The sequence below is a fragment of the Simochromis diagramma genome, unplaced genomic scaffold (genome assembly GCF_900408965.1).
Source record: "Simochromis diagramma unplaced genomic scaffold, fSimDia1.1 OVJJ01000646.1, whole genome shotgun sequence".
Taxonomy (NCBI): Eukaryota; Metazoa; Chordata; class Actinopteri; order Cichliformes; family Cichlidae; genus Simochromis; species Simochromis diagramma.
The window spans coordinates 5,692,306-5,751,179 of NW_024387279.1; the positions used below are offsets into that span (position 1 = coordinate 5,692,306).

General features: G+C 39.6%; 1 protein-coding gene across 3 annotated transcripts; it reads left to right on the forward strand.

Moving 5' to 3' along the window:
• The first annotated feature begins 3,699 nt into the window (after positions 1 to 3,699).
• Positions 3,700 to 50,727, forward strand: LOC120715904 (caM kinase-like vesicle-associated protein). 3 transcript variants are annotated; one of them, XM_040003161.1, is made up of 11 exons: positions 3,700 to 4,138; positions 41,495 to 41,602; positions 41,700 to 41,831; positions 43,885 to 43,959; positions 44,462 to 44,600; positions 46,012 to 46,132; positions 46,230 to 46,305; positions 46,466 to 46,602; positions 46,798 to 46,876; positions 47,747 to 47,834; positions 48,020 to 50,727. In XM_040003161.1, the coding sequence occupies exons 2-11, from the start codon at positions 41,508 to 41,510 to the stop codon at positions 48,380 to 48,382; spliced, it is 1,305 nt and encodes a 434-aa protein (XP_039859095.1). In that variant the 5' UTR covers positions 3,700 to 4,138; positions 41,495 to 41,507; the 3' UTR covers positions 48,383 to 50,727. The 3 variants fall into 3 exon arrangements, with proteins under 3 accessions (XP_039859095.1, XP_039859096.1, XP_039859097.1); XM_040003162.1 differs by lacking the exon at positions 3,700 to 4,138 and adding an exon at positions 31,515 to 34,488; XM_040003163.1 differs by lacking the exon at positions 3,700 to 4,138 and adding an exon at positions 40,969 to 40,973 and having other exon boundaries at positions 41,592 to 41,602.
• Positions 50,728 to 58,874: the final 8,147 nt, after the last annotated feature.

A 58,874-nucleotide genomic window follows, 5' to 3' on the forward strand; every position in this document is an offset into this window, starting at 1 on the left:
ATCTTAAAGCTTCCATGACTGGATTTGACATTAATACTATAGCCTGTATCATATTTGTTTGTAATGTTTTAAAAATGTAATACTGTACTCTATAGTACTCATTTATGACAAAATTACTTATAAACTATGTTTTGTTACCATATTGTTCCTCACAGTCTTCCCTGCACTCAAACAATTGGCAAAAAAATCTTAAATTTACTGCATTTCAAAGTGCATTGCAATCACCTTAACATCTGCAGTGTTTATGTTCAATTGCTAAATAATCATATAAAACTTACATTGCTGTTGATGCCTGCAGCTGTGACCTTTACAAGTGACAGCAGCACCCCCTCCGCAGGGGCCACACCGAATCACACTGCGCCCTTCATGATTTCGCGTCATCTGAAAAGCTTGTTTCAGGAGAATCTGTTCTGTGGCAGTTTGCTGCCAGAGGAACCATTTAATCATGGATGGCTACCATAAAAATCACAGCGACATATTATACTGATTACATCAGATTCAGTGTCCTGGCATGTTTTGGAGTTAAGGAACAATAACAGGTTGACATTTATTACTCTGCAGGCTTTTAAAATGCCTGGCGTGCTGTGGGGTTGCGCTTGCACAACGCTATCAGGCCGATGACTGATTAAAAATCATCTTTTCCCCATCATCTCCTCAATATGTTCACGAACACAGAAAAATAACCCCTCTGATCACCCGTTGCTATAGCAACTCCAGCTTTAGCGCCGTGATGCTACAAGGCCACGGATGCTGTGGTGATATCAGGCGTTTGCGGCAAAACAGCACAGTCTGTGAGCAAAAGTACTTGGCACGCCGTGAATAACGACCGGAGAAGATAATTAGGGACAGAAATACAACAAAGAAAAAAGCGTGAGTAGGGAGGACACAGAATATGATAATCACGCTTCATATGGACACTATGCAGGACAAACCCTTCATAGTTTCATGCTGTAAATGAATTAAAAGGCTACTTGGTCCTCTACCTTAAGAACACGTGTCAGTAAGTGTGCACTACAATGAAAAGTATCAGCAGAAAAAGAAACGATGTCGACTCTAAGACATTTTTTGAGACTGCAGCACAATGAGGAAGAACATGATGTTGTAGCGACAGATCCCCGAGACTCTTGTCTGTCTCTGAGTCGAGATGACAGCTGAGTCTACATTCTGCACTAACTACTGCTTTGCCTCATTACATCACAGGTGTAGTCGTGACTGACAACAAAGTGACTAACTGTTAAACGTGTCAGATGTTGCTCTGTGCCACTCAGCATTATAAATCCTGTCTTTTTTTTTGCTTTATTCCTTTGTTCGTGAACATGCAGAGAGAGATAAGAAGTATATTAATATCTCCTTAAACAGGTAAACTTTGTAGCAGCTCAGGAAATAATGCTTAGTTCTTGATGAATCCTGGCTTGCTTTCTTGTCAAAATTTCAGTAACTAGACTGCTCTCAGTGTCGTGTCTGCTAGAAAGAGGAAGTAACAGGTAACAGGTGTATCCAGAGGTCAAGCTTAACTATTATCACCTAGAAGTATAAAAATCAACACGTACGCTTGGTTAAAAAAGATTAGTGTTTCATAACACATGCTTCTGAGAAGGCTGAGGTAAAACTATTCAACACAGTGCACCGATCCCTGGAAATAAATGACCTCGCTTTGCTGCAAAGCTCCTCTGCCACGCCATCGTAAGAGTGATCGATGCTGGTGAGCACATCGTGAACAGCTGAAAACTCGTGATCCCAGTTGGCATTAGTTATAAATGACCAGTATGACATGTTGGCTTCTCTCAATACTTCCAGATGGCACCCAGCGATACCGCGGTCAACGGTCTGTCTGCGACGCAGCGAAAATGTTCGTCCTGGGTGGGAAGCTTCAGGTTTATTTGGCTCAGCAGATTTCTGCTGAATCTATTTCTTTTTGCACGCGGTGGTAGAACAGTTTGTAAAACAGTTTGTTGGGAGTCTTTAGAGTAATTCATTTATATTAGTTATTAAAAATCTTTGTTTCTATTAAATATAATTTCTGGACTCTTTTGGCCTTTTATTTGTGAGCACATATGGAGCATTGAATGTCGTCTCCATCCATTTGTTGCTTTCAGTACCAGGTTTTCCATTAGCCTATATGTTCCCCCCACACTTCATTTCTAATGTTTGTGGACATTAGGATGCTTCAGGGTTTTTAGAATGTTAGAGCAGCATTTCATCTCCAATAACAGTCAGATTCTTGAATTAGCTTCATATAGGTTCCTGCATCCCAGCGAAGAAAAAAAAAACAAGAAAAAAACAGATTTTCTCATTGTACTTGTGACATGGCAGTGACCCGGAGAGATTTCTGCCATCACCTTTGTACGGTTGTCAGTGGAACTCCTTTATACTAAAGATATAGTCATATAATCACAAAAAGCACTACACTCCAAAATGGTTTGATGCAATACCTACTGAATAAAACATAAAACTTTGCCAGTTGTGTCACAAAAAAGCCACAAGAAGGGATTATAAAGATCTCCACAGAAAACGCCACATGTTAAAATGCAATAACTTTAAACGCTTGAACATACAGAATAATCATGAGAATTAACTAAAGATCGTAGTTCATTCTCCAATTAAGAGATTTTAAAAGATCATTTTGTGATGTGATGGCATTATTTTACTATAACTTCAGCTGCTTCTCCTCAGCTCTGCTAAGAATCATTAAAGTGATGGTTGGGACTTCCATTCAGTCAGTCTGTCAATGAATCTATTAAAACAGATTATCATGGATTTCAAAATCTTATTTGGTTGTCATTTGTACCTATTTTCAGTGATATCATCTTTAATAGCAGGAAATTAACCAGGCATATCCTTTCTTTTTGGACATATTTTTCAAGTAATCTATATTTGACAACAGTACAGTAAAACTGCAATTTGTATTTTTGGTGTGCCATCCCAGTACTTTTAGTCGCTCCCCACATGGCCACACTTATGAAAAATGTCTGGAGGTGCACGTGATTGTACAATACTTATCATTTATTTATTTATCATCATTATTTACAGATTTAAAAACAATTCGTGTAAGAATTCTTTTTCTTTTTCACAATTCCTCGTTTATGTGCTCATATACCTGTATGGGCTTTAAAGGGCATAAATGCAGGTCTCAATGAAGTGCATTTGTTGATTGTAAAAAAGTCAACCTGTAACCTCACAGCTGGATCAACACCTCTATTTGAAAAAAGAAAGAAGGAAAAAGAAAAAAGGAGAAAACATTTTAACACGGAACAAGACACAAGCAAACAAACGATGGTACAAATGAGTTTACTTCACCTAAACGGTGTGGAGTCTGAAAGGAGGCACTAGAACATTAATTAAGAAGGATTTTAAAAAATAAACTGATTGAATCTGTATTTAAGTGATGCACTAAAAAATATAAAGATCATTAAATCTGTCAGTGTTGTTTCCGTACTCGGTAAATCAAGGTAAATCAGTCCATCACACTGAGCCATAGCAGAAGCTTCATGGCTCTGATTTGCTGCCAGCACATCGGTCAGAGTCATTTTTTTTTCTATTCGTGTCATTACATCACCCACACCCGGCGTTCCCTTCCCTTCTGACGGCTAAGTTTGTTAACACAGTTGCTGGTAGCAAACTTACACACGCATAATACATTCACACCGCTTTTATGTGTCAATCAATCACTCGAGGTTACAACGGAGTGAGCCTATCTGAAGGCTACATCTCAACTCGCTGAATCCATTAACCCTAAAATCACTTTTTTTCTTTTAATTTACTTCTTTTCTTTCCGCTTTTCTTAGTTTTTCAGTATATCTGAGATTAACTCCTGTCTCTGCGCCCCCCTCCTCCTCCGTACCCACTGTGTCCTATTCGCTGTGCCGTGCGCTCCGGACCCTTCGCTCCCTTTTCTCCCCTCCTCCCCTCCTTTCTCCTCCTATCTCCTCTCCTGCTCTCCGTGCAGATCTCGACGCACACGGGCACAACAGATGGTACAGTACCACAGGCTGCAGGAGCGCTAGAATCGGCTGTAGAAGTACTTTTTATTTCTCTGAACTTCACAGGGACGTAAAGTGTAATAGGAGTGGGGAGTGAGGACAGACTCGACTTTGACAGGCACTGGATCCTACGTTTAGTGGCGGAATTTGGAGTCAAGGTAAGTTGTGGTGTTTTTTTTTTTCTTTTCTGAATAGCCGTCCACATTTAGGAATGTGAAAGAGAAAAAAAAGCGACCACGTACAGGCTTTATTTCATCGATCTGTTTAGTAAACCCAAACATTTGGGTTTGTTCTGTAGAATGTGCTGAATAACCTGACTATTGCAACCTGACGATTTTGGTTACTATATATATATATATATATATATATATATATATATATATATATATATATATATACATATATATATATATAATGAAGTTATGTGACATCCACATGTTACCACATGTTACCACTTTTTCATTAGTGATCGCATCCACAAGAAAACTGGATTTGAATATATTGAAGTCCGCCAATAATAAGAATACAGAAGAATGAACCGGAATCCTTAACACCTCCAATCCTTGTTTAATTATTTATTTATTCATAACAGCAAGTTTCACTCTAGTTTCTATTCCCAGAGTTTATTACAGCACTCTATCTTCACTGGTTCCCCCGGCACAAACACATGCACAGTACGTGCTGATGCTGAACGTGCAGGAGATGCTCTCACATCACCCAGATAAATTCAATCATAAAACGATGCTGGCGATTGCCACTCCGCAGAGCAAACTTTCACCGTGGGGGAAAAAAAGCTGGCAAACGGTGACATGTCAAAGGTCAATAATGTTCCTGTGAGACCTGCTGTTGAATGAGGTTTACCTTAAGTCATTTTGTCATTGCTCAGAAGCAGATGAAAACTTCCAGATGTGAATGTAAAAAATTGACTTAACCTTCCTGTCGTGTTCGGGTCAAATCGGGTCAAATTAATCAACAAAAAGTTTTAATGACATGTTTTTCATTATGCCTCACATATGTCATGAGGGGCAAATGTTTTAGGTAGTGGTAATTTAAACCACTAAATTGCACTGATGACCTTTGTATTAATTCAATTAAGTTTAGTTTTGTTGGAAATCTTAGATTTTTTTATTTTTTATGCTGAAATCAGGATCTCTCAAGAACAGCTAGCAATGGATAGAAGCCGTACCCTTGCCAGATGATTGAGTCACACTCAGAATTACATAGGAAAACAAATACTACAGCATTTCCATTATAGAGTCATGCCATTCATCATTAACTCATGTCCTTAAGGTACTTTAAGAAGGGTGATGCACTGGTGAGCTGTATGTAATGATTTGTTTAGTCCCAGAAGAGGTCCAGACCTCCGCTTAACCCCATGTGGCCCCAGTGGCAGCAGGAAAGTGCAGCAGATTACCACCTAGCCTCGCAATTTGTACACAATTAGATCTCCGGGGAGAGAGCTGCTCCAACTTTGCATTGCAACTGCTCTTGACTCTGCGTGAGCTTCTGGCACAATATAGATGTGGAAGGTGCAGCGACTGTTTTGAAAAAGGCAAATGCAAATGTACGAATCTGTTATTGTTGGTTTATCTACGAGGACAACAGTAACATTGCTAATTAATAGAAATAATTGGGAGAAGAGCAGAGCTGGTTTCCCTGGTCTGTAGAAGTAGCTGTGGGATCACTTTCACGAGGTTTGCTCATTCAAATCTGTGCTTTTTCTCAAAGTACTGCAGCACATTCAATTATGTAATATTACACTGTATCCTTTGTCTCTGAGATAGTTTATTTGTGCTCATTAAAATTTTTGTGGGACCGCTGAGAGCCACTAATGTGCAAGACCAACATAAAAAGCTGAGTTGTGCTGAGCGCCTGTACTGTGTGTAGATCTGAACACAGAGTGAGCCACAATATTGGTACATAAATTGGTATGTACTGCAGTGAGATATCACACAGAGGACCGGTGAGATTATCATATATATATAGCATTTCTTTTCTGCTCTAACAAGTGGAAACAGTGATGCAGTGATGAGGAGGAGCAGAGGAGTTTGCTCATTTTGGAGGAGGCTGTGCTGCTTACACAGATGCTCCCAGTGTGGTATTTTTCATTACATTGTTTTCAGTGTTGTGAGAAAATAAACATAGTGGGCGAGGGGAGTTTAATGACTTAAGTCAGAAGAAACATCCACCGAGTGTGGCAGGGTTAGAGATAAAGTAATAAGAGATGGGACAGGCTGTTTTTATGAGGACTGTAGCGTGTGAGTGCGGTCTCTCCTTTTGAAGAGCGGAATCAAAAGGCATGTGGATACTCAGCCACTGCAGAGGCTGACTGTTGTATTGACTTTACATAACACAGATGTGAGGTATGCCTCATAGATACACATTTTTACCATTTAAACTGTTTATTTCACTTAAAAAAATATTTTTCTAGACTTAATAAGCATGCCAAACATATTAAATGCTACATTTCAGCAGAGAGAAAATTTAATTGCATGATGCATTGTTGCTCATTAGAAACCATTTCCAAACAGCCTGCAGACCCTCAGTTTCATAAATGTGGTGCCATGCAAATATGATGTGATGCTCACAGCAAACCATATACTGTAAACAAAATAAATCATGCTGACTTCCACTTCCACATACGTCAAATGCTGCCACTATTGTCTCTGATTCAGGGTGCCCTGTTTAAATTAATATGCTTCATTTGACGGCTTTCCTAATTTTGCTGCGGCTCCTGTCCGCCCATCAAATTGAAGTCGAAGCTGGCCTCACATGACTCAAGCGGCCAAGCAGGAATAAGTGATACCATCAAGTCAGAGACTAAGTGCACAGCGGCTGCTGTATCCGTGCTTGTAGCACTCCATTTACAGTGAATCAATACCCCACTGTGACAAGTGAGTGAGAGGAAAATAAGGGATATACTATAGTAAAAAATCCTGCAGTGATACCTGTGGCAGCTGTTAAGCACTCACGCAATGCAGCATCTAACATTAAGCTGCTAATCTCAACATGAAAGAGAAGACGCTCACGTTTGTGACAGAGAGGGAGGTTGCATTTAAAATGAGTACACTGAGCATACAGTGTATGCATACATTACTGGTTGACTGTCAGAATCCTTATAAGCTCCTACGGTAAAGCTCCTATAGTAATGAATTTTCAATACAAACAGCCTTCCAGATCATCCTCTGACTGTTAAAACACCTCACAGCAGTTATAATAATAAATGTTATTACTGATTTATTATTATACATTGGGAGGCTGATAAAAGCAGAAGAAGAAAATACATCTGTGGAATTGACCATCATCACTTTCACGAGTGGCATGCAACAGTCAGCGTCTGGAATTGTGCACCGATGTATAAAATCGATAAAATATAAAATCAGTCAGGTGGACTGTCAGCTGCACTGAGCATCATCCTCTGTTTTTAATCACACGGGACATTTCATGTATTTTTTTCTCTGTCCTTCTATCCAGTGGGAAGTTGGGCGACTGTTTGAAAATGCAGATGCAAAAAAACTCTTTTTGCATCAATCCAGTATTTAAGAATCTAATTATGTTCTTTTTCTTTTTCACATAGACTCTGTATGAAAGATGGACATAGCTTCTGTGAAAAGTGAACTCAGTACATTCTTACTAATCAGTGAGAGACTCCTCACAAAAGACCTCTTCCCTGATCTCTTCAAGTCTTACTACATATGACATGACGTTGGAGTCCAGACTGGTTTGACTGGCTTCAGAAACTAAGATGCAACGATTACAAGTTACTCTGACCAAGGCTTTAAAAGTCACAGTAGTTACGTCCATCTTTCATATACAATCAGTGAAATCCAATGAATCCACACCCACAGAGCTCTAATGATATCCATTAGATGAGTTTATTAAAAAAAATAAAAAAAATAAATGGAACTTAAAATATTTTGTGAAATCTGCCTCAGCTAATGTCTTTTTACTTGTGAGATCCTAGTCTAATATCAGAGATCAAGTTTTCAGAGGCTGTAAAATAGGCTCTGACATCTGCACGCCTCAAGAGTTGTTCAGTATAATGATACTTCCACAGCACTGAGCTACAGGCTGTAGTTGCACATGCAATATGTATCAGGAAACTATTTTTGTCCATGTTTCAACTTCCACACACCACTGACTGTGCAGTGCCTCGCATGGATCATTGTTTACTCTCACCTTTACTTTTTTAAGATGCTTTGTTTGTTTCTCTCCTTAGTATTGCAGCTCTGCTTATTTACTGCAACGTGTTTTGTAATTTGGTGTTGTGAGGGAGGCGGAAGCTGATGGGAAAAGAAAAAAAGAAAGATGCCAGTGCACGCTCTGTAGAGCAGATCAGCTGTGGATTGTCAGTCTCTCGCCGCTGCTTTCTTATTAGGCTGGTTTCTTCTCTGCAGGCACTTGGGACAAGTTGTTGACATGAGTCATTATGGGTCGTACCAGGGGAAGACACGGAGAGTGGTTGTGTTGTAACATGTCACGCTGCCGGCTCTGTTTACGGAGAGGAAACAATTAAGAGCCTTATAAATTGAGAGAGTGTGTCCATGTGGAAATCACGCAGGAAGGAGTTGTTTCTATCCTCAAACCTCATCTTTAGAGGAAGGGTTACCACAGCACCACGAAGCTTCAAAGAGCCACCCTGCCTGGCCATCCACAAATAGAAAATTTAAAGGGGAATTTTAAATTGAAGCAGATTAATATTTCACCTCAGGATTGATTCGCTCTGCCGTTGTCTGACATTTTCATCCGCAAGTGAGTTGCTTATGCAAAAATCAGGCAGTGACGTTGGTGTGGTCCTGATCTGGCACATCTCCGCCTTTTCACACTGCATTAGAAGTAACAGGCTACCTATTGCTGTCATTGGCAGTTTGTCACCCTACTTTGCCTGCTCTGTTATTTTCTCATTCACAGTAGTGAGAACAAAAAGGGGGCTTAAAGCGATGTTGATTTGTGGTGTTGCATCTTGAAACAAATTGTTGTTTCCATTAATATTTGAGGGTCTAAAGAAAATTTAGACGTTGACATTTTGCACATCAGTGCATGTCTGCAGTATGTTTCTGCCCTATAGAACAAAACGCTGATGAAATGTGTTGAAATTTCTAGTGATATTTCCTTTTAATTTCCGAAATCAGTTAAATAAAAAAACTACCGTCGATGTAACAAGATTATTATCTGGGACAAAAAAATGAAGTACTTTCGTGTTTGTTGTGTTCTGCGCATGAGGAATGTTATTGGTTTTTCTGTCTCTTTTAATACTGTCTTGCCTACATGTGGCTCTGGTCCCTGTTGCATGTTGCACAGTTGAAGGACAGGGGCAATCTGTTTTCATTAAAGTTGTATGACAGGACCTGAATACAACGGGGCTGTTGCGTGACTACAATCAATGGCGCTCTGGTCGTTTGTCACCATGGTCACGTGGGCAGAGATGTGCCTTGAGTTGCCCCCTGAATCAGGACTTAATGAGAGTCTGAATTCAGCCTGAGGGATAGAAAGTATTTTTTAGACACCTTCAAACGGAGGCGTATTTCAGCTTGAGCAGGCTGTATTGTCTGTGTGTGTTTTCTGACTTCGCTCTGGATTTCAAGCAAGATGACAAGCTCAGATTTGTCAGTTTGCAGTTTTCAGAAGTGTAACACTGCGGCTTTGGCTTCTGGCAGAAAAGAGGAGAATGGGGAGGAAAGGCTCGGTGATAGAGCTGGCAGCTTTTAAGACAGTGTGCAATTAAATCAGAAATGTTAAAGGAGGGCAAGGATTTTGTTTTTTCTAAAGGAGGCAACTTCAATCATACGTGAACTGCAGGCTTAATCACTATTGTCTCGTTGTATATTCTCAAATTAGTAATTTCCAAATGGAAGTAGGATTCTGATTTTTAATTGTTGTTTAAATAGCTTGGCATTGGCTAGTTGTATGCAGCTGCCATTATCTTTATTGCCTCAATAAAACACAGCATTAAACCTGGGTTATCTGTGGGGTTGTTGACCACTTTGGGGGCCCTGGAAACTGGTTGTGAACACAACACTGACCAGATGTCACCTTGAGAGAGAAAGCTAAAGCAAACAGTTGACACCAAGCTGTTACGCAACTTCATAAAAAGCTGTATAATGAACCACAGGAGAGGAGGGCCTGAAAAACAGGACCCCAGATGCAGAGGGCCAAAGCCAAAAGCTTGGGGTGATGCTCAAGTGATAGTTCAGGACTATAAAAGGAAGTTACAGAACAGAAACCTAAAACCACTAAAAAAGCCCACTATCACCTCTCTTACTTCTGATCTCTTGAGGAAATTAGCACTCTTTTTAGGTGCTAAATGTACATGTTTGCCTATCTTGTGTGGGTGGAGTCTAGCTTTTTACTTTTAGAAGCAAAACAGAAAGTCATCTAACGGCTGATATCCTTATTAACCTTGTTATCCTTATTCTAAGAGTGTTTAAGACGACACAACCTTCTCAAGAAAAGTTATGTGCGAGATGATTTATATCGTGCAGTGATTTATATCAATGCATATAAAAGCACCGCCTTGCATAGAAGATCCAGTGAAGCATGGTGGACAGCTTGTGAGAGGGGCTCTTACAAAAATTTTTTAAAAAGTGTCCTTCCCTGATGAGCGCCTACTTATCTTATATAAAAGAAATAAATTCTCAGCATTGGGAGCTGCCATTTCATTGCTCTAAAGGTCTTTGTATGGTGATATAATCCTAAAAGACAGAGCGATTAGAGCTTTAAAGCCTTGCATTTGTTGACACTATAAGACCTGCAAGTAAGCCTTCATACTGTTTTGAATTATGACTATATATTAAGCTCCCAGGATCATTTAATACTGTCAGGATTCCAGCACAAAGAATGAGGCTAAAACTGACTTACGCACTACAAGAATATATCAAAGCAACATATTTAATCACTGGAATACACAAGTGTAATTATTGTTAGATGCTCTCCTTGTGCCCTATTGATGGAACAGTTTTGCCAGTTTTCTCTCGTGGCTTTGTATGCAGCATATAGCTTTGAGTTCTTGAGAGAAATACACAGCTACACTTGCCTATTTCACCTCTCACAGTTAGATTCAGAACACCTGGGTTCACAAACAGAGTTGAAAACACCCTCATGACACCGCTTAATGAGACTGTGAATTTTGGGTTGAGTAAAACCCAGGATATCCCGAACTGGCTTTGCAGCACATATCCCAGCTATCAGCTCTCTTTCTCTGGTATTAGATTGGTTTGGGTTGATCTTGTGTTTATGTTTATTTCCCGTTACAATTAGATCTTTGTTTTTCCATTTAAAAGTTTAAAGTAAATCTAAATTTTGACGTTCATGAACAGTGGAACAGTAGGACTGCTAACAATGGCCCAAAACAGTGTGTTTAGGTAAACAATGAGCCGAACTCAACAATAAGTTTCGATATGCCAAACAGGACTGCACATTAGGTGATAGTTCTAAGATCATCACTGCAAAAGACCCATCTATCCTTCATACATGTTGTTGTATTATGACATCCTGATGGATTCAGCCATATTCCAAGATTTCAGACAGTAGTTTTGTCTCAGTCTGTCCCATATCTGAGCAAATTTGTATCCTTTGCTAATTTGACAACCTTCTTCTTTAATAAGAAGTAGAAGCTTCACATTGAATGAATCCCACTCGACTACAGATAAGGGAGGAGGGAAACTGAGCCGAGGGAGCAGGTGGTAGACTTGAATGAGCAGATCTAATAAAAAATCATTCAAAACAACTGTTCCTGCTCTTCTTGCACGAAAGGCAACAACAGAAGCACTTATCTGCGCTGTAATGTACATGAATATTTTATCTCTACTCGCTGGTTGGTGACATAAACAACGTCTTGGACATCCAAAAGATGAAAAAAAAAAAAGTCTCCCAATTTTAGTAATATGCAGCGTGCAACACACAACCCTTCTGCTCAGTGCGCTTCTCTGCATTGAGCAGGATCGGTACTGTACTATGATGCCACACTGACTGTGTAACCAAGGCAAACTAACAACAGGCAGAGTGAATGGTCAGATTAGCTGCTGAAGTGTGAAAAGGAAGCGTTTCAGATTTTACATAAAGCAAAATGGTCAAGCCGTCGTACATCAAAACAGCCCGTGAAAGCAGAAATGAACAATTTCCATGTATGCACTTTATCTGGTTTTCCTCTGTTGCGTAAACAAATACCACAGAGAAGATCTGGAAAATTTTGCAGATTCTCACATTAAAACAGGAATATTCAAACGCCTGGCTCAAAAGATGAAGGCCCTGTAGCCTGACATTAGGCTGGAGATGAGCTAATCGCAGACTTCAGGAAGAGAGGGGTTGGTGGGGGTGGATGCCTCCATTAGCGATTCGGATTCACACCTCAGTCATTCATCTCACTGCCTCCCACCGCAATGACCCCCCTGTCACATGTTCTGAGTCACCTGGCCCCTCGCCACTCCTCCCTGCTTGTTTTCTCAGCGTGTATATATGCTTCTCTCCCTTTCATTCCTCTTCTTATGGAGCGCAGCAGCACACAGAGAGGAGATTAACTGTATCACTGCCTAGACCAAGCAAGAAAAGAGAGGAAAGTATATTTAGGTACAGACAGCTACTACTGACTGGAGAAAGGCCTCAGAGGTAGGCTTTCTTCATTCACGTGGGAGGTAAAGAAGCACCATTTCTAGGGTTTTTTTGCAGTTAGCCTGTTCTTAACTTATACCAAAAAAGGCCAAGCAAGCATAGAAGGACTGACCCCATGGGTTTTTAGTGTACCCGCTCCTGTTTTCCCAGCACACATTCGTATACATTCACTTGCCACCAACCATCATAGAGTTAAATGAGTCAGTCACTTCAGACTGGCTTTGTTGTGCCTCAACAGTTGCATGTTGTTTCTGCCAGGAACATTGTCGTCATGAGAGCATTATTAAAAGAGAGCCACATGTCAAGAAGCATGCATCCTTTTAAAGGACTCTGATACATAGCAACAGCAACGAGAATACTTAAATCTGCCGTACATGTTCAAAAAAGTGCCACCGGATGAAGAAGTGTTTTAACCTCAAGGGCCTTTTTGCAACTCTTCAGAAGCTTTTAGCCACATTACATGAGCGTTATCGGTAGAGTCTGCTCTATTTCAGTGGGCAAGTTATTACAATTGCAATACAATGTAACAAAGCATTAGTGTGCTGCTGCTTTCCCATAGTTGGCGTTATGTGTTTATATCTGCTTATAATTAACGTTGTGGCATCATGACGCACGGTGGACAGCTTTATGTGGGGTTGTTGACCACTTTGGGGGCCCTGGAAACTGGTTGTGAACACAAACACTGACCAGATGTCACCTTGAGAGGAGAACGCTAAAGCAAACAGTTGACACCAAGCTGTTACGCAACTTCATAAAAAGCTGTATAATGAACCACAGGAGAGGAGGGCCTGAAAAACAGGACCCCAGATGCAGAGGGCCAAAGCCAAAAGCTTGGGGTGATGCTCAAGTGATAGTTCAGGACTATAAAAGGAAGTTACAGAACAGAAACCTAAAACCACTAAAAAAGCCCACTATCACCTCTCTTACTTCTGATCTCTTGAGGAAATTAGCACTCTTTTTAGGTGCTAAATGTACATGTTTGCCTATCTTGTGTGGGTGGAGTCTAGCTTTTTACTTTTAGAAGCAAAACAGAAAGTCATCTAACGGCTGATATCATTATTAGGGCCCGAGCACTGACAGTGCGAAGGCCCTATTGTAATTGCTCTGTTTATTATTATTATTATTCCGGCAAATGAATCGGCCTTTTGAGGGCCTAAACATGCTCGAAAACTCATGAAATTTTGCACACGCGTCAGGTCTGGTGAAAATTTACGTATTTTAATGTTCTCAGACATGGCCAGGGAAAATTAGCTCAGTAGCGCCACCTAGAAAATTGAAAAACGCGAGCCCCCGGTATGGGTATGGCCTACAAGTTTGAAAGTCGGTACGTCATTATAACGTTCAGAGTCGAACAAAAAAGTCTATTATGGCAATGTCCTAAACCCAACAGGAAGTCCGCCATTTTGGATTGAAGGTGACATTTTGGCTCTGATTTTACCGTTTCCATGCCTTGTACTTTAACGAACTCCTCCTTGGGATTTGGTCCTATATACTTCAAATTTGGACAGTGTCAACTACACCCTTGTGCCATGTTAAATTGCGGAGCTTTTGAGTTTTCACAATACTATGAGGCCGTGGCGCCATGGCGAATTTCGATGACTCGCCATGAAAATCTTATTGCCTCTCATTTTGCCATACATTTTCTGACCTTGACCAAAGTGAACACATATGATAAGGCTCCACCCCTGAACATATTTCAACTGCCATATTTGACATCAAGGACAGCGCCACCTAGTGGGAACAGGAAATGTCATGTTTTACACTTTGGGGTACAGTATAGTGATGGGTGACATCTGCAGCCTCAAATTTCTCCAGGAAAGCCTTAAGGAGTTGGTCTTGGGTTACAGTGAAAACTGTGACTTTTCGGCAAAGGGTGTGACCCCAGCAGCATGGCGAACTTTGATGTCACGCCATGAAGAAACAAATTAGTATAACTCAATGAAATCCAGTCTGATCAGTACCAGACTTTACAGGCATGATGTCAGACCCGCCCTGAACAGATTGACGTGCCCATTGTCAGAAATACGGACAGCGCCACCTAGTGGCAACAGGAAATGTCATGGCTTTAATTTTGTTGTACTGATTTTCACAGGTTCATCGTGGCCACCTCAAAAGCGGTGAATATCACCATCAGTCCCTCGTGATGCTTCAATGCAAAAATTGTGACTTTAAACTGAACGGCGCACCCTGGTGGCAATGCGGTTCACCATGAAAGATGAAGTGGCTTTTGAGGGGCTTGGAAAGTTTATAGAGGCTTGAAAGTTTGCACACACCTCCAAATGGATGAAGGCTTTGTTGTTATGTAACCATTTTCATTGAATAGCGCGAAATTGCTCCACAGCGCCCCCTACAAAATTTCAAAACCACAGCCCCTGCTCTGTGTTCTATGTATGAGTCTGAAACCTGGTAAGATTATAGGAGATATCAAGATGTACAAAAAAGTCTCTTGGAGCAATATCCCAAATCCAACAGGAAGTCAGCCATTTTAAAATTAATGTGCAATTTTGGCAACATTTTCCCCTCTGTTCAGGCACCGTTCTTTGACGTACTCCTCCAAGGGATTTCATCAGATTGATGCAATCTCCTGTGTGTGGAATCTAAAGACCTTTGTGATGTTAAATTGCGAAGGTTTTTACATTCAGGGAAACGGGGTGGTCATGGCGGCACGTAGAGTTTCAATCACTCGCCAAAAAGCAGTAATCTGCTGTCACTCAAAAACACAATGTCCAATCTCTCCCAAAGCTCATAGGCGTGATGAGACTCGAGCTCGGAAATGTTTGTTATGCCATTTGTACATAATGGTTAGAGCGCCACCTAGTGGAACGACTAACTAATCACGAATGAATGAGTTGAAATGTTAGCTGGTGGTTAAATGCATGAATTCCATCAATGTGACATCAGATCGGACGTGCTGGTTTTAGGTGTTGGGCGTGGCTCGACGCGCCGGGGGTGCGAGGGCCCTCGTAACGCTGCTTGCAGCTTTAATTAACCTTGTTATCCTTATTCTAAGAGTGTTTAAGACGACACAACCTTCTCAAGAAAAGTTATGTGCGAGATGATTTATATCGTGCAGTGATTTATATCAATGCATATAAAAGCACCGCCTTGCATAGAAGATCCAGTGAAGCACGGTGGACAGCTTGTGAGAGGGGCTCTTACAAAAATTTTTTAAAAAAGTGTCCTTCCCTGATGAGCGCCTACTTATCTTATATAAAAGAAATAAATTCTCAGCATTGGGAGCTGCCATTTCATTGCTCTAAAGGTCTTTGTATGGTGATATAATCCTAAAAGACAGAGCGATTAGAGCTTTAAAGCCTTGCATTTGTTGACACTATAAGACCTGCAAGTAAGCCTTCATACTGTTTTGAATTATGACTATATATTAAGCTCCCAGGATCATTTAATACTGTCAGGATTCCAGCACAAAGAATGAGGCTAAAACTGACTTACGCACTACAAGAATATATCAAAGCAACATATTTAATCACTGGAATACACAAGTGTAATTATTGTTAGATGCTCTCCTTGTGCCCTATTGATGGAACAGTTTTGCCAGTTTTCTCTCGTGGCTTTGTATGCAGCATATAGCTTTGAGTTCTTGAGAGAAATACACAGCTACACTTGCCTATTTCACCTCTCACAGTTAGATTCAGAACACCTGGGTTCACAAACAGAGTTGAAAACACCCTCATGACACCGCTTAATGAGACTGTGAATTTTGGGTTGAGTAAAACCCAGGATATCCCGAACTGGCTTTGCAGCACATATCCCAGCTATCAGCTCTCTTTCTCTGGTATTAGATTGGTTTGGGTTGATCTTGTGTTTATGTTTATTTCCCGTTACAATTAGATCTTTGTTTTTCCATTTAAAAGTTTAAAGTAAATCTAAATTTTGACGTTCATGAACAGTGGAACAGTAGGACTGCTAACAATGGCCCAAAACAGTGTGTTTAGGTAAACAATGAGCCGAACTCAACAATAAGTTTCGATATGCCAAACAGGACTGCACATTTAGGTGATAGTTCTAAGATCATCACTGCAAAAGACCCATCTATCCTTCATACATGTTGTTGTATTATGACATCCTGATGGATTCAGCCATATTCCAAGATTTCAGACAGTAGTTTTGTCTCAGTCTGTCCCATATCTGAGCAAATTTGTATCCTTTGCTAATTTGACAACCTTCTTCTTTAATAAGAAGTAGAAGCTTCACATTGAATGAATCCCACTCGACTACAGATAAGGGAGGAGGGAAACTGAGCCGAGGGAGCAGGTGGTAGACTTGAATGAGCAGATCTAATAAAAAAAATCATTCAAAACAACTGTTCCTGCTCTTCTTGCACGAAAGGCAACAACAGAAGCACTTATCTGCGCTGTAATGTACATGAATATTTTATCTCTACTCGCTGTTTGGTGACATAAACAAACGTCTTGGACATCCAAAAGATGAAAAAAAAAAAAGTCTCCCAATTTTAGTAATATGCAGCGTGCAACACACACCCTTCTGCTCAGTGCGCTTCTCTGCATTGAGCAGGATCGGTACTGTACTATGATGCCACACTGACTGTGTAACCAAGGCAACTAACAACAGGCAGAGTGAATGGTCAGATTAGCTGCTGAAGTGTGAAAAGGAAGCGTTTCAGATTTTACATAAAGCAAAATGGTCAAGCCGTCGTACATCAAAACAGCCCGTGAAAAGCAGAAATGAACAATTTCCATGTATGCACTTTATCTGGTTTTCTCTGTTGCGTAAACAAATACCACAGAGAAGATCTGGAAATTTTGCAGATTCTCACATTAAAACAGGAATATTCAAACGCCTGGCTCAAAAGATGAAGCCCTGTAGCCTGACATTAGGCTGGAGATGAGCTAATCGCAGACTTCAGGAAGAGAGGGGTTGGTGGGGGTGGATGCCTCCATTAGCGATTCGGATTCACACCTCAGTCATTCATCTCACTGCCTCCCACCGCAATGACCCCCCTGTCACATGTTCTGAGTCACCTGGCCCCTCGCCACTCCTCCCTGCTTGTTTTCTCAGCGTGTATATATGCTTCTCTCCCTTTCATTCTCTTCTTATGGAGCGCAGCAGCACACAGAGAGGAGATTAACTGTATCACTGCCTAGACCAAGCAAGAAAAGAGAGGAAAGTATATTTAGGTACAGACAGCTACTACTGACTGGAGAAAGGCCTCAGAGGTAGGCTTTCTTCATTCACGTGGGAGGTAAAGAAGCACCATTTCTAGGTTTTTTTTGCAGTTAGCCTGTTCTTAACTTATACCAAAAAAGGCCAAGCAAGCATAGAAGGACTGACCCCATGGGTTTTTAGTGTACCCGCTCCTGTTTTCCCAGCACACATTCGTATACATTCACTTGCCACCAACCATCATAGAGTTAAATGAGTCAGTCACTTCAGACTGGCTTTGTTGTGCCTCAACAGTTGCATGTTGTTTCTGCCAGGAACATTGTCGTCATGAGAGCATTATTAAAAGAGAGCCACATGTCAAGAAGCATGCATCCTTTTAAAGGACTCTGATACATAGCAACAGCAACGAGAATACTTAAATCTGCCGTACATGTTCAAAAAAGTGCCACCGGATGAAGAAGTGTTTTAACCTCAAGGGCCTTTTTGCAACTCTTCAGAAGCTTTTAGCCACATTACATGAGCGTTATCGGTAGAGTCTGCTCTATTTCAGTGGGCAAGTTATTACAATTGCAATACAATGTAACAAAGCATTAGTGTGCTGCTGCTTTCCCATAGTTGGCGTTATGTGTTTATATCTGCTTATAATTAACGTTGTGGCATCAATTTCAAATGCTATAGACCAGGAGGTTTTTTTAACTAGCACATGTAGAAGTAGTGCTTTTCCAGTCATTTACAAAGGACTCCTCTGAGCCAGTAAGTGTGTTGCACTATGTTACTGTATCATCAGCTCATAGGTTACAGATTTACCCCGTCTGTGTGTGCATATGTGTTCAGCATATTTGGCAAAAATCTCTTCTTATTTAACATTAAGTACAAGGAAGACATTGATAGTGACAGTGTTGGGTAAACAAGGCTTTAACCAAGTTAAGTTATTATCTTACTATAATGAGCCTATCGATATATATACACTACTAGTCAAAGGTTTGGACACACATTCTCATTTAATGGTTTTTCTTTATTTTTATTTTTATGACTATTTACATTGTAGATTGTCACTGAAGGCATCAAAACTATGAATGAACACATATGGGATTATGTAGTAAACAAAAAAGTGTGAAATAACTCTAAACATGTTTTATATTTTAGATTCTTCAGAATAACCACCCTTTGCTTTCATTACTGCTTTGCACACTCTCGGCATTCTCTCGATGAGCTTCATGAGGTCGTCACTTGAAATGGTTTTCCAACAGCCTTGAAGGAGTTCCCAGAAATGCTGAGCACTTGTTGGCCCTTTTGCTTTCACTCTGCAATCCGTCTCATCCCAGACCATCTCGGTTGGGTTTAGGTCAGGTGACTGTGGAGGCCAAGTCATGTGGCGATCCATCACTATCCTTCTTGGTCAAATAGCCCTTACACAGCCTGCAGGTGTGTTTGGGGTCATTTTCCTGTTAAAAAAATAAATGATGATCCAACTAAACACAAACCGGATGGGAGAATGCTGTGCTAGCCAGCCTTCCTACCACACCATCACATCATCACAGCATCACACCTCCATGCATGTAGAGGCCATCCGTTCACATTTTCTGTGTCACACAAAAACAATTCGGACTCATCAGACCAAAGCACAGATTTCCACTGGTCTAATGTTCATGTCTTGTGTTTCTTGGCCCAAACAAATCTCTTCTGCTTGCTGCTTTTCCTTAGTAGTGGTTTCTTAGCAGCTATTTGACCATAAAGGCCTGTTTCGCTCAGTCTCTGCCTCACTTCATGAATGAAAATTTTAAGAATGGGTTTTTGCTAATAAAATGAATGTGATCATTTACTTTATGAATTGTTAAATTGAAGCAAATACTTAACAACAATGAATAAAAGGTTAAATGAATAAAATGTTTGATCTAATGAACTTCCTTTTTGGGTCATCCGTTGGTACATACAATAAAATAAGTAAGGCTAAGTTGGAGTGCTGTGCTGGATCTGACGTGGTTGGAGTGAACTATCGTCTCCTTTCAGAAGGACAAATGTGATCACACTGTGGGTGTGAAACATGCATGAATGCCTAGAACAATTTAAGCATTGGCGGAAATGCAAACTGAATGACGTTTCTTGGGTGGCTCAGCGCTTGTCTGTGTGCAACAGGAAGTATCGCCTGCAGAGAATGAGTTTTGCTTTTGGCTCTGCCAAGGACCAGGTGGGCCTGGGCTGGTGGGCAGGCGCGATTCCACCGGGGCTATCAAGGCCATATGAGACACAGCTCATCATCCCTCACTGGGTCCATATGGTGGGTCTCAACACGTACTCACCCCAGTCTGAGGTGTTAGAGTGTGTTCCCTCCAGAAGGCAAAGTTCTTTCTCCACCGTGAATATGTCATCTCTTACAGATCGAGCTCTTGTTCCATTTCACCCATGTGAGTACTATGTAACCATGGAGACTGCACTTAAGCTCTTGTGGAACTTGTAAGCCACAGCACTGTGATTCTGTTTGCAACTGAATTCTCTTAAAGTCGGTGTCTCAAACATCTGCTTACCTGCGCACAGTGAGAAATGTAGCTGCTCCACTCAGCTGCCATTTGTAAAGCAGCTACAAGTTCAGTGCAAGCCTGCTTCTCTTTCTAAGCGTCCAAAAGCATACAGCAGTGACACCATCCCAATTTTCATGAACATTCTGTCAAGGGAGATTATGCATTCCTCATCCTGCTGCCCCCCCAGAGAGAATAGCTGGTAAATATGATGACGCTGTGGTGTACATTGCAAAAACGACCTACTTACTTAGACACTACACTGTATGTAGGTTTCTGTGTTACGAACTGGATCTTTGATATTTTACAGACAAAGACAAAAATGTTATTATCCCTAGTTTACATTGTACTAGTGATTACTGACTCTGCAGAAAAGCTTTTTAACAAACAGTCTTTGCACAAGCATAAAGGCGATTTCTCTCAAATAGGACATGAAGGTTGAATTAATCTGCTCTGTGGCAATGTTTTAAAGACCTCGGCAGACATTCTGCATATTTATGACTGCAGCAATGTCGGATCTAATTATTGAATTTGTGGTAATTTACTAACTCTCTTTAGCAAATTTGCCACTTAGGCCCCCGTGGCATTTTTTTTTTTTATAACTGCTGAGCAAGAACAACTAACTCTCCCGCTTTTTATCTTCAGTAGAGATAAATTATCCTCACAAGCTCCATTCTGAAAAATCTACTGTCCACCAGAAAGTACACATAGACCAGCCTGTTTGAAAAAGTCATGCTTTCCTTTGTGCATAGTTTTGTTGGGTGTACAGTATGTGACTGTCAGAACAACGTACTGTACATGGATACTAATAAGGCCTCTGCCTTGAGCTGCCTGGATGATTCCTGGATTCCAGATGTAAATCAGTGTAAAGATTTTTTAAAAGGAAATTTTAAGAAACAGTTTTTGCTATCTGGACAATAATGAACTTATTTCATTTTTGTTATAACAGTTTTGCCTGTCTGTGCACAAAACTATCGTAGCTGCCAGGTATACTGATTTTAATCATTATTAAATGGCCACGCGTCTGTTGTCCGTCCATTCGTACACAGTCCACAGTGGTATCACCTGTGGTAGCATCTGTTTGCACGTAATGATCACCCAATCACACAATAATTTGGTCTTTACCCCAAATTGTGCTCCAGGTGAAGGTCTCATTTGTCTTCTTGCAAGCAATAACATATGAATCGTAATTATTTCATTAGAAGGTTCACTAAACACTCATTTTCAAAAAATTTGAATTCTCTAGCAATTATTTCATGGTTCAGACTGTAGAGGGTTAATATTGTCTTACCTTAATTACCCTAAAAAATTGTATCAGCATCTGTTGAAACCTACACTCCATTAAACTGTGAGTTGAGCTACACACTCCCACACAGCGTTTCTCATTTCTTTGGCTAATTAACCACATATTATTCCTTATAGCACTGACTGTGGAATTCATGCATTGTTCAAGACAATAGTTAAAATTCTTGCACTCATAATTTATACATTTATAGGTACATTTACATGTACCTATACTGGTTGGCATATAATTTCTTACAAGATTTCATCATGAAATCACTGGCCCCCTATCATCGTTTTAGCTGTAAACGATAAATGCTTAAAATGTGTAGGCTATGAACCATTTCTAACCGAATTATGTATGAACAGTGGAACTGATACTGTGACTGATACTGATCAATATTACTTCCTTTTGGTGCACACGTATTTGTATTTGGTTCACAAGTCTTCAAAAAAAATCAATGATCATTCCTAAATCAATCGTTTGCTATAGATTCTCTGGATGTGGATGCCAGACAACAACAGTACCCTTAGAACGTGCAGCAAGGGAATGCATTTGTCATGTTTCGGCTGTGTGGCAGTTAGGAATTGGACCCAGATGCAAACTCACGGGGACAGAACTTGAACTCAAAAGCACAGCTTTATTGCTGGAAAACAGATCACAAACAATACAAAACTAAACTGGGAAAAGCTAATTATAATGTACACCAGGAGAAACGGGGAGAATCACACACAGCATGAGGGAGATCGCGACACTGACACAGAGAAATACAGGGCTCAAATACACTGGGAAATAACGAGGGGAATGAGACACAGAAGGGGAGCACAGCTGGGAGAAATCAGGACTGACGAGACAAGGGAGCAAAGTAGGATACACTCACATGACACACAGACCTTCAAAGTAAAACAGGAAGTAGCACAGACGCAAACTAGACTAGGGGAGACAGAGCAACTAAGAAACACAGAGAACAACAACAAAGAGACATAGAGGGCAGCTACTAAATACTCAGAGAACTAAACAGAATACGAGAAGGCCAAATTAAGACACTAGACTATAGAATAAACTGGGGCAACAAAGAACTAAGAGCATAATACAAAAACTCAGAGACACAAGAAACTCAAAACACTGGGCCACCGACCCAGGACCGTGACAGCATTCATGTATTGTTGTCACAATGCAAAATACTGCTTGGGTCCTGGCATCCATGTGGATGACATGCACAACCCAGCTAAACATTGTTACAAAGCAAGCAGACAATTTGGCAAAGAGTTCATTTTGAGCTGAATCATCAAAGCAACAGCACCCTGTCAAAATTTGTCTCCCTGTCCTCTTGTTTTTGTGTCTCAAATAAAAGCCATGTCAAACTAGTGAAAGCTAGTGTGCTCTGCTGACTGACTCTGAGCCTAAATAATGAAGGAAAACTGGAACAGTTTTTTCTTTTGTGACCAGATGCTTTTTAAAAATTTGGCAGGTTCATCTGTGTGACAATAAAGGGAAAAAGGTTTATGGTTCTTGACTGAAATAAAACCTCAAACCTTAACTAGAAGGCTGTGTGTATTCCATTTCAGGTGGTAAACATTTAAAGTAGAGTTCATGTAATGATATGCTCTGACTGTCCTTACTGTACTTAACATCTCCCTGCAGGAGTTTTGCTGTAGATAGTCATCATTAACTGATATAATATCCCCGTTCCATTTCTAGGCTTTTCTCCAAAGCAGCGAGCGTTAGAAACGTCTCTTTGATTTCACACCAAAGCCTCAGAAAACAACAGTTCTGTAACACTCATCCCCATCAGTTTCTATTCCCTCCAAGAACCTAGTAGCACACTTCTAACAAGCAGCGGCATGGTGCCCTGACCACAAAGTCTCTTTATGCTGTTGAGTTTTATTTGCTCTCTCCAAATTAAAGAGAATTTAAATGAAGACGTGGATGGCTTTTAAGGCTGGACTTGGAGGGAGAGCTAACAAAATCTAAAACTGGTTAATTCTAGAAGAATGAGGGAGGCCTGTTTATGAGACTGAATCATTATCGCTGGGTTGGTTTTCATCCGTTATACTGCAGTGTGTGCTGATTTGATGATGGTTTCCTGCTGAAAATGAGTGAGCTACGTCGATTTCACACCTATGAGATTGCTTTCCTTTTAAACAACAGTGTTAAACTTCCCACTGCAGCATTCCTGCTTTTGCTGACTCACTTTTTTTTTAGCTGAATACCTAAATCTATTTCACCAGAGCTGATTTATGGCAGTTAGACACAAATCCATACTGCTCAGATGCATTCAAACACTTAGCAGCCTAGCCCTGTTTTGCAGCTGTACACAGTATTATTTTTAGCATGCTTCTATATATCATGTTGCCATATATATATATATATATATATGTATATAATCACGATGGTATGTGATCTTTACGTATTTTTAAGGAGCATATTTTAATGTCAGTGTCTGCACTCTCTGTGGATTGATGCTATTTTGTCATCAAATTCATAATAATGACTCATGCAGATTCCCATATCCTCATCACACGTGTTAGCCTTTGAGCAACACGCTGTCATGTGGCATTCAGTTTCAGATGTGCAGGACTTAACACAAAAGCCTCCAGATCATCCTTGTTTTAACCATCAGGCTCTGGGTGTAGCAGGAGGAGCATCGGCACTCCCCATCCCCCGTCAGAGGCTCTAAACTTCCTATTTACAGTTTATCCAGTTCAGTGAAAGGATGATATAATGGGAGGAAAAGAATCCTCTGCTCCCAGATGGGCGAGCAGGGCTGTTCAAACTGAATGAGAACAGAGAATAAAAGATGAAGCCAGCATGCAATGCTATGCAGAGATAGAGCAGGAACTAATGAGAGCATTAGACCCAAACTACTCGCCTTACACTGAGTAGAGGAAACAGCAGATTGTGAGAGGACACGGGGTGGTGCAGGAAAGAATTGGATTGTGCTAAAAAAAAATAAAAAAGACAATATGAAATATTGCCGCCCCCCCCTTTTTTTTTTTTTTTTATCAAGACCATGATATCAGTCACAGACACATGCCAGCAGTACAGTCCAGGATTGTAGTGCAGTGCATTAATAAAGTTGTATGTAGGAGTATTTTAGTCTTTGTCTGTTGATGAAAACCCCTTGGAAATTGAAACTGAACTGGAGGGCTCCAGGCTAATTTGTGTTTGCACATTTGTCTTGAACTGGAAGGCTTGGTTCCTAAAAGATCACCCTTAATGACTTTGGTGATCCCCTTACTCTTCCTTTTGTACTATGATGAGATTGACGGTTTGAGTCTTTAGTGAAATGTCTCAGCAGATATTAAATAGATTTCTGGTGGTTAGCCTTGAAGAGCTGTTAGTAAAGTAGGACACAAAGATGTTTTATTTTTCTTGTTGGACTCCTATGTCTTTAATGTGGAACTGTACAGGCATTAGCTTTAAGTCTCGTCTTTGAATGAACTCAGGGCTGCTCAGGGCTGCACCGATTCAGCTGCTCATATTTCTCCCCACACTTCTCTTTATTTTCCCCCTCTTGTCAATTTATCAGGCAGATTCATTAAGCCTCAGGTTAAGAGAAAATTATCCAGTCATTTAGAAGCATTTTTTAATTCCTGCAGATGTATCTTCACTTCTGTCTGTGCTGCCCCAGGCAGGGTGCTTATATATGCATGTCTGTACTGTCTTTCCATGGACTGTATACACCATCTTGTTATACTGTATACAAGCTAAAACTGAAGTTTTGTTTTATTTTTATTTTTTTTATAAAAAGCTTCAGTTTTGATGGAAAAACAAATCAGCTGCTGGAACTCCTAGAGTTCATAAAGTACTGACATTCTTGGTTTTAGCATTTCTTCTTCCTGAAGACAGGTGAAAGTAGATTTAGCAAAAGGATGAGATTAGAGTCAGGGGTGGCTGTCGCTCCTGGTGATGACTTGATGGATCTTGAGACCACGAGAGTAAGACGGGGCATACAGTGTGTTGGGTGCTGGGCCAAAGAAATAGCAGTTTTTCATTCAGCTAATTTGATCTGTTACATATCCAACTTCAAGAAAAGGAACTGCTATTTTTAAGAGGTTTTTAAGAAGTCTTTGAAAGCTGATCAACATTCTCCTTTTTTTGAAGGAAGCCAGGTAGCAGGAACAGCGTTATGAAACATATAACTGACTACCTGGCTGTGTTAATAAAATGCTATTTAATTGTGGCTTCATTGTGACTTTAATCTACCTTTTATGTTGCCAAACAAAACAATATTATGTAGAAAAAGAAACGTCATGAATATCAGCCTGAGGTTGATTTTTTTTTGCTGTGTTTGTCATAGAAAGTTATTTTTCCCACTGTTTTCTTTCTTTTCTTTCTTCTTCTTCTTCTTCTTTTTTAACAGTTGTTTGCTCTAAATGTGACCAATTTACAGTCTCGTCCGGTCAGTTTTATTTATGTCCTATCATAAATTTACTGTTCATAATTTGTGTCTCTTTTGCTCTGTTAATTTCACAGTCAGCACTCTAAGGGGACTTTCAATTAGTGTTAGCTCGACATTAAAAACAAGTCCACTTTATTTATCACTGCTTCTAGATGATATTTTTCATGTAATGTCGATTTTATGGGTAGCAATTAAAGTGTCTGTCCCGTGAAGCAGCTTGCAGGAGCAAAGCAGTTAATGAGGTTGGCTTAGTAAAGACTTGGGTGTTGTAGAGGAGAAGTTGAGGAGAGGAGAAATCTCCCAATGAGTCTCCAAAAGGCACTACAGCTTTATTAAAGTTAATTTGTTTGGAATTGGCAGCCATGATTATTAATCTCATGTAATTTCACTTTTGCATGATTATGGATGGATGGATTAATGGATGATTATGCACCTAATAAATAATTTAAGGTGGTATAACTTTTGTTTTAATGGAAATCATACAGCGATCATAGCTTATGATATCTTTAAAGGTGCAGGAGTCAGGAGGTAGAGTACAGCTTCTGCCAGTCAGAAGGTCGGTGGATCAGTTCCTTGTTTACTCCAGTCTGGATGGTGAAGTATGTTTGGACAAGACAAGTATCCTTGTCAAGGCAAGACAAGTTTCCCTCAGTGAATCCATCGGAGTGTTAGTGAGTGTCGGGAATGTTAGTGCTTAGGTAGGTAGAAAAAAAGTGCTTACATGAATGTGTGTTTAAATATATATGAATATGCTGACATCTGCAGGCAACATCTTTGGTACTGGGAGTGTTGTGGTTTACATTCGTTGTCCTATTAATGACTTTAGTTTTACTGACGACTGATGTTTAAGCAGGTTTTGGTTCAATGAAAATCTTGCTAGAGGTTTTGCATCAGATACCAAGTGGCTGGACTGGAAACCCTTTCAAAAATAGGCTGTTGCCCCCCGAGAAAAATCACGTTAGGGTTCTTGATTCCTTCCACTGTGACCCGTCAGCCATAAAAGTCTAATGGGGTATTGCTGTCACATCACCAGGCATGGACACCGAGTTTCAAGCATTTTCAAAATGATGCCATGGGAACATCCACTAAAAATCTCGATGATCAAGGTCAAAAGTCATGTTTTCTGAAAACCTTATGAACATGATAACTCAAGAAAGATGGCACCTAAGATTTTAAAATGTATACCATAAGTGCATTTACTAGAAGGCTGAGGGCTAGCATGGGTGACAGCCAGTATCTTTATAGTTATTTTGGAAATGAATTGGTAGTCAAAACTGTCCCTGACTGTCGCATCTTCTTGTGAATCTACTTTGTGCAGATTTGTGTGCATACTCAGGAACATCTGTTTTCTGTACCAATGTTAGACATCACCAATTATTTGTGATAGTATTGCTAAGACTCTTGCATTAGCCTTTCAACCTTAAATTCTCCCCAAACTTGTATTCTTCTTATAATCTTTGATGTGTATCTACAAAGAGTACAGCCGGAGAACACATACAATATGTTGTGATTCGTTAGAATCACAATACTTTTGTGTATTGAATTACAAGTGACATAACGGTACAGGAGTGTTGACAGCAGAGACATTTCTTGGGCTAAAATTAGAAATTGTGGCTGTCTCCAATGGAAATCCGAAAGGACACAAATTCTCATAGAGCATCGCACTATATGGTTTCACCGTGCATTGCACAATGGCAGGCGTGTATTCAGGTATGCACTCATATGTATACAAACAAACTATTCTCCTTCAGGTTGGATTGTCTGCAGCTGTTTCATCAAAAACAAGCTAACATTGTTTCTCACGCACTCTGTCCATAGGGAATGTGCTTATGAGCCATGTTACCTGAAGACTATTGTGCATATATATGTACTGCAGTGTCTGCACTAAAGTACCCATGGACACTCATACTGGAAGTCAAAAGTGACCATTTGGATTGCATTTCTAATAATACAGTTTGATCCTCTCAGTAGGACGTAGATATAGAAGTTAATTTTTTTATGTATGATATCTAACTCTTTGTCATTTACATACGCATAACAGAGATATAATCAATTTTATCAGCTTTTACCAGCATTTTTAGCTGTATGCTTTATTGGAACAGCTGCCATCAACACAACTCTCACTACTTTGCAGTTTCATTTAGCTAGTTTCACTAGAGAAACGACACCTGCAAGAGACAGTTCTACATTTTCTAGTAGAATATATAACATTATACAAAAGTCTTGAGCCACCCCCTCATTTCATTATAATTTGTTCCAAAGGAGTCAGAGTTTCTTATAATTTTTAAAAAGTGGTCTTAAGCAACAGCTTTTCAGGGTTTCTGAAGCTTGTTTGTCTTTGGCTCTTTTTTACCAGTCCATTTTTTATAGGACTGAAATGGCCTGCAAAAGGTGGCTGCAAAGAACCATTCAAATGAGGTGAACAAGGGGAAAAAAGTGAGATATGCCAAATTACACAAGAACTTGACTGAAAAGTTGTGGCAGCAACACATCCAAATTTGAAGTTTTTGGTTCAACTTGTTGTAAATATGTACGGAGGAGGTCAGGAGAGAATTACCACATTGAGTGTCTACAGCCTTCAACAAAACGTGTTGGAGGCTCAGTCATGGTTTGGGAAGGCATTTCACTGGGGTGGTGTTGGAAATCGAAATTGATGGAATTATGAACACAGAATCTTTTGATTTACCATGTGGAAAGCATCTGATATGCAACTAATTCATTTAACATTCTTGAATGAGCTCAAACACACTGCCAAGGTAAAAAAAAAAAAAAAATACAATAAAACACTATCAATCATGGATGGCCTCCCCACAACCTGAACCTGATCATTATTGAAGTCAGCATCCAAAGAAGAGCTTTGTGTGTTCTTCAAGAGGCTCGAAGAAATATTCCTGAAAGCTACTTAATGCACTGATAAGAAAACTGTCTTAGAGAGTTCAGGCTCTGCTGAAGAATAAAAGTGGTCATGCCTAATATTGACTTTCAAGCTTTTTAGAACTGTCCAAACTGTTTTTTACCTATATGCTGCATTTCCTTGAATGTTTGCACATTTTAATGAAGTGCTCTACCTATTTCCCATTGTCCTAACAAATAATAAAGAAATGAGGGCTGGCTCAAACCTTACTGTAGTATGCACATCACTGTACAGACTGTAAATATAGTAAAACAGGTATTGCATTCTAAGTACATTCTAAATAGGTTCCCACTTTTTAGGGAAATATGGTTAAATTACTTTTAATTCAAAGCTGGCCTATTTAAAAATTCTTTAGTTTTCACTGTGTATTAAAACACTTCAAAAGTTTATCACACTTGTAAATGAACATGTATCATGAGTATAACAGTTTCTCTTGTATTCTAGAAATCACCATATAGCAAATAAACATGCAGGAAAGGAAACCGCCCCTCTGGCAAACTAATAGAGCCAACAACTACTATTCAAGCACTAGTAGCAAAGTCAGCATCTACTCACTTGAATCGTTTAAATAATTGATGTGACCAAACCACAGTATCTCATATTCACCGTCTTCATGACAGAGATACAGGAGAAATTTTAATTAATTAGCCATTTATATTAGCATTATGGTGATTCTACTGTAGGTGTCTCTGTTGGCTTTATTTTACTATGTCTTTCTTTATCTGCTATTTTCTAATTTATTTATTGAATTTATTTTGGCAAGCCTCAAAAGGTACTGAGCAGAGGTGCAAACACAGGTTCATTTTGGACACTCATGCATGGCTTTGTTCAAGGTTTGAAATCGCTTCTAGTCAAATGTCTGATGGAACCTGTGATGTCATTTTTTTTGGCATAGTAGAGGCCAACAGTGCCAAAAGAAACAAAGTGGAGCCACAACATGTTCCTCTGCTGCAGACTGGCTCAGAGGTCTATTTGCTGTACAATATAAATATACAGATTATTGACAAAAAGGGTTGGAAATACATTGACCATATAACTGTGACTCTTTGCTGTATGTGACACAGTCCTGTTGTCTCACTTCCTCTCTAGAAGCTGCCGTAAGAGGCAACTGTACTCTGATTTGTCATGTGACTCTTATAAGGTGTAAAGTTAAGTTCGTGCTGTTGTTTGCTTAAAGTGTTTCGCCATGAAGCGTGGCTGCGAGAGAGCGATGGCACAGGATGACAGAAGGAAGTGGGAAGGAAGTGAAGTGCAAAAGTGCGCTTACTCTTGTGCTGATGAAGCCGCTGCAAAGTGTTCTCATTCAGAGAAGAATGCAGCAGTGTGAGTCAGATGCACAGCTTTTGCTTTGAATGAATGAAAGCACATCATCACCTATTCTTTAAAGTAGAGATGGCACGATACCACTTTTTTATGTCCGATACCGATATCATAAATTTGGATATCTGCCGATACCTATATGAATCCGATATAGTGTGTTTTTTAATCAATAAAACTGTTTTTTTAATATCTTGCTGCATTTTGTATAAGTTCATACTCAACTTTAAATAAACAACAACACTAAAGCTATTCTGTTATACCTGTATGTAAAAAATACACTGCACCCAAAATATTTCATAGTTCAGCAAAACTGATCAATCTAATAAACTTAAACCTACTCCATCCTTCCTATTCTGCTATTTTAAAGAGTACTTAGCAGAAATATTAAGCAACCTAACTAATAGGGTTGCAAACTCCCAGCAAAAAAAATAAATAGGGAACCACCCCACCCCCCACCTCATGATGCTTAATCAATGTAATCAACTTTAATTTGATGCAGTGTGAAAAAAAAAATGCACAGAAATCAATTATTTTTCAAGAATAATTAAATAGATTCAACATCTTTCTTCAACAGAATTGCAGACTGCACAGATGGTACCTTCCCAAAGGAAAAAGTAGTATAGCTTACTAGGGTATATTAGACTTAACAGTTACTATATACAGTAATGGACTTCTATATCTTTTACATCAGATTAAAACTTTGGGTGTAAGATTCAGATAATTATTTCTTGAAAGCCAGACATTTTAAATGAGAATAAGAAAGAAAAGTATGTCTTTGTGCCCCCTTCTCCCTGTTAATGCCCTATCGGCCTCCCTGGCTAAACTAAAGATCCGCCCCTGCACAGTTACCAGCGTCAGCTACGTAGAAAAGGATCCTGGTGTAGAAAGTAATATTAAATAAATTCTAACAACAGATTATCAAGCTTAAATGTGCTGCTGTTGTTCAGCCGCTGGTTTCCTCTTTCTGGTGCAAAGTGGGCCAAAAACAAAGAAGACAGACGGACTCACAGAAAAGCCGATCAGCTGATCATTGATCAGTTTCATGATTGAAGTAGCAGCAGGAGAGGGAGAGAGAGAGAGGCAGTCGCTCCATATATCGGTTGTTAAGTTTAACATGGGAATGCTTTACAAACATTCAGAGATGAACTTACACACTTGCTTTACTTCTCTCTGGGGTAACTTCATCGGAGATGAAATGCTGGTTTGGTAGCGAGGCTACAAATACACACAGCCGCTTTATCACGTGAGCACACTGCTCCAACGTGCTTCGGTTATGAGCCGAGTTAGGCCATGTCGCAAGTTTTGTGAGGTGCTTTTTTGATATTTAATGGATCGATTACATTTTTTATTTCTCTCCCATATCTGATCCAGTAATTTACGTCAATATCGGACCGATACCGATACATGATATCGGATCGGTCCATCTCTACTTTAAAGGTGACGGAGTGATTCGGATCCAGGGCCTTCAATAAACCCTCAAAAACTTTTCATTCCTCTGTGATGCTACGCAAACAAACGAGAGATGTAGTGGATCTGGAGAGACTGGCCCTGTGTGAGACTGATGCAGACACCGTGAGCAGTATTGTGTACTGAACTAGGATTAAAAGAGGGCTGAGTGGAGAAGGCTTGTAATTATTACTGTACTGCCAGACCTGCCATGCTTCTGCTCCTAGCACACTGTTTAGCAAGTGCCCCAGGACACAGAGATTCCTCGATACAAGAAACACACGGATCACAGGCCCAGTGAGACACACTGTGGAAAATGAGACTGCCAGCCATGAATAATTAATTCAATTGTGGATTCGCCGGCTTTTTAAAACCTTTGCCACTATCTTTTTATTCTAACCCTGCTCTACACATGCTGCGAATTAATGCAACTTCCAGTCCCTTCGTGTGTTCCCTGTCTGCTGTTATTACCCTGCCTTCCTCCTCTTGTTATAGAGCTCTCTCGTCCATGTTCTTCAGCTGGCTCTCTAAAGGTTGAAACAGCAAGATTTATACGCCGCCTTGCAATTTTAATTAGTGCAGTAAAAAGCCCCAGAGACATAGCATGCAAACTTTTTTTTTTGGTCAACATTTCTAAGAATTCATTTCCCTTAATCAAAATAGAAAAAAAAAGATGTAATTCTTGTGCAGTGCAGTAATGAGGCAGAGCGATGATGTTGCTGATGCTCTTCCAAGTGAGTTTTGGGGAAGTTCTTTTATGAATGCACTCATATGCCACTCAATTAATGCGGCTTGAACTGTACACTGTAAAATACCTTTGAACTGGTTTCCATCTTGGTTGGCCCATTTTTCTGGGAATAGTAGCAGCTATTATTCTGGCCTCTATAACAGAGGCAGTACCGGGGTCACTTACTGCCGATGTAGATTTATTGCAGTATTCCACCGCGTCTGCTGGCCTCTCAGTTACTCTCCACACTAATGGATTGTCTCGGCTCTTAGCTGAAACTGTTTATAAAAGTTCACTTAGAGTTGGGCAGCTTTACATTAATGGATAGCAAATGATTTCAGTGCAGTGTCTATATTTGCCTGTATCTTTAATTCATAATAGCTACAAGGGTAAAATTGCACATAGGTTTTGAGTTAGAGTACCACGGCTGGACTGCCTTCATGTCATTTTAATGATTTACTTCCTGTAGCTTTCATACACCTGCTCACCCTTCACAGCCGACACATCCTTTTGTTTTATGTGTCTACACCCGACTTGAAAAGTAACTGCTTCACAGTCTTGGTGTTGCTTAAAATTATTATTGCACCTTCAAAACTTCACACCTGCAAGTAAAGTCATGTTTCTTTTTTGAATTAGTAACGTTTCACTTAGAAAGCAGACGTGACAGGTGAGATTTACAAAGCAATTGTTGGTCATTTTTTTAATATAGCACTCGTCTGACCTCTGCGATTGTGTTTAGCACGTGACATGTATATGATGTCATCAGAAACAGAAACAGAATACAGTGTATGCCACAGGTCGGCATAACAAGGAGCATAAGATTAGACAACACCTGGGTTAGTAAAAATGTTGATACAGTTATCGATGTGAGTTACAAAGACAGGTTGTTAAATGCTGGATTGAATGTCTGTAGACACTGCTTAGGATTGGAAAATGTGCTCTCTGTTTCAGTGCTTTATATTGTTCTACTGTCAGTCAGGAATGAATAGAAGAGCACCATGGTCTTTGTAGTACAGATGCAAATACAGCAATTACACAACAGAAGCTACAGAGGTTCTGCGTATTATGTCCTCCATAGTAACCAATCCCATCGCCTGACGCTGACAGACTGTGTGAATCTCAGTGAAGGTAGGATTTGAAAAGAATCTTGAAATCATTGTTTGAAAGTCGTGAAAACATGAAGGAGTCGATACATTCTTACTGAAACTCAAAGTTAACTGTAGCCAGAGTGTTATTTATGAGCCCGTTAGTTTTCCATTGTTTTGGCACAGCTAAAGTTGAGGGCTTTCAGACCTGACGTGCTGCAATCCAACAGATGCGCTTTCTATTAGCTTTCACTGCAAAAAGAATAGTTTCCTTGCACTGTGTGCGTGCAATAGAACCTTTCTGCTCAGAAGGAGGCTTTATTAAGACTTACACAATTGTCACTGTGCCCATCTGTGCTGCCCTTATTGTCTCTTTTTAGCTGAAAGCAAAGTGCTCTCGCAGTCTTTTGGGCAATCCCAGGAGGAGATCAGTGAGGATGAAAGAAAACGAAGGTCAAGAATGTTTACTTCCAAAAATCTAGAGAGACGCGTCTTTTTAGACTCAGGCTCCAACCAGTCTTTAGGAACACAGAGAATGGAGAGATAATGAGAGACAGAGAAAGAGATGATATTTTATCTTAGCCTTGTCAAAACAGAATTAATAGTTTGCCCAAAACACTCAAGTAGTGTGCTTGAGCGACTCAGCATGGATGGTATTTGTGTGAAAGATGAATTTTGACCACTTATTCATTTTATCTCCTGGTTATGTTTGCTACCTAAAATCTTCAGAAGAGCATTAATAGTAAATGATCGGACTGTGACTGCAGAGCTTCAGTGAAACGCTACAGTGTGTTTCCTTCAAGGTCTGATATGTCACACTGGCTGCACTTTGGCTTCTTTAATAATACGCTGGCACACCAGTGTTCAACTATGTCACATTTAACCAGTCAAACGCAGCTAACTGCATGTAACGGTTTATCCTTTGGTTTCCTTCTTCTACATTTTGGTGGCTAACTCTGGGTTACCCTCAAAGCGTGCCTGTGATCTCTCAGCTGTAGAAGAAGGCTAAATGGAGGATGGGAACTTTCCTGCTGTTTGAGTGAAACCTCTCCGTTTGTCCAAAGGTATCTTATTAGTATATTAGTCTAATTTTTTTGTCTTAGGTGCGACATAAAAGCTTTTTATATTTCTTGATCCTGAAAAATGTTTTCAAATGAGAAATGTGTGATATTAAAAAGATATGACACGGTTTTCAATCATGTGTTATGCTGTTATTCTTATATAAGATGAGCAGTTATGTGTGTAAAATGTGGTTTGTGCATGACTGTTGCAGTTTAGCACTGCTTGGGTTCGCTTCAGTGAAGTATGTAATGGCCTACAGTCAGCACAAGCGTAATGTATGGGATCTGATCTTTACTGTGCATCCTCATTTAGTAGCTACTGAGGCAGAGGGGGAGTAAGGGTGTGAAAGAAAGCCGCACAGAGAGTCAACAACTAAACATGAAGTGAAACATTTCTTAAAAACAAGGAAAAAATGGCTCACTTAAGTAAGCTAACTACAGGGAGTGCAGAATTATTAGGCAAATGAGTATTTTGTCCACATCATCCTCTTCATGCATGTTGTCTTACTCCAAGCTGTATAGGCTCGAAAGCCTACTACCAATTAAGCATATTAGGTGGTGTGCATCTCTGTAATGAGAAGGGGTGTGGTCTAATGACATCAACACCCTATATCAGGTGTGCATAATTATTAGGCAACTTCCTTTCCTTTGGCAAAATGGGTCAAAAGAAGGACTTGACAGGCTCAGAAAAGTCAAAAATAGTGAGATATCTTGCAGAGGGATGCAGCAGTCTCAAAATTGCAAAGCTTCTGAAGCGTGATCATCGAACAATCAAGCGTTTCATTCAAAATAGTCAACAGGGTCGCAAGAAGCGTGTGGAAAAACCAAGGCGCAAAATAACTGCCCATGAACTGAGAAAAGTCAAGCGTGCAGCTGCCAAGATGCCACTTGCCACCAGTTTGGCCATATTTCAGAGCTGCAACATCACTGGAGTGCCCAAAAGCACAAGGTGTGCAATACTCAGAGACATGGCCAAGGTAAGAAAGGCTGAAAGACGACCACCACTGAACAAGACACACAAGCTGAAACGTCAAGACTGGGCCAAGAAATATCTCAAGACTGGTTTTTCTAAGGTTTTATGGACTGATGAAATGAGAGTGAGTCTTGATGGGCCAGATGGATGGGCCCGTGGCTGGATTGGTAAAGGACAGAGAGCTCCAGTCCGACTCAGACGCCAGCAAGGTGAGGTGGAGTACTGGTTTGGGCTGGTATCATCAAAGATGAGCTTGTGGGGCCTTTTCGGGTTGAGGATGGAGTCAAGCTCAACTCCCAGTCCTACTGCCAGTTTCTGGAAGACACCTTCTTCAAGCAGTGGTACAGGAAGAAGTCTGCATCCTTCAAGAAAAACATGATTTCCATGCAGGACAATGCTCCATCACACGCGTCCAAGTACTCCACAGCGTGGCTGGCAAGAAAGGGTATAAAAGAAGAAAAACTAATGACATGGCCACCTTGTTCACCTGATCTGAACCCCATTGAGAACCTGTGGTCCATCATCAAATGTGAGATTTACAAGGAGGGAAAACAGTACACCTCTCTGAACAGTGTCTGAGAGGCTGTGGTTGCTGCTGCACGCAATGTTGATGGTGAACAGATCAAAACACTGACAGAATCCATGGATGGTAGGCTTTTGAGTGTCCTTGCAAAGAAAGGTGGCTATATTGGTCGCTGATTTGTTTTTGTTTTGTTTTTGAATGTCAGAAATGTATATTTCTGAATGTGGAGATGTTATATTGGTTTCACTGGTAAAAATAAATAATTGAAATGGGTATATATTTGTTTTTTGTTAAGTTGCCTAATAATTATGCACAGTAATAGTCACCTGCACACACAGATATCCCCCTAAAATAGCTAAAACTAAAAACTACTTCCAAAAACATTCAGCTTTGATATTAATGAGTTTTTTGGGTTCATTGAAAACATGGTTGTTGTTCAATAATAAAATTATCCCTCAAAAATGCAACTTGCCTAATAATTCTGCACTCCCTGTATACCAACTACTTCCCTGTGGAGTAACCCTGCATTATATCCCAGTAGCAGCTAAAATAATCCCCCCCTTACGTGCTTCAAAAAGCCCTTTCAGCACTGCCTTTAGTCTAATCCCTGGCTTTTCCAGGCACTGCAAGAGTTTCATCAAGCACAAAGAACTAAAACGACTCATTTCCTGACGGCCTTGCCTGGCAGAAGGAGGTATTGCACTTGCTTAATAAGCCTCCATCTTTTTTCACTATCCATCTTCTGTCCTGTAAATCCTCACAGCACTAGCAGAAATTCCTTGGTGATATAGTACTGTGTCCCGAGGTGGGCCCACAGCAGACTCACAGCACACAGTGGCACATAAAGCATTAAGAGCCATTGAGTAGTGCTCCCCAGAGGCAGATAACAGTCAGAACACGGGGCGATAATGCTTGAATGTTGCTGATGCCGGTCGATTGAAATGGACCCATTATGCAGCCTCTGTTATGTGATATAGCAAGCATCCTGCTATTTCTGCTTCAAGTGCTTGACAAGTTCTTCTTCCATTACATTGCTTCATGAGTTCTTTGAAGAATTACATTATCTGGTGTTGAATTTTTTGCGTATGTTCTCCCTTGTGCTTCTTATGGCTTTGCAGGCTCAAGATAAACTTTTTCAAAAACCGCAAAGGTTAATTTTCTGGATTACTTCATGCAATTCATTTCTCAAAATTGTGTGCCCACTCTCTTCTTCTCATGTGCATTTTTCCTAGAATGTCACGACTGTGGCTACTTGCTGAACGTAAATATTTCCTAGCATAATGTATTTTTCGGACATGTTTTGGCCTTTTTCTGTCTGCTACACCTACTCAGAATGTCCTCCATTTAAACCACCATCCCTTTCATCTTTGCAGCGCAATTTTACTGAGCCACAGCATTGATATACAATGTACTGAGAGTGAGAGAAAGAGAGGGAGCCAAAAAAGGTCAGCTCCTCTCACTGACTGCACAAGTCAGTGTTGTGCTTCAGTTAAGAAAAGGAAGGGAAGTGAGCACAAAGTTTTCTCTTCACAGTTTTCTCAGCTGAGCCTTGTTCATTTAGATTGGAGATCAGAAGCTGCAGAAGACAAATTTCCTTCTTACATAGTAAGAAGGTTCTCATTTTTCCTACTACCCTGCGTCACAAAGTGACAATACAAATGGTTGCTTCATGGATAGGAAATATATATTTTATACCGTATGTTCATCTCTAGAAAATGCTGTTCAGGCATTTTCCACTACTGCTTTACATTCCTAGTTTTGCAAAGAGAATATTTATGCAAGTCCAGTCAGCAAGCATGCAGTGTTGTGGTTGCTGGCCCCAAAGTATCTGCACTGGATTAATAAGTAGTATGATTCCTTTTTAAAAACACTAGTAGACACACAGAGAGCCACTGTTTTCTCTCAGGATTTCTTGAATATATCAAGGGATTTCATCCACAGTCTTGCTGATTCCATTTCTTTTGGTTTTTGGAGGGCATTTTTCTTCGCATTGGTTGTTAAAAACACAATAAAATCACATTTCTCAATATGTTAGGATTCTCATACCATAGGCATCCTCATGACTTATGTTGATGCAGAGAGCTATTCTTTAACACTGTTTTTAACCACTGGAGGCAGTGCTGCCAATCAATGAGCACAGTCCTTTAAGCGTCTCCATTTCTCAGGTATTAAAGATGCTAAATTAGCGAAACACAACACTGCTTATGTTTTCACAAGATTTACTATCATGTGATATAGAGGGTATTACTCAGGCAGATACCGTCACATAAATCTATAGAGTCTATGGGGAATGGGGAAAATAATGATAAAAGAAGTTTCCATTTGTAGTCCACATTTTTTTGATCCAGGTAGTTTATTAAAATAATTTTTCCAACAGTTAAACACATAAGCATATACCGATAAATGTACAACATTGCTCCCACTTCTCAATAACAGATCTCAAGTGAAAAATAAAATAGTGATATATATACTCAGAGTACACACAAAACTATAGGCATGTAAGACAATGGGCCACTGGGCTATATACATTCAACATAACAGAATCATGATTCCATATATATATATATATATTTTGTCAATATAACTAATGACAGGTTGCCAGGAAGGATGAAATTTTCCAGCACACCCTCTGATGGTGAACTTAATCTTCCTTAGATGAACATCACGTCTCTAATCCACAGGCCAAATGTTGGGGGCCGAGGGTCCTTCCACTTGGTGAGAATAAGTCTTCTGGCCAGCAGAGAGGTGATAGAGCAAGTTTATTCAGGGACGCTTCAGAGGGAATCACACCAAACATTTAAATCAGAGGGGTTGGGTGGATCGTTTGTCCTGTTATGTTGGAGTTAGTCTCAAAGGTTGAGCTCCATCCATGTAACGTGTGTAAAACATGTGCAGCAGAGTGGCTGGAGTTGTCTTACCCGGGCCACAAGTGGGGTCCAAATCCGTCTTGATTCTTGAAAGTTTATCCTTAGACCAGTGGAGATGATGTACAACCTTAAAATGTATAACAGATCGTCTAAGAGACACTGATGAGTTGGAGATATTCATTGAAACCTGTAGCCAAGTTGTCTCTGGTATTGTTTCTCCTAGTTCCCCTTCCCATCTATGCTTAAGGCCCTCTAAGCTAGTCAGCTTGTGGTCATTAAACACTGTATACATTTTACCAATTACCAATCGTTTTCGAGTCTGTTTTGTTTGTAATTATCAGGTCCAGCAGAGAAGTGGACGGGTGCATAGGGAAACACTCAGAATTAGATGGGACAAAACATCTAATTTGCAAATATCTAAAAAACTGAAATCAATGTAAATTAAAACTTTTTGAGACAGCACTTCAAAAGAAACAAACCTCTTATCTATATCTATAAATTGTTGAAAGACCGTATCCCACACTCCAGCCAGCCGTGAAATGCTTTGTCCATAACCGAGGGTGTAAACAGATGGTTTTTCCTTATTGGAGCACCAAGTAACAACTCAGTAAGAGAAAAGGCTTTTCTGAATGAATAACAACACGGTTGTGTGTATATGATGGTTTTTAAGTGGTCCACTTTTTGCCCCAATTCTAGTGTTGAGTCGTTTTGAGCAAGTTCTGGTTGTGTTAAGCATTATGCATGGAGAGCAAATGAGGAAACTAGTCTGATGAAGTCTGGAAACCGTTGGGTTTGTTTGGAATTCATTTAGTTTTGATTTAGCTTTTTTAAAGAAATAGGAAGACTTGATTTTAAAAAAAGCCCAAATTCTCTGGCACCCCAAAACTAGTGAATGTGTTCCCAGATTGATAGGAATATTGATAAGCATTTACTGCTGCATAACTTTATTTAAAAAGTACAACAGTTAGAACACTTTTTAGTGTGTTGCCACTGAGCATCATGTATGGCTTTTAGTTTGCTTGAGTTTAGGTCCTTGTGGAATAAATGCTGTTGTTGTCTGGTTATTGATGTCTTTTTGAATGAGTTGGAGTGATAGGAGGGACTAGACTGAGGTTATTAGATGCCTGGCCTTAAATTCTAAAACTCTGAGTCATGTGCTTGATACACTGTTATATTTGTGACGATCCCTAATCTCTTTTTCATTACCAGTTCCATACGACGCAGAGATACATTTCTTGTTAAACTAGTGAATTTATTAATTGTGTGTAACAGCTTTCTCTTTTGTGTTTGATCTGTTTGATTTGTGTCTGATTTGCTATGAAGATTACTGAGAAGAGTTAGAGTTGAGGTTTGAGATAATTAAAGACACGTAAAAAGCTGATTGAAGTCTGTGAAGTGTTTGAAGATGGATTGGGAATTTTGACTTCAGACACAATTTTGCATTTGGCCATAAACAAAAATACACATTGCTAACCGCAGCGAACCATGAAAATTCAGAAACAGCTCGGCTTGTCACGGTCTTGGTCTTGGGTTCGCTGCTCCTGACTTTACTGTGCGGAGAGAAGATTACAAAGAAAAAAATCATTTCTCCTTTGATCTCTACAATAATTATAACACCTCAGCTGCAAATAAAACCTTTAATGTGTAGCAGTGATGTGTAGTGACTTTTGTAATAAAGCAAACAGAGAGAAATACAAATAAACAAAATAAAATAAAGTCTTCCATCACTTTTTACTAAGAAAGTGGACCACAATTAAAAAGTGCATGATTTTATGATGCCTGCCTGGCATCTTTCTGTGTTATATAAAATATTATTACTTCAATAGATATCGTCAAAATATTTATCATTAGCTGACAATGAGTGCTGGAGGATTTTTTAAATCATAGAATCCTTTACTAAAAATAGCAATAGAAAACTGTGAAAACTTGCCAACATAGAATTATGTTACGCACCCCCCCCCCCCCCCCAAAAAAAAACAAAAAACAAAACAAAACAAACAAGTTTGAAATTGAAACTGTTAGAGAGAGTCACAGAAATACTGTAACGCAATTAGATATTAAAGTGCTGATTTAGAGCTTAGAAAATACTTGAATTCCCTCAACACCCTCTCTGGGTGCTCTGCCGGTAATTGCTGGTTCCCTTTCTTGATTGGAAATGCTTCAGTTGTTGTGGGATTCACCTTACTGGGCTCTGTGTTTGAATTAACCGTTACTCCTGCTGCTCCCTGACCCCGGTGTTTTGTAAGTTTCTGCCCACGGAAAAGTGCTGGTATATTCAGTGCAGACTTTTCAAAATTATGAGCTGTAACATAAAGGTAGGACTGTGTAGCAGTTATGCCTATGCCTTTATTCTTATTAATGCTGGATCATGAAAGCTCTGTTTAGCAAGTTTAAAACAATCTGTGGCACTCATACTGCCTCTGGTGACTCTTTAGTGCTCACACTTTGGAGATGCTTTCTCAGCATTACTGGAATAATTATTTTATAGCTGAGGGAGGGATATGTTGCAGCCAAGTCATCATCCAGTGTAAGATTAAGGATCTGTGTGAGGGAATAAATCAGCAGTAGTTGGAATGACCTGACAGATTGAAATGATTTTAATCTTTATTCTTATTTATTTCGCTCTGTCTTTTTTTTATACCACAGGTCAGGAGTGGCCATGCCATTTGGCTGTTTAACAATCGGGGAAAAGAAGGATTACCACAGTCCTTCAGACGTGACAGATAAATATGACCTGGGTCAGATCGTTAAATCGTAAGTATCTCGGAAGGTTTTTGCTTTTGAACTTGAATTATGCTTAATTCCATTATGTTGTTTAAGAAAAACTGAAGTGCTGTGAAAATCTTTTCAGGGAAGAGTTCTGTGAGATATTCAGGGCCAAGGACAGAACTACAATGAAGATGTACACATGTAAAAAATTCCTGAAAAAGGATGGGAGGAAAGTCCGTAAGGCTGCAAAAAACGAGATTGCCATATTGAAGATGTGAGTTTTTCATCTGATTCATCTTGCTGTGTGACTCTTGCTTTATATTTAATTTTACTGAAAATGATTTCACAGAAAACATCTTTTTATGAAGAAGAAGATACAGCTCAGTGCTCTTTAAGAAAGCAGAAAAGTGAACTTCATTCTGCTGAGTGATCATATGCAGTCACTTTTTAAAGCCTTTATTATCAGAGATTTTCCTTCAGCTTCTCTTTGATGATCTGACTTTCTGGTAAAGCCCACATTAGCATAACCTGAGCCTTATCAAACAATTTGTCGCTGTCAGCAAGCAAAGCAGTAGAGTGAGATTACCATAAAAGTGCTTTTTTTTTTATAAGGAGCCTTTGAAAACACCGATTATTCCATTCAAAATTAGACTTTAATAACAGGGATGTGCACTGCATCCACATTTCATGTTGTAGTCATCAATGAAGGGGGTTGAGCAGTAAGATGACAGTGTCAAAGCCTGTGAATAATTGCTGGCAAAACATCAAATTACATTTTGAAGAGACAAATGTGGGCTGACATTACAAAAGAAAAGAATGAAAATGGAAAAAAAAGATTACTCTTTCAAGTTACCTTCTTCCATTTGTTTTGTTGTTACTCAAGAGAACGTTCAGTTGCATGTTCTGTCAGTTTAGCTTCTTCTTGTTTAGTTTCATGTTTTGGTGCCCCGTAAATATCTCAGTTTAACATGTGATGCAGCCATAGTTTAATACGGGCAAAGTAACAGATCTAGTAGTAGATCTAGTACACATATAGCTGGTTTGGTATGGAAACATTAAAGAGGTATTAATGATCAAATAACTGACCTCACAGGCCATTGTTCATTCTGTGGGCTAGTTTCAGTCATTGTGCAAAGGTACTGTTTATAAGGTTGGGGAAACCTGCAGTTAGCTGAGACTGAAGAAGTCACTGGTGAAATGTTTCTCCCACTGAAAAAGCTAAATCCAGTTGAACAGAATTCTCTTTTTCTCTTACTTGGATGATTGAGTTTGCATCAAGACATTGGGTATAGCTACTTAGATTTGCATGATCCAATATCATTTTAAAATATTATATACTATTTTTTGCCACTGAATTGTAGCCTTAAAATTCCTTACCAGAAATGCTCAACAGCATACACCTTAGTATCTTCTGGAAATATTTTTGTATCATACTGTAAAACATAAACTGTCACTATGAAGCTGGACATTGTTCATTTGGGGGTGTTTGAGGATTGACTCACTTTTGGAACCAACCTCAGGTAGCCCTTCCAGGAAGTGCAGTTTTTAGGCATCATTGATTATTTTAAAACTAAACTAAATATTCCAGTCCTAAACAACAACAGAAAAAATAGTGTTTATCTGCTTTCATAAGTTGTTACAGTAGCTAATAGCTGGTCTGTAATATGCTGGACTGCATCTACTTTCTGCCATTTATTTCATGGCAGGTTTAAAAAAGAACATTTATATAACACATGATGAGTATGTGCTCTTTAAAAATTCTCCAGTACTTCACAGCTTGTGTCTGGATTCTGATTCAGACATTTAAATTATGGTTACGAAACACACACCTGTGATGCACGATGAAAATCATTCATAAATGTCCCAAATCTCAATTTTCCATTCACAAAATTAACTTTGTGCTTGGAGTGATTGAATAAGGAAGCAATTAAAGACAGAGCTTTTTAACAGACTTCCACAGTCAGCACTGTGGAAAAATGATCATGAAAATAACCAGTAGGCTCGTGAATGTCCTTCAGAGTTTCTTGCATGTTGCTGTGGTTGTTGAAGGAATAGTCAATGCTCATGATGTAAATGTTTGAGATATATGCCCATATGGATACATCAGATTACACAAATCTGCGTATCTATGGGAATTTAAATATGTCTTGCAGTTTTGTCTTTTCCTTTCTAATTGTTCCCTCTCTCAGATTTCAGAATGCATGTTGTTTATGTGCATTAAAATGAAAAGGTATTTACATTAGCCTTCTAAAAGAATGAATGACTCAGATCTTATCTGATATTTGACTTGATTCTCTTCTTATGTGTCTTTTGACACATCTTTTCAGGGTAAAGCATCCCAATATTCTCCAACTGGTGGATGTCTTTGAGACCAAAAAAGAGTACTTCCTCTTCCTTGAACTGTGAGTTCCGATGTCTGATGAGCCAAGGGAAAACCTTTCTGCTTGTCTTGACCGTAACTTAAACTTTAAATGTATCTGTTTATATTGTTGATACTTGTGGTGAATGAGCCCAAGGTCCTGTAGATACAAGAACAGCTCGGACTTCCAGTCACTTGGTATTCATTGTGAAATTAGCTATTCCATGATTTTGTAATCTTATGTACTGTTTTCCATGGAATTCCAGAACATGGGATTCTTTTTTGTGATTTAAAAAACTTTTGGTTATACGGAAATCTTTTATGCAATCTTGTTAAATAATAATCAAATTAGGATGCCTTTATTTCAGTTTAAATTACAGATGTATTTTTTTTCTTTTTTCTAAACTGTTAATAGTAGAGAGCAAAGGAAGAAAAAGAATAGGCCAAGACAGAAAAGTTTTTAGTAAATCTTAAATTTAAACTGTTCTTTCAAGCTTTCACTACTGAAATTAAATTGCATTCCTAATTTCCAACAACTTCCACAGTGCAACAGGCAGAGAGGTGTTTGACTGGATCCTGGATCAAGGCTACTATTCAGAGCGGGACACCAGCAATGTGGTACGCCAAGTGTTGGAGGCGGTTGCCTACCTCCACTCACTCCACATTGTTCACAGAAATCTCAAGGTAATATGCTTCAGGATATCAAGTCGCATCATCAAATCAGAAGTATTCAAAACAACATGACTGTACTGGAGTTCATTAAAAGAGACAAGAATATACAAAGAATATCATTTTTAAACACATGTCCTCAGTTAATCAGTTAAAAGCTGTTTTCATCACATTGAAATAAAGAGTACGATGTAAAAAGGTTTCCAGCAACTTTCAGTCCAGTTTTACTAAATGGCTAAATGACTTTTCCCTGAAAAACCAAATTGAAAGACATTTCTGCACCGTTATCAGTTTTCTCAACAACAAACCTCAGCTTAGAGAAAAGGTGTGCAATCCAAAACATCTGCTTCTTGGAATTAATTTCCCTTTCTGCCAAGCTACCTGCTACTGTGCATAGTCACAATTGTTCCACCCTCCGACAGCTGCCTCCTGCAGCGGGATGTTGCACACACCACTTTTCTTTCTTAAAAATGACGTATTTAATCTCATTACACTGAAAAATGGCGAGTTTCAGGTTTGTTTTCTTAAGAGAGCATCTCATAGGTTATGTATCTCCTTCACAGCATAGAAAGCAGAGAGCAGGCACAAACATCTAGTATTATTTTCCCCCCAATGCTATGTTTGACTAGTTTTCAAATTCACATAGGCCACCTCCATGTGATGCTGGTACAAATGTGTTCATTTGTAGATAACACTAAGGAAACAAGGCTTTCAGGATCAATGACGCCTTTTTATTGACGTGTTTTTCTGTAATGTTGCTTTTTGGTCGTCTTTTATTGTTATTAAAGCTTTTGTTGTCTTTATTCTTTTATTTGAATTTTTTGTTTGTTTATTTTAATTTCACTTTTAAGCATTACAACTTTTTCTTCTTCATCTTAACTAGTTTAATTGTGTTGTCTTACTTATCATAAATCTCAGACCATATGAGATAATGTTTAGTCCTTGTAGCCTCTTGTTGATAAAGTTAGCATTTTTCTACAAGATAGCATCATTGCACCATGATAGCAAGATAGCAGCACCTTAATTTCTCACCAAATACCTCCAAAAATAATGATTATAGGCTTCATAAAACTAAGACACTACAATATAGTAACCATGCCAAACATTAGCTAGTGTTATCATTATGAGCAGTGAGAGGGATAGCATTAGCATGTAGCTAAAAACCACTGTCTTGCAACTCATTAGTATGCAAATTTGAGACAATTAGAGAACGGTAGGTGTTGTATGATTTTGGACTTTTAAATGTGTGTCAGTGACAAATGCTGTGAAAACTGTTGAAATCCCACTTCGTAATACATAATTAAACATTTACATCGTTTAAGTCTTCTCTTTATTTTTGTTTTGAAACCACTGGAAATTTAAACTCGCTTTTTTTAATGCCTTAAATATGAATATTACATCAGCTGCAAAACGTCACTTTTCACAGTTGGAGAACCTGGTTTACTACAACCGCCTGAAGAACTCAAAAATAGTCATCAGTGACTTCCATCTTGCCAAGCTGGAGAACGGACTAATCAAAGAGCCCTGTGGGACGCCAGAGTATCTGGGTGAGAATATTAAATTTCACAACATGCAAATGAGGCAGTGCTTGTTCTGGTTTACAGACGTGTAGAAATTTAGTGAATGTCTTTTTTTCTGGTGCAGCTCCAGAGGTAGTTGGCAGACAGCGATATGGCAGACCTGTGGACTGCTGGGCAACAGGCGTCATCACGTATATTTTGTAAGTTATGTTTATGAGACTTAAAGGCTTATTCTCAGTCACATGTGGAAATTTGATTGATCTGTAATGCTCTGTTACAGCATAAGCTTGTTTAAATATGGGATGAAGGCTTTTTTTGGACTCCACATATTCACTCTTTTTTCACTCTATCCTACATCAGGCTGTCAGGCAACCCACCTTTCTACGATGAAACTGATGATGATGATTATGAAAACCATGACAAGAACTTGTTCAGAAAGATCCTAGCAGGAGATTATGAGTTTGACTCTCCGTACTGGGATGAAATCTCTGATTCAGGTACTTTTAGAATGAAGATAACATTGTGAAGCAACACACTGACAGCTTGCTCGGTAAACATTTCAGATTTGGAGAGTTTTCTCCTCTTCTTTCCGCTACAGTGTTCAAACATATGTCATATTTATGTTCTCGTCTGTCGGGGGAATATACCTGTTCTTTGTTGAGTTTCTTCTGTACGATATTTTTCTTTGACAGCTAAGAGTTTGGTTGCTCGTTTGATGGAGGTGGATCAAGACCAGAGACTGACAGCCCAGGAGGCTATAAATCATGAATGGTAGGCAACGGAGCTTTGATAAATTGTGCATTTAAATGCAAGGACTCTGATCCGACCATATTAATTTGACCTGAAAGGCTCCTCAAAAGTTCATTTTGTTTTTTGATAGAATCATGCAAAGAAACAGCGGTTAGCATTTCCAGGATTGTTACTGTCCTGAGCATTATTTGCACTTTCTCAGTGCACTCTCTGACAGTCAAATTCTGCACAGGTGACAGCGACACATCAAGCAAAAATATTTATTATAAATGGGTTTTTTTTAAGCATATAGATGTTCACTATAGGTGCAACAATATTTGTGCAACGTTTGATTCAGATTAGCCCACCCATTAGGGAGCAGATAGGGTACAGACAGATATATATACATATACTACGATCATTATAGTAGGATTATTAGCAGTTAGCCAATTATTATTGGCTGCGTCTGAGACAAAGATCAGGCACAAACAGTCTTAAAACTTGGTTCCCTGAAAATATATTGATTAACATTCTTCTGAATCCCATTTGCATGTCTAAATGTGTTTTAATTGGAGTTACCTGTTACATTTCTCTATAAATATAATCTCATGTTATCAACTTGACTTTATTACCTGTATACAGCATTTTTTTAGCTTCCCAGTTACCACTGCTTATTTATATTTCACACGTCTAATCTATGAACACAAATAGACTGTCAATGCCAAATTCCTGAAGAAAAATAGCCAAGATAAAAATGATCCTTAAAGGTTAGTTTGTCCTTAGAAAAGTTTGCCAATCGATAAAACAAACAGCAAATTGAGTTATACTGTGTGTAGCAGCCCGTGGCACACGAAGGTAAGGATAATGTGAATCTCTGTTGTGAAGTTGTATTTCTCCTGTTTTGTGCAACAGGATCTCTGGTGGTGCAGCCTCAGATAAGAACATCAAGGAAAACGTGTGCGCACAAATAGAAAAGAACTTTGCCAGAGCTAAATGGAAGGTGAGCCCTTCTGTTCTCTCTTTCCGGAAGCTTTTTTTCTTTTTCAAAAAGTTCGACAATAGTTCTACTGTCTTTGAACAAGGATATACAGCAGCACGGTACAGTGTTGTGTAACTGTGAGTTGCATTTTTTGGGGGGGGTTATAGCACCAATTTGAGTTCAGTTTGATCTTAATTCTCCCACAGAAAGCTGTTCGGGTCACCACCATCATGAAGAGACTGAGAGCACCTGAGCACAGTGACGCAAAGGCGGCGAACCCTGCAGCCGGGGCCCCAGCAGACTCCACAGCTCCCCAGGCTGCTGCCGACCCTCCTGCTCCTTCATCTGCCACAGCACCTGAGGGTTCAACCGCTCCGGTCACAGAGCTCCCCGCCGGAGCGGAGAAAAGTCAACCGGCACCAGAGGCCTCGGCCGGGGTGGCGCCCTCAGCCGAAGACCATCAGCAGCCCAGCCCGGCTCCACATGGGGACGAGCCCGCATCGCGTTGCAACGGTGAAGCTTCAGCTGCCCTTCACACACCTGCTGAAGCTGGTGATGAGCAGGGTTAAAAACCAACCTCCCACCCCCCCCCCCTGTTTGACTTCTGCAGTCCCCACCTACTCCTGCACACTGTACATTAGCTGCTAGCATGGTGACACTGACTCTGCTTCTCTTTCACTTGCAGCATTAGTATCATCTCATGGAAGCTGTGTGCTACCTTTCCTGAGCCTGACTGCTACGTTGCCTTGGCTTTTTCTGTTTTTTTTTTACCCATGTACGGTGCTTTTTTTCCCTGACCTCCCCCAGTGTGCATCAGATTATATAAACACTAACTTCAAAATCTTTAGTTTTAGGGCTAAAACAATTTGCTGTCAAGCTGTGGCTTGCAGCTAACATTTTCTTTCCATTTCTTCTCATAGTGATAAGAGAATAATGGAAGACATAATTGTGCTGAAAACAGCTTTGATTCCTCTTTAATGAGCCGACTTGGGAAACTTCTCCCTGCAGTTATCCTCGCAATTCCAGTATTTGTTTGTAGAATCGGTAGAAAAGTTTTGCTTCTTAACATTCGCACCTGAAGAAGATCACGAGCACTTCTCTCACTTGACACATATGGCTATCCTTACCGTCTGTTGTATTCTCCACTTACCAGTTAATGGGCTTTTAATCAGCGACTGGGAGTTTTTAAGCCAGTGTTGTGTTTAGAACGAGGCAGCTGCACACATAAGCACACACAGACACTATGTTTCTTTGCTAAGTTCCTGCTCAGGAAAGAACCTCATAGCTGTAAGTGTAAAGATTCTGTACATAGAGACCTTTGTAGAAGTAGCCAAAACAGCATGCTTTCTCACTTTTGCTGTTCATTTTACACCCACTTGGTGGATAAAGATGTGCTACAGCCAGCTTTGTCTTATCACAGGCCACAGCATTGTCGTCTCTTGCCACAAGCCATGTGAAGGCTAATGTTCTTTTCAAAAGCATACTGTACATTACGCTATCAACTGCTGCTGTTCCTTTGGCGCCCCCGCTGTTAATGTGAAACAACCCCACCACTCTTTTCCTCCCATTTTTACATAGCAGTTCTATGCATCCAAATTTTTTTGTAGCTTTTCTTTTTTAGACGCCCTCGTGACATCCCGCCATCTTTGACTTGTTCAAAACATTTGCGTTCAGATACCGACTCAAAATACTTCATGCACTGTGGTGACTTTGTTGTAATTAGGGCACCATCACTTACTCTTTGTTGACCTGTATTGTACTGAGATGTGCAACCACATATTTACACTGTGTTTTTTTTTACTATTTCTATTATGTATTTATTTAAAACTTTATGTACATGATCATTTTGCTTTTTTCTATGTTTCTTTTTATTTATTTGGCTCTTACGCTCTCTTTTTATTTCATAGATTTTTCAGCTTATACTTGATAAACAGTAATAACAATCTCATCTTTTCTTATCACTGATCCCCTTGAGTTTTAATAATGAGCTACAGAAGGAAACCTCTGTAATCACTCTAGTGGAGTTAGAGCAATATTTGACTGGCTGCAGAAACTGTGATTCCTGGTGTCCTTTCGATACAGTCCACATACCTGTAAGTAGAAGTCTGTAGTCCTTTCTCAGCTGTCAGGCCCATGAGGGCCACTGACCTACATAGACACTGACATATGGCTGCTGTCAAATTCATATGTGTCTCAATGGGTGGACTGTAAGTTCCCATGAGCCCGAAACACGGGCCACATGAAGACAGTAGCCACTCTGCCAGTGCTATGACTTAATTCAAGTGTAGTATGTCATGGCTTATGCACAGCCAGCTTGTCTGATTTCCCCACTCTGTTGTCAAGAATATTTACTGTGCACACCTGTCAAATTATATAATAAAAAGATATATTTCTCCATTTGAAACTAAATGGGAAGAAAAAAGAAAAGGTTTACTATAGAATCTCAAGTTTGACCTTTTTTTGTTACAGTCGTTTACTCATAAAAGTATCTCTTTGAATGTGTTTAAAGTAGATTAGTCGAAGCATCGTTCAGATTGCATCACCATCTTTCTTACATTGTTTAGGATGAATATTTCATCTTTAAGAAGATGCTTAGTCAGAAAGATATCAGATTTTTTTAATGTGAATAGATTATTTCATGTAGTGTGTTCTCTTTGTTTAGATGGCAAATAAATACTGTTCATATACTGTTGCACAGTTTGAAGCAATGCTTTTTCCCAATACATACTCATAAACCCTGTATTTAATAACCCATGTCTGTTCATTTTGCCGAGCACTTCCAGGTGTATTCGTAGATGTGATGTTGCCAGGACCAGTGATCATCTGTAGGTCCTGTCCTGCATTTGTGAGCTCTGTACTGTACTCCTTGACTGAGTTGATGACTTTGATGGTAATAAAATTGGATTCATCTGTTTATCCATGTGCGATCAGCTCTTATTTCTCGTCCAAGCGCAAAGATTGTGTACAGCATCTTTCAAACCAGTGAAGATTATTTTGAGAAAATGTGGGGAAGAGCCTGCGTCATTACACTCTGCTTTCCCCCTAACCCGGAGGACAGCATCTGTGTTACACGCGCTCAATTAGCACCAGCTTAGCACCCATCCTCGTGGGGTGTGAACTCGTGTTTCGAAAAATCCCAGCAGTGCCATTTGGTGACACTTTCCAAGACACTTGAATTGCATCACACTGGAATAATAATGCAGAGAGCTCACTCTCCAGGCCCTCCGGGGTTTAAATAGGCTTCCTCTAGTGAGACTTTCTCTTTTTAATGCCCATTCTGCAATAGTATGCAGCCATTGATAGAGCCATCAGAGCTCAAGGGGATCCTAACTCTGTCTTTTTGTCATTGGATGACTTCATTAAGAATGGTAGGATGAGAGAAGCGTCTTTTTCCTCACTCTCTCAAGCAGTTGCGTGGAGATGAAATGCCAGTGATCAGAGTCCGTCCTTGCTGAGAGGAGAAGAGAAATTCATATGGAATACAAAAAATGTTCTTCCTCTGGGCAAAGCTTACATATAAGCTAAAAGCTAAGACAAAAACTGCACATTGGGAACTAAATTTTGTGCAATTAATGTGCAATTACAGCAACAAGCAAGAATGAATCTCTTCTTTTTATCGATGGTCTTTTTGGTCTTTTTGGTCTTTTTGTCGATGTTACTACCTCTTCCTCAATCTGGTAGTGATTAACAGATGTGCTGTAGACTCAGTTATTGGCATGCAGGTTAAAAAGAAAATCAAACAAATCATTCCCATATGAACTTGCTTACCTCCCTCTCACTCTAAAATCCTACAGAATACACGTATATGTTTCAGTTGTTATTATCTGTAAACAGTCTATAATAGTATAACTTTGACAATGAATAATGTTAAATAAAAAAAAAATGCATCTAAATTAATGCCAAGAAATATTTTACTAATATGTTTTTACAGTCTATATATGATATTTCTAGGGCAATAAGGATGCTGAGCATAATCTGTGGTATTTTTCCAAGATGAATCAAATATATACTGAAAAAAATTGTCAAATGGCAATATATAATAATTGATACATACATGTTTAAATATTGTCAAAAATAGACACTTTCACTTAAGTGCTATACTTCTTATAGACATGGTTTTACAAATTAGGTCCATAACTTATTAAACAAAGACCTATTTGTTTTAGTTTTGTCTCTGTACACCACCACAGTGGACTGTAAATCAGTACATGTGTGACTGAAGTACAGACTTGAATTTTGAATTGTACAAAAAGTTTGCACTGATAGTTTTGGCATTACAGCCGTTTTTACACATAGTCCGCCATTTTCAGAGGCTCTCTATTAAATTTAGTTTCATTTTAAATACAAAGATTGCTTTTAATACTTTGATGAAAATTGTTTGCAGTAAGTGATTGTCTGACATCTGGAATCCATAGACGTCACCAAATGCTTTGCTTCCTTCATCGAGATGCTTTTCCAGAATTTTACTGCTACTTTATTTGCTCCAATCACTTTTAAACTGTGATGTGCTGTCTGCTCAGTTTTGCAAAATGTGGTTGAATCTGTGCAGAGAGCACAGCTCTCTACACTTCACAGTTCATCCTGCTGCTCACACGAGCAGTCACATGATCAGTAAACATCAGTTCCAGTGGCAGCTACACATGCTCATGACATAACATCTTTTTTTTGTTTGTTTTCTGTTGTTTTTAAGTTTTCTGGGAAAGCCTGATCTCATTCTTCTTTTTCTAGAGTGTAACCAGTCCTCTGCATTTCCATTCATGAAGGCATCTCTGGACTGCAGATCTTGACAATGACTGGCTTATCTCAGTGTTCTTGACTTTGCTAGATGATGCAAGATTGTTTTTCTGAACCAACAAAATTCTTCTGCCACCATGAACTTTGCCTTGTGTGATCTTTCAGACATTTCGGTGTTGCTGAGCTGTCCAGTTTACTGTTTCATATCTATGGTTCTATTGTTTCACAGTGCTTGATTGATCTACATGAAGCACAAGATCTGAGTTACTGACTTAAAAATATATGGATTTTCAGGTATGTTCAACAATGGTCTAATCACAGAAAGATGATGTTGGATGTCGAAAGAAAGAAAGCATGAACAGTGTAATCATTTACAAATGCAAATATAACTGGAGTGGAAAAACAGTCTCCACATTTCACTCCAAATACTTCAGTCATGCTGTAGAGAGCTGGTATGGTATATGAGAGAAAAGCTGACACTGCCCTCTGGTGACCAGGTTTGTTTCAGTCAGCAGTCACATCAGTGGAAGGAACAGCAAAATGCCTGCAATGCAAACATTAAATACATATGCTCACATTAAAATACCGGCAGTATAGAAGTTTCTTACCTGAACATACAAACGTGCATGTGTGAGCTAAACAGTGATAAGGATGCAAAATAAAGTTCAATTAAGTTAATTTTGAAATACTGATATTTCTCAATAGACAAACTCATAGATAAACTGACTGAACCTATTTAGTGTAACTGGAGCTGTGAATCACTCTGTGTACTCTTATTTATCTTATTTAACTATTACTATTTCATGAAAAAGCCTTTTAAACAGAGAGTAAAGCTAAATGTAAACAACACGTTCCTTTTATGTTTCCCACTCATTTTTATTTATATGTGAATAAGTGAATGAGGCTAATAGGTTAAAACTATCCAGTTTCCTTCCTTAAATACAAACTATTATATACACAAATATACACTTAATTATGTTGTGCTTCTGAATTTTTGGGAGGACTACTCCAAAGAGCTCCAAGAATAAACTAAGGTGCCTAACAGTAGCTCAGCTTGACCACTCCAACATCCTTAACAGTTTATCATTATATTAGTAGCAATGATACTTTTTCATTGAATAGATTTAGCCAATAATACCTTATTTAATTATAGGGTTTAGGAATCCAGCACTTCAAGTAGCACTGGGGGATTTGGTGCGAGTACCTCTACCACAGTCAGTAAATGTTGCAGGCAACATAAAATCATAGAATAAGTTAAAGTGTTATAGGTGTCATGTGTTCTTACTTATTTTCTAAGAAGTTGATCCCTCATGAACAGTACTGATGACAACATGCCACCTGCTGGCTGATAGCATGAAATGCATGTGTGAGCAGGACCCCTGCTATGATTGCATAGATGCAGCAGAGAGCAGTGGTGCTCCCTCCCATTCCTCTGCTTTACTTTGACAGGTGCTATTTGTCTGCAGCGGTTGTTTCGCACTTTCCCCTGAGCCTCCTCTGTTTGTGTTTAGCGTATACGAAGGTCTGACAAAACGACGGCTGACAGTTTACAAAGGCCAAAATACTGTGTAAAATAAAACTGCCACATACTTTTAGAGGTGAATTCTTTAACACGTTTATGACAAGTCCCAGAAAGAGACTTTAAATTGCTGTCAGTTCATCATCTCTCCAACAGACTGGCCTTAGTTTTTAATACTGCTCTGTTGATCCTCAGGAGGATGCTTGTGAACAAGAACACAGTTTCGTGCCAGACTTCTGCCTCTCAGACTTCTGGGTTTTTCCTTCCTGACAATGCAGGCACTGTCCGACAGCTCTCACTGTGGGAGCTATCCAGAGAATGACTCTCCTGCCTCTGAGCTGCAGAGTACCAGATGAGACTCGCTGATAAGACAGAGCCGAATTCCACATCTGAAAAGTCCACTGAATGATGCCATAGCTTGGCACTATGTCATGTGATTTGACTCTTTGGAGATAATTCCCTACAGTAACACATCCCTATTGTGTTGTAAAGAATGGAGCACAGAAATGTCCAATCAGATTGTAATAGGTCATCCTTTTGTTGTCAGTGGTGCTGAATTCCCAACATGTAGATCAGCTTCTTGGTTTTAACTGGTTTATGATTCAGAGGCAGAGGTGGCTGAATCAGAAGTGATCTGTGTGTTGATGACATACATAATTTTGACAGCCACAGCACAGGAAGCTGACCTCAGTTACTGGTGTCATCTATTCAGCACCGTGGGACTCCCAACCTAACACCCCGTACATCCTCCGCTGTACGCTGGTAGGAATCAGATAAGCAGTTGGAACAGAGCCCTGTCTATAAAGAGAAAAAGAGACGTCAGAAGTCTCTAGAGCCCAGACGCCATCTGATGCTCTCTGAATGCACTGTGATGGTTTTTCAAACAATCTGATATGTTGTTCCTTGTATCCTGAAACAAATCCACCCTGTTCTAAAAAAAAAGGAGCAGGCATGTTGTCATTGTCATTTAGTCTAAACTGAGCAATGAAAGTTCTTTTTGTAGAACGGTCTCAACCACCTTTGTGACAAGCACTAACAGTCAAACGTTTTAGAGCGCCCCAATTTTTCTAGTTATTTATTGCAGTTCAAGTCATACAAGTCCAGGGAATAGTTTGAAATGGTACAAAGGTAAGTGGAGAACTGCCAGCAGTTAGGCAGCAATGAAGGTTGATCAAGCCTTAAAAGCTGGTGTTCCAACTTTTCTGGAGTGCTTACGATCCCCTCTGTCTGCATAAAAGCAGTGGTGGAACACACTGTAGTACCATAGCCTCGTGAGCATCTGTTGAACATTATTGTACTGCAGAAAGTGTTGTGTTGCTACAAAAATGGCGAGAAAAAGGCAATTAACAATGGAAGAGAGACTGACCATCATAACACTTAAATGTAGGTCTTTCCTACAGAGAAATTGCAAAGAAAGTCAAGGTGTACAGTTCCCTTCACCATCAAAAGGCACTCAGAAACTGGGGCAAATTCTAACAGGAAGAGGTCTGGCAGATTCAAAGCCACAACTAAATCAGAGAACAAGTTTCTGAGAGTTAGCAGCTTGCGTAATAGGCGGCTCACTTGCCAACAGCTTCAAACACAGCTTAATAGTGGTCACAGTAAGCAAGTCTCAGTTTCAACTGTGAAGAGATGACTTCGAGCTGCAGGTTTGACAGGACGAGTTGCAGCAAGAAAGCCATTGTTAAGATGTCAGAATAAGACAAAGAGGCTTGCCCGGGCCATTAAACACTGCCGTTGGACTACTGAAGACTGGAAGAAGGTGTTATGGACCAATGAATCAAAATTTGAAAACTTTGGTTCATCACGCAGGATTTGTACGCCATCGAGTAGGTGAAAGGATGGCTCCACAGTGTGTGGCACCAACTGTCAGACATGGAGGAGGAAGTGTGATGGTGTGGGGCTGTTTTCCTGGATCCAGGGTCAGTGAGAGGCAAGATAATGACCCCAAACACAAGTCCAAGCTATGGCAGAACTACCTCAGGAAAAAAAGAACACGATGGTCTCCAGACTTAAATCACATCAAACCGGTTTGGGATGAACTGGACAGAAGAGTGAAAGCAAAGCAACCAACAAGTGCCACGTTTATGGGAACTTCTGCAGCAGATATGGGAAGAACTTTCTGAAGAATATTTGATTTCTATTGTGGAAAGAACATGGGTGTGTTCAGCTGCTATATCTGCTAAAGGCAGTTACTTTGATGAGTCAAAAGTTTAGAATACATTTTGGTCTATAAATTCATTCCATGATTTATTTTTTTTAATTCCAGTTGCTTGGTTGTTTGCTTTCATTTCAGAGAGCAACAAGACATTAAACTGCAAAATTTTTATTTAAAAAATTGAAAAAAATTGGGTGTTTTAAAACATTTTACCTGTAGTGTACATGTATGCACTTATGTATGAACATCTGAGAGCAAGTGTTATCTGCATTCTGATCTTTTCTTTTCTTTTTTTAAGTCAAAGCAAAATCTTCCACATCACTGACTTTGCTTATTTGCTCATTATGATTTAGCTCCCATCGATTATGAACCCTTTGAGTTTGTCTGAGCATCAAAGGGACATGAAGCCTTCTTTATTTATTTACATCCTTGCTTGTCTTAGTATTCATGGGGAAAACATTCCTACTTAAAGGTGTGCTTGTACTGTATAACACTGGCTGCCAGAGAACAACCGCAAACATCAACCAGGCTTTTAATTAGTTAAACCTCACTATGACCCTCTTGGATATTCTTTTCCCTTCAGAACTGCTTTAATTCCTCATGTCAGAGATTTAACAAGGTGCTGGGAACATCCCTCAGAGATTCTGGTCACATATTAGCATGATAGCATCACATAGCTGCTGGAGATTTGTCATCAGTTTGAGGTTATCTGAGCTTTGTGACATGGCTATCTTTCTGGAAGAAACCATTAGCAGATGATTACACTGCGGTCATGAAGGATGGACATGGTCAACAGCAATACTGAGGTTGGCTATTGCATTTAAATGATGCTCAGTTGGTACTAAAGGGCTCAGAGTGTGCCAAAACACATGCCCCACAGCATTATAACACCAGCACCAGCCCGAACTGTTGATACAAGACAGAATGGATCCATGTGGTCATGTTGTTTAAACTAAATTCTGACTCTATTCTGTCACAGCAGTGACTCATGAGACCAACATTTTACTAATCTTCTGTTCTCCAGTTATAGCCTCAGATTCTTGATCTTTGCTGGTGCCCAGTGTTATCTTCTGTGGCTGGAGCCCATCTGCTTCAAGGTTTGATGTATTATGCTTTAAGAGATGCTCTCGTGCATACCTTGGGTGCACTGAGTCTTTATTTGAATTACTGCTGCTTTCTATCACCCCAAAGTCTGGCCATCATCCTCTGGTTTCTGTTATTACCAAAGGTTTTCACCTAGAAAACTGCTGATCAGACCATTCTCTGTAAACCCTAGAGATGGTTGTGTTCGAAAACTGAACTTCAGCAGTTTGTCCTCAACATGTCTACATACTTTAATGCATTGAGCTTCTGCCATGTGGCTGTCTGATTAGATATTTGCATTAGTAACCAGTTGAATAAATGCACCTAAGGGTGTCCTAGGTGTCTAATGCATGTATATCTAAAGCCCAGTATGTTTGTTCTTCTTAACCACAGAGGTCCACTGTTACTCAGAATAAATCCCAATGCTAACCCTGACCCACCCAAGTGACAGTTTCTCAGTACATCACAGTAAATGACTTAACTTCACAAACCAAGTATATGACACAATTCCTTAAGTGTGTGATGTTGGAAAACATTTTCTGTCCTTTACAAAATAAAATGTTGTTTCATGCACTTTCCATGTTTTATATATTTAGCATCAAAAAGCAGGGAAGCTGAAAAGAGGATGGATGGATGCAAATCCTGTGAGGATGTATGTGAGAGGTTTTCATCATCCAGTTATTGTATTACTTGCTTTTAATTGTCTTGTGTTTGTTTGTATAGACAGTCATTTTCTGTCTTGGGTTTATTTTCTTGTCTTCTTCTATTATATCTACTTCCAGCTACCTGCCAGCTCCTCCGGTGGCTTTTAGTCTTTGTCCTCTTTTACCTATCTCTATTTCTTCCACTGCCACTTTATTCTGACCTAGATTGTTGAGAGAAAAAGCGAGTCACTGTTGGGCTGATCGGAGGTCAGCTGTGCCATTAAGGCTTTTATGAGGTGCAGAAACTCTGGTCTGATGTAACTGACACCGCTCTGGCCTGTTCCCCTTGGGTGCTGTGGGTCACAGTTTGCCTCCATGAACTTCCATTACCTCGTAACATCTGAGTCATTATATGATGGAAATATTAGTGCTGAGTAAGGGGACTTGAGAGAGCTGCATTTAATGAACAATTGCACAACAGATGAACACAGAACAATGGCAGCTCATAATGCCCTCATGCGGTCTGAAAAATAAAGGGTAAAATTCTAGATGAAACCTTTTCTCAAAGGGCAAGAGAGTCATTTCTGATTATTGCTAGTGACCAAAGATTTCATATCATGTCATATGAAGTTTGGCCACATCCCTTAAAATGTCTGAAAACCAGTGATGGGAATAACGGCGTTACAAGTAACGGCGTTACAAGTAACGGCGTTACTAACGGCGTTACTTTTTTCAGTAACGAGTAATCTAAGTAATTACTATTTCTATCGTTACAACGCCGTTTCCGTTACTAACAACAAAATGCGGTGCGGCCGTGTTACTATTTTTCAACAAACAGACGGTTGAAGCTGTCTTCAGCTTACCGTACCTTATATCAGTTAAGCGGAAGTTGCTGTCTATGTAAGTAATGAGGGCGCTACAGC

Coding starts and splice junctions, on each gene's coding strand:
- LOC120715904 (XM_040003161.1), top strand. CDS start 41,508: ATGCCATTTGGCTGTTTAACAATCGGGGAAAAGAAGGATTACCACAGT. Junction 41,832..43,884: donor GAGATTGCCATATTGAAGAT/GTGAGTTTTTCA, acceptor ACATCTTTTCAG/GGTAAAGCATCCCAATATTC. Junction 46,603..46,797: donor GGATGAAATCTCTGATTCAG/GTACTTTTAGAA, acceptor TTTCTTTGACAG/CTAAGAGTTTGGTTGCTCGT.